The following is a 60,948-nucleotide window of genomic DNA, read 5'->3' as shown; positions in this document are numbered from 1 at the left end:
CATCACTGTCTGCTTTACTTATCCCATTTTTAATGACCATCTAAATTTTTTTACCCTACATTTTCATTTCCAAAGGAATGGCTTAGGTAAAACAAGGGAGAAAATTTACATATGAAAAGCACAGAGCTGAGACTTCAGGCCTAAATGCCATCATAAATCACGTTTGCCCAAAAAAGGGAAGGAGGGTGTAAGTGAACACCCAGCAAGACAAGATGGCCGAAAAGCTCCTTAAACAAGGACTTGTAACGTAAATCTAAACCAATGCCTTTTCCACAGTAGAGTTTCTAGTGACTCGGTTCTCCCTCTTCCTGGTTCAGGGAAGCAGACACCCTAAAAATGGGAATTTCCCCTATAGATGGAAATTTCTTTTTCAACACTGTTTCAGAATAGCCAGGTAAATGACAGAAAGGTGTTTTTCGGAGGCTGATTTAGTTCAACAGGCAGTCTTTTTAACTTAGCTTCTGTTTCTTAGCTAAAATTGCCGAGTTAAGGATGGATGAATGAAAGGGCAAAGAAAGCCTTCTCTATGCCTGGACTCAGCACGGAAGGCTCTGAAAAGCAGCAGCACACTTTACCCACGGGCCTTCACCCAACTTTCTTTTCGCCTTCAGGGCGAGGTAGCAGCCAAGCCTCAAGGTCAGAAGATTCCATTTTTCTTATCATTTAGTTTGCTAAGCATCTTATTTGCCTTTTGTAAAGAGCCTTTTAAAAGCGGCAATACTTTTTTGAGATCTTTTTAGAAAGTCTACACATCAGTAGCCATCCTTGGATAAGTCCAGTTCAGAAGCCTCATTTTCAAGTGCACTGTTGTTCATTTGGAATGTCTCACCATAGTTTTAAATAATCTTTAGTAAGATTTTGCCATATTTGTAGGCATTTGCAGCTTCTGGGGCCTAATACTTACGCACATAAGGGCAGGTGTAGATTAAAAGTGGATTACTCAGCTCTTCAGAAATTAAGGATCCCATTTTTATGTGAAATCTGGGTGTTGACTCTGAGATCTCCTTGACCAACTTAGTCAAAATTTTTCTCCCTACCTAAGTGAGCAAGAAAAAGAAACGAAGAGTGTGAGAAATGCCCTCACCTGTCCAACACCAAAGGATGGACACAGAGACATGAGGTTCAGCAAAGCGAGACTTTAATTATGGCCTTATAAGTTTAGAGTGTCCAAAGGGCATGCACACGGAAAAAGCCTGTAGCAAGTAATTTATTCCCTAGTATGCAAGTCCCTCCCCCCACTTCCTCATTGGCTGAGTACTACTGGGTGCACAACCTTCCTGAATGACAGCTAAAATTTATTACCTCCTTGCAAGGAATTCCTTTGTCTGGGGACTCAGGACAAGCCCATGAAAAAGGCCTGCTTAAGCCCTGTGAAGGGAGAAACACCAGGCAATGAAGAAAACAATGGGGGCTAGTAACTAATTACCATCTCAAGGAGAGCTCTGTCTGTTCAGAGACCCTCTGGGAATGGGCTGGACCAGTCAAACAACTTTTGAACTGGATCTGAATCAATTAAAACACCCTCAGGTAAGTCTTTTCTGAAAATGAATCCCTTATACTACTTTCTTAAAAGAAGATAGAGCACAAGATCGCTGTGAGTTTCTGAAAGCCAGAGTTTGTACCCCTTGCAGTAATCACTGTTTATTGCCAGATATCTGAGGCCTCTAACTGAATCCAATCCAGTTTGCTACTGGATCCATTCAAATCCTGGGCCCTGTCCAGTTTCTGTTGTGACTTTTTAACCCAGTCCAGATAAACATTTTCTCAGACAAAACTTGGATGGCTCACAACACAAATCTGTGGAGCTTTAGAATCCAAGAGAGAACTTACCCACAATCCCCAGATGCTGGAGGTTGCTGAAAGCTCTACTTCAGATCCCATCTGTTAAAAAGAAAAACTTTAGATAAATTAAACTGAACAGAATTTAACTGAGCAAAAAACAATTCATGAATCAGGCAGCTATCAGAACCAGAATATCAGAGCAACTCCAGGGCTGCTGCATGGTCAGCTATTATAGACAGAAAAAGAAAAGCAATTTACAGAAAATGAAAGTGAGGTTCAGAAACAGCTGGATTGGGAACAGCTGAGCATTTGCCTCGTTTGAACAAGGTTTGAACACTTGGCTGACTGTGATTGGCTGAGATTCAGATATTGTTGCAAGAGTGGTTGCAGTCTGTTTGCATATCAAGTTAAGTTACAGCTCACTATGTCTAAAGAAACTTTTAGGCCAAACTTAATTTAACCCGTCATATGGGATTTGACCTAGGAGTGCCATGAGCCATGCTGAGCACTGTACTCAGACAGCTCTTCCTTTGGAGTGGTCTTGAGCAGGACAGAGTGGGGACGTGCCCCAGGGAGGCTGCTCAGAAATATTCAGACTGGATCAAAGTTGAGAGGAGACCAGAAACTTCAGTAACTCAGGGACACATGACAAGAGGCTGATGCAACCTCTCATCGGCCTATTAGACCTTAGTTACTTTAGATTCCCCCCTCCCATGGCCAAATATTCCTCCCCTTAGTTAAGATTTGGAAATACTCCCCTCCCAGAACAACACAGAAATCCTCCTCCTAAGATTCCGGGGGTGCGTGCATTTCTCTTGTGCAGAGATGTCCAAGCACTATTTCTGTGTGTACCTTTGCTTGTAATAAAGCCCTATTATGTTCAATTTCTCTGTCCTTCTTTTCCTTTCCTTTCAATGGTCCTGTGAAAGATTTTTCTTTCGTTGGTAGACAAAGTACCTGGAACTGCCACCTGGTAACAGTCCTGTATTTCAGAGACTCCAGGAGATTCTAGATGTTGGAACAGATTTCTGGGATTCTTGGTGACAAGTGCCTCAAGATATCTGCAACAAATGCTGTCCTAGTTTTGTAGGTAAGTGGGCACTTGGAGCACCGAGCAGAACTGACAGCTGACCTGTTCTGGTGTGAGTCAGCTCTGCCCATGGGCTTTTGCAGGGCCCTGTTGTCATTCAGAGTGGCAGCCTCTTTGCACTATCTCAACCATCCGATGAGCACAGGACCATCAACAACTTGAGAACAGAGCTGTGCCATTAAGGATGAATCCCACTGCACCCTGACTCAGAGTAGCTTAAGAATAAGAAACGAATTCTCTCCTATGCTGAGTGTTTTGGTGATAAAATGGGCCTGCACTGACTGTTTCAGAGGCAAATCAAATTTCCAGATTATTTCCAGCTCTCTGCTGTCACAGACTGTCCCATCAAGAAGCTGGATTCAGCAGTCCCTGGAGTTTAATGCACACATAATGACCCTTAAAGGAGCAGAGGACTCTTTGTAACTCTCTGAGAAAAAAGCCATTTCCTGAAGCCCTTCAGCAGATCCCCCTCCTATGTTATTGACTAGAATTAGCTAAACCAGTTAGGCCCATTCTTGCAACTGGGTATGTGAGGTAGGGTAGGATTCCTCTGTGGTGTGTGGTGTGTGGTGTGTGGTGGGGAGGGGGATGGATGCACGAACATAATCCACAATCTGTAAGGAAGGAAGAGGGGAGGAGTCCCCAAAAAGCCCTATAAGGGCAAAGTGAGATGCTGCTGTGGAAGATTCCTATCCCAAAGCTAATGGGATTGTTGGATTTGATTTCCATCTCATTCTCACAGCCTTTTTTAAACACCACCAAAAAGACTAGACAAGACAAAGCCCGTGAAGACCGTCAAAGGACAAAATTACGACAAATTTAGTTAAAGATCTCAAATGGCTTTATTGAGATTCTAGGATCAGGCAAGATGTCATTCCATACAATAGAATAGGTGTTCCAATGAGCTGAGCTGAGGAGGTTGGCTTTATAGACAGAAAAGGCTGAAGAGAGCAGAAACAAAGAACAAAACATGGATTGGTCATTTCTAAGTGACTTCAGGTAACTTCAGGCTATCTCTTTTGTGTAAGGATTAAAGCAGAGGAGACTTCATTATTATACCTGTTGAAGATTTAAACTGGCCTGTTCAGCAAAATTGGCTGTTGTCTCTCTCGCTGCTTCTCGGAAGGCCAGACCGCAGCCCGTGACTGGAGCTCGGCAAGCTGGCTCCGTTTTGGTTTTCACTCTGGTCTTTTGGGACCTAGTGCAGGAACTTAGTCCAAAACAATGGCCTCCCATGGTTTTTATTTAATATTAGTCACATAGATCTCTAGAGATGCAGCTTTTTATGTTTAAAAGTAACCTTTATAGTTTATAATTACAATATAAAATATATTCATTGGAGAAGGTCTAGAAATTACAGAAAAGTGCACAGAAGAAATTAAAACTCATTTGTAATTGTACCAACCAGGGGTAATAATTTTGGTATAAATTCTAACAGTCATATCTGCCTATTGATCATCTTTCTACCTAAACACAATTGGGGTAATATATGTAGCCATATGCCACCAATATTTTTCCCTGCCATTATATACTTTTCTAAAACATTAGAAAACTGCCCGCATAGCATTCCATCATATGAGTGTACCATTAAGCATTTTGAATACATTGTCCAATCTTAGAGGGGACAGTGTCATCCTGGAACTTTGCACCGACTGATGTCAAACTTCATTATGCTGCAGATCAGGCATTATGAAATTAATAAATTCAAAGTTTGGGAAAATAGGGAAAAACTAATGACCTCTGAGCCCAGTACCCTAATTCATTTTTATTTTTGTTGATTTCCCACTAGTCTTTGTCCAAATGCATAAATATTCTAACATGATTACAATCATAATGTACATTTGCATCTTATTATATCATAAACATTTGTAACCTGACTAATGCTTTTCATAATTTTTAATGACTGGGTAATATTCCTCTCAGTGGATGCATAATGATTTAATTTGTCATTATCTTATTGTTGCTTTTTTTTGCGATTATGAATAATTTTGCAATGAACATTTTTATGATTACAGCTTTGTCCCTCATTTGCATATTTCCTTAGATAAAGTCTTACAAGGGGGTAGAGGGTCTGCTCACACTCTAGCAGTAACGTAAATATGAATTGCTTACCTTAGTTTTTGAGAGTGGATTTACATTGGTTCTGTTATTGAGTATTTTTTAAATGGAATTTCATTCTTATTGCTAGGAAACACGTTCAGTTGGATAGTAGCACAATTTAGACAAGAAATAGACAGATTTTATTTTAAGTGAGACAGTGCTTGATTTTTGCAGAGGTAATTTTGAGTAGATGCTCCTTCCATACCTCATCTGTGTGCAGCTGTAGGTGCTCTGGAGGACTGGGAAGCATTCGTAAAAACTAATTAACAACATACGTGGCAAGCCTCTTCACATTAGTGGATTTTCATGGATATGTAAGTTTTTAAAGACCAGTATCTATTGCATGTGTTTATTAGATTACACGTGATAATAAGGAAATGCAAGAAGTAAATGGAAGGACCGTGAAATTCTTCTGTTTCTGGTGTCTCTACTTAGTTTAGATTCAGTACAGCACTTAGTTCATGGTGCATGGTGGCAGGGAGATAAAAGCTAAGGGTTTAACAATTTTTTTCCAGTAAGGGTTCAAACAAGAGTGGAGGGCACGTCCACAGAGGACCTGGAGTGGCACATGACCGTTAGTTCCACGCTGCTTCACGATAGCGACTGTGAAAGAGCAAAAACTGTTCACATTTATAATTACAGAGTTCCCAAAAATACGAAATAAGTAAAAGCAAACAGCAATAGTTAAAACCTTAATATCAATGATCACCTGCTGTGGAGACTGATGAAATACATTCTCCATTACTCCACACAGTCATGTCTAATTTATTAGCAGGGAGTTACAAGTACTCACTGTGACTGTCATTACACTGAAGACTTTACGACCCACTGTAAATATTTATAAGAAATATATCCTGAGTGACTAATTTCTTTTTCTTTCTCATTATTTACCTCCTCTCCACACCTAAAAAAGCCAGACTGGGAAGAAAGAAAACTAGATGTGAAATCCTATTTAATTTGTCTTATATTTATTCCTCAAAACATTGGTTCCTTTGAAATAAAACATATTTTTTACAATTATAGTTTTTTTGACTGTTCTTTTAAATCTCTTCTTGAAATGAACAAGCTACACCTGACGCCATTCTTACCCTTGTCACATGTACGGAGAGTCACTGCGTGGCTCTCAAAGGCCAGCAGAACCTTTACCTCTGCCCAGATGCCAGGGATCAAAGTTCAGAAGGAGCACTTTCTGGACGCTGGCCCACACACATCTTCTTTTCAGAGTTGGCAGCCCTAGCGGAAGAAGTGGGTCCCTGTTGCCAAGCTAAACAATGTGGAGACCTTACCTGGCCAAGGCTGAGCACCCTGCCAGGTTTGTGAGTGCCAGGGCCAAGCAGGCCTCTCCTGACAGCCTGTACACAGAGGCCAACCCTGTTTCCCTCCCCGTGTGGCTGGAGTCCTTCACTGCCCCTTGACGCTGGGCTGGCCTTGCCTCTTGCTTTGGCAAAATGGTAGTAGGTGGGTCCCAATCACAGGCCTCAGGTATTGTATTAGTCCATCTGTGTTGCTATATCAGAAATATCTGGGACTGGGTAATTTATAAAGAACAGTGGTTTATTTGGCTTATGAATCTGGGACAGCTGCATCTGACATGGGCCTCAGGCTGCTTCTACTCATGGTGGAAAGTGGCAGGCAGCCAGCAGGTACAAGCAGATCACATGGTGAGAGGAAGCAAGAGAGAGAGAGGAGGTGCCAGGGTCTTTTAAACAACCAGCTCTCGTGGGAACTAGTCAAGCAAGAACTCACTCATTACTCCCCCACCCCAGGGAGAGCATTAATTCATCCATGAGGGATCTGCCCCCATGACTCAATCAGTTTCCAACACTGCCACATTGGAGATCAAATTTCCACATGAGTTTTGGGGAGACAACACATCCAAACTCCATCAGGTATGTTGCATTTCTCGACTTGGCTCTTGTGCTCTGGGGGTCTGACAGAAGAATATGGCCCAGGTCACCAGTGTCCCTTCATCTGAAAACCGAGAGTGAAGTAGAGAGTTGCTCATTATGGCCACTGCAGCAGGGCCTGAGCAGACCTGAACAACCTTCAGGCTGAAGGCTTGGGCCCATAGTCTAGCATGGCCCATCTCACTTGCAGTTGAATTGAGCATGAAAATTCCTTGAGGTCAGTTTTGTATTTTTACAGGATAATTCTGTACATGGCATTATTGAGGCAATGGCTGACTAATGGACTAGCAATTGTTTGGTTGTGGATCCTGGAGACAGCAGGCCATTCAAGCTTGGGCTTGGGTGGCAATTTGGGGGCCCTATAAGCTAGTGAACAAGCAGAGAGAACTGCAGGTATCACCTGCTCGTTTTCTCACTTGTTTTGGGGAACCAATTTTTAAGTGGTCTAGGGAGAAGTAACTGGCTCCTAGTCAAGTACGTGGCATGTATTTTTTCCCAATATCTTGTGACATTATTTTTTGCAGCCTGGAATTTTGTAATAAGGAAGACCCATATCTTGATTAAAATGTGTTGATAAGTTTGGGGAGAGACTGTCTAGTGACAGAATGAAAAGTGGCACTGGATCTAAATGTTCATAGTAAATTCAAATTGGCATCCTTTCTATGTTGTCACTAGATAAAATGAGAACTCAGGGAGAGCTCTTCAACTTGAGCATTGAAGCATTGTTAAATGCTCAGAGAATATTGTCAAAAATGCAGAGTGTGTCCCTGACTGCAGGTGTAGAAATGGACTTTCTGGAAGTTCATGACAATGGAAGAGAGTCTGCATTGACCAGTGGGCCTGTCGGTTTAATTGAAAGTAAACAAGCTAGATGAAATCCCAAAGTCTTCTTGATGTGTGGAAGAGGTTCTTTCATAAAACAGTTTCTACTGTTCTGCTGGTGAACCATTCAGTGTATTTCTATTTTCTATGAAATGCCAAACAGTGACATCTGTGTGATGGTATGTAAGAATCTGGATGTTCTTAGAGGCTGGTTCAATAGGATAATCAAGAGAAACAAGAATGTGTGGAATTTGGGACAGTAGGATCCTCTTAGCTGTAAGCATAAGAAAATCAAACTACACTTCTTTAGTGATAACGTGAACTTATTAACTCAGGTAATTGAAAAGTGTCACCTCTCCCCCATGGTGATGGAGATGGAAAGGATTACTCAAAGCCCATTTCTTCTGAGCAGTGAGAAACCCCAAAGGGGTTAATTTCCTGGAACCCTTGAGAGAGGCATTCCTCCTCAGGAAATTAACCACCAAAGAGAGTTTTCTCCCCGTATTTATTCTCCAAGCAGGAAAGTTACAGAAAAGGAATATAGGCGGAGTTATGGCTAAGTATAGTTTAACAATAGAGGCTGGTAACATCAGTGAAACAACAAAGTGACATTCCATACTGTCATTAGTAAAAAGTTAAGTCGACCCACCAACAAAAGCTTGTTCTTAGCAAACACCTTCCTTCCCTACAGCAATTTTCCCAGTATGTTTAGAGAACAATCAAGTAACTTTCTTAACATATCAATCAGTAGGTTAATCTGCATCAAGGGCATCTGTCCTTCAGCCAGCAGTTTTGCTGTGTTACAATTCTTCACGCACAACAGAGACTTTAGCCTGGGGAAAGTTCCATGTCCTTTGCAAGATCAACGTTTCTATACGTAATTTTATACCTGAAACTACAGGGCTTTGGAAGCTAGGCCCTGTGAAATACATTTGCTTTATAAATGTTAGTATACTCCACAGAAAACTCCAGAAAATGTCAGGCTTGCAGAAGCACTGGGCCTGGTGGGTTGGCACAAGCTAAGGCTGGCTGTCCTGGGTGGATGTGGCAGTTGGCAGCAACTAGGACCACATAGAGCTTTAGCCAGGAGTGGTGGGGGAGACAGCACACCTCTGCCGTAGCTGCCACCGAAGACAACTTCTCCTTCTGAGAAGTTTCTAAAAACTGTCTGCTTTCATCTCACTTGCCCAGATTAGGTCATGTGTCCACCTTTGATCTGGTCCTTGTGGCTGAAGGACTGTGAACACCATACTGAGTCCACCGTATTTAAAGCATCAGGCCCATGTGGTCACTGGGGCCATGGGAGTCCTCTTCCCAGCAAGGGCTCACCATCTGCTGGTGACGGTTTCAGACTGACAAATGATTACACACAGTGAGACAAGAGCTAGGACCCTTGAGTGGAAGGGGGCGGCCACTCAGGCAGATGGGGACATCCTCAGAAGACTCCCAGCAGGAGGTGCTGGCCTAGATCTAAAGAATGAATAGGAGTTTATCAGACAAAGGAGACGGAGGGGAGGAAAGAACTTGGGGTAGAAAGAATATCACATTATAAAAAGCAATTTTGTTGGGAAACCTGAAGTAACAACTGGTATATTGCCAAAAGCCAGGCTCTTGGTCTCATATAAAAATCGTCAAGGTAAGCAGAAGAAGTATAAGGAAAAATTTAAATGCTGGCAAAGAGAACTTCCTGGCCAGATGTGGGTGACTTCCCAATGATTATCCAACTGTTGGGCTGAGGAGTCACAGAGTGTTCCTCTAGTGGCAATATTATGCCCTTTAAAGGAACACAGGAAGTTAAAGTTATTTGTTAGGATTTTTGTCCTTCTAGAACAGGACTCTCTCTCTTCAGTTTTCTCTCCAACATTCTTAGCTTTATACTAAGTACAAACGATGCTTACTGAATTCTGTTCACAGATGAGAGGTACATGGGCTTTTAAAAATAACCCTCCCCAAGGACTTCGAGAATCTCAACCTACACAGCTGGATGTGTCATGACATTACAGAGATCGTGTCTTTCTGGTGGTCAAACAAACAAACAAACAAACAAACCAAAAACAAACAAACAAAACCCCCAAAACCAAAACCAAAAAAACAAAACATGAAACAAATGAAAAACAAAATAAAAAATTGAAAAGCCCCTGTGGGGAAAATAGAATAATTTAGTAAGGCTCCCTCGGCTCAGGTCTGGCTGGGGGTCAAGCAGCACATTCCTTGTAAACAAGTCGTGTGTGGGTGGAGATAGTGCGCATGTGCACCCACGTATCTTTCTAGTTAACTGCTTTTGTGTGTTCTGCAGCTTGTGAAGCAGGGTGGTGCAGAGAGCGCACTTCTAACAATAGAGCATGTTTACTCTGCTGGCAGCTGCTCAGTTTCAGTTTTTCTTTGGACTTTGCTGGTAGCAGTTGAGTTTCTGAGTTTCTCTGTGCCCTGCTTAGCCCATAGTGTTGTGTGCTGAATAAAGACTCTTCCTACTTCATCCAAGGCTCCAAGGGCCCCTTTGTCCGGTTACCTAGCTCAGAGACCTGCCTGTGAGCTCCAGACCCAGCCCTAGCTCCACAATAGGCCCAGTCGGCAGGATTACCGGCAGGTAAAAGAGCCCAACAACTAGCACGGTCACCTAGCTCGACAGTCCCCAAATCCGCATAGCAAGTCCCCAGACTCCGATTGCTCCCTTTGCCACCTGAGGGGGCGCGGGAGCTGGTGTGGCGAGGGTCTCGCCCTGCAGCACCTCCTGGTTCGGGGCCATGCTTTGTGTTGTCTGGACACCTGGGTCTGATGCTGCGAACCTGACAGCCTCCCACTGGGCCTGGGACCCCGCCGGGCTTCCCCTGCTCTTCCAGTCCCTCTCTTTTCATAAGTAAGATCGGAAACTCGGTGCACATTTAGGACTCTTGTCTAATGTTCATGGGTCGTGGTGGGTGTGTCTACATAAGCGTGGGCTTTGGGAAGGGAAGATCTGGGTTCAACAGCTGGTGTCACCGCTTATCACCCAAGTGGTGTCAGAAACTCCACTCAGCTTTGCTGAGCCTCAGCAGTCTGCATCTGTGAAAATGGCAACAACGTTAACACCTCCTAGCTATCCTGGATCAAATAAGGTAATACATGAACGTGTTCTGTAATCCTTGCAGTTTTAAAATAACTAAAATTTAACTTTTTGTAATCGTGTCTTGCCCTCTCAGTGTCTCACCCAGGTAAGTTTTGCCTCTGCTAAGGACTCACAGTCCTCTAGGCCTGACCCTCAGTGGTGTTTTACATGCGCTTTGGCACAGAGATGACATGAAATAAGAGTTTGCTGATGTCGTGAGCAGAAGATAAAGAGATGTGCCACCCAGACCCCCTTCAAGAGAGGACTTGCTGCCCAGCTGCAGGGGTGGCCAGCAGCCTCCTCCAGCTTTGGCTCTCTTGGGGTCGGTCTTGGCCATGTCCTGGCAGACCTCACATCTTCCCCGGGGCAGCTGCTTCTGGTGACCAAGCCAGGCAGGGTGCAAGGGCTGAGCCTGCTGGCCTGCCTGGCAGCTCTGCTTCTCCCGCTTCCTTCCCACCCCCAGCCCCACTCTCGGCAGGTCTGATCCCCAGGGGGCTTCTACATAACATCCTGCACAGTGAACTCCTCTCAGAGTGTGTCTCAGAGAACCCAACCCGTGACATGAGATGTCCAAGTGGGATTTCACCCTCAGGAGCCATCACAGACATGATGACTCCACGTATTTTCTCCATGCACTTGAACTGAGGGTCATCTCTGTTGTCACTGCTCAAGACATAAAACAAAATAAACGGCTGGGTTTGTTGCATGGTTACTCTGGCCTTTCACTGGGAGAGGAGCAGTTCATGTGGAATTCAGTGGCTAATAGAAAGCCATGTTACCATGTGTGAAAAGTAAAGGTATTAGGACACTATTTGGGAGACAGAAAGTATCCAATGACAGGGACACTTCAAGAGCTTAGCCTATGTTCTCGTAGCTCTGTTGACCTTGCTTCAGTTGTTTTCCTGAGAGAAACAGATAATTCCTACTCTACTGAAACTGTTTCAGAATAGAAAGATAATTGAAATCTCTCCTTCATTTTTTTAAACCAAAGTGAGGGTGACCTAAATAACAAAATCTAATAACGAGTACAAAAGCAAGAAAACTGTCATCAAATCCAGCAGCATTTTAGAATAATGCCTGCTGGCCACCAGGGCTCCTTGGAACAGCAGTGTTGTGCCAGGTGAAGAGCTGGCTCTCCAGCCAGGCTGCCAGGTGCAAGTCCCAGCTCTGCCGCTTTCCAGCCTCGGGAACTTGGGTTTGCTGAATAACCTCCTTTGTGAGATGGGAATGATAATAGTACCCACCTCCTAGGGTTTTTGTAAATATTAAGAGAGGAAATTCATGCTCAGCACTCACTACAGCACTTGCACACGGAGCTTAGAAATGTGCAACCGCAGCCAGTGTGAGGCAGCCGGCCACGCGGCCCAGGCAACCACCTTTATTAGAAGTCTCCACTTTGAGCAACTGTTAGGAAACCAGGACCTTTTGCAGATATTGAATATGAGCAACAAATAGGGGAATGCTTGAATCTGTTCTCAGCATAAGACTGTCTTCACAGAGTTCTGTCCTGTGGCTCTCAGCATGGCACTAGGCCTCCCTGTGGTGTAAGTCCACCCATATTGTGCTTGCATTTGTTGGAAAGGTGGTCTGATCGAGCCCAAAGAAAGCCCAGTAGTCAAGCCGCCCCATGCATTGCCCTGGGCCACTTACATATCTGCCCATCACTTGTAAAATAAAGATCCTTTGTGGGTCGAAGGTCAGTGTTTTAGGTATCAGAGAAATGGGAGGTCCAGAAAGAAGTGTCAAAAGCCAGACTCTTGGCCAGAGTATACGCTCTCTTCCCTTTTTGCTTTAGTAGCAAAAGCACGTTATATTTACAGACCGGGCACAGCAGAGGCAGTTCTTGAGGAGGAGTTTAAGTCATGGGATGTGAGCAGGGGGTGGCAGAGGCGGCGCGGCTCGGGCAGGGTTGCGGCATGAAGGTGGGGCGGCGGCTGCAGCACCCTTGCAGCTCGGGGAGGCCACCGGGGAGGCCTGGCACAGCCGTGGACACGGGAGCCCAGGCCGGGCCCAGGAGAGCCCCGGTAAACAGCCACACGCTAGTTCCTAGAAATCGCCTGGAAACGAATGCAAAACCACGCTGACCCTGCATATGGAGGGAGGCGACAGCCAGCTCGTCCATGCTTTTCTTAAATAATCGCATAACTTGTTGACATCTCTGAGATAGAACTGGACATAAATACATAGCAAGTGATTGCACTTCAGCAAATGCTTCTGATGATTGGTATTAATGGTGAAGATGAGGACAGAAGTTCTCTCTCCCCATGTGCCATGAGTCTGGAGGGCAAGGGGATTTTGGAATATAAATCATGGAGAAATTGTGAGGACAAACGAGTGAAGTGTCTTGCTCTTGAACTTACTAGATTTAAATCGCCTGTTTCTTCAGACTTTGCTCATGCGGAACTTATAAACCTGTCTGTTAATCAGACTTCATGCCATTTCAGATAATGCAGAAGTCAGGGGGAAAGATTTATTAAGGGAAAATGTCATGCTGCTTTCCACAATTTTCACATGTACATGCAACTAAGCTTACAAATTAAAGGGAGTGACTAATTTATATGTGATTATGCACAAGGTGACAGACCACTGTGGTTGATGTCATAGCAAACGTTAAGGTTGCCCCTACCTGCGTCTCTTCAGAAAACATGGGTCCGTATAGTTTTCAGAAATCTGAGCTCGGTTGAAGCAAATGTAGCCTTAGGAATGTGAAAACTGGGAGACTAGCCAGGATTCTGTAAGTCATGAATTGGGGACACTTTTGAGAGTCAACTCAGGTGCTAGGACAACAGGCATAAAAAGTGAAGCTGTCCTGGGCACACAGAGATGAATGTCACTCTATTAAAAGGTACATTAAAGAATAGCATCTGAAAGGAGGAACTGAAGAGGGTGAAAACTTGGAGCCTGCACGTGGGAGGGAGAGGATTCCCGGGCATCAGGAGCACGTATCAGATGGGGCAGGTCAAGCCATTCCTCAGACGTGTTGTGTTCAGCCCTCCCTTTCTTAGGCTGTGCTTGCTTTTTGTGTGCTGTTGTATTTCTTTGGTAGACTGTTAACTTCTCTGGATTGTGAATTAAAAAACTGTTTTACATTAGATTTGCTGCCAGGAAGAGTAGGCATTTGTCTAAAGCAATGAATTCCTCATTTTACCTGTATTTCTTGGACCTCAACCTGAATGCCACACATGGCAACCTTTCAGGAACGAATGTCAAAAACAAGTCTTCACCACGTGAAGACATGGGCATTGCCACGGAGGTGTTTCTGACTCTGGGTTTCATCAGCCTCTTGGAGAACATCCTGGTCATAGGTGCCATCATGAACAGCAAGAGCTTGCATTCTCCCGTGTACTTCGTGTGCAGCTGAGCGGTGGCTGACATGTTGGTGAGCATGTCCAATGCCTGGGAGACTGTCACCATATACTTAAAAAGTAACAAGCACCTGGTGATGGCAGACGCTTTTGTGCGTCACATTGACAACGTGTTTGGCTCCATGATCTGCATTTCTGTCGTCGCCTCGATGTGCAGTCTGCTGGCCATTGCAGTGGATAGGTATGTCACCATCTTCTGTGCCCTGTGCTACCACCACATAATGATGGCCAGGCACTCTGGGGTGATCATGGTGTGCATCTGGGTGTTTTGCACAGGCTGTGGCATTGTTTTCATTATTTACTATGAATCCACTTACATCTCCATGTTCCTCACTCTGCTGTTCCACGCGCTGTCTCTGCATACACACATGTTCCTCCTGGCACGGACCCATGTCAGGCGGATGGCAGTTCTGCCCGGGTACAGCGCCATGCGGCAGAGGAACAGCACGTGGGGGGCTGTCACCCTCGCCACGCTGCTGGGCGTCTTCATCCTGTGCTTGGCTCCTTTCTTCCTCCATCTCATGCTGATGATTTTGTGCCCTCAGAACCTCTACTGCTCTTGCTTCATGTCCCACTTCAATATGTACCTTGTGCTTATCATGTGTAACTCTGTGATGGACCCTCTGATGTCTGATTGACCCTTCTGCAGCCAAGAAATGCGGAAGACCTTGAAAGAGACTATTTGCTGCCATGTGTGCCCCCACAGTGATTAGGCTCAGAGATCTCCTCTCTGCCGGAGATCACCTCCGCAGGATTCGTTGGACCTGAACCAGGTGAGGTGGCATCAGCGAGGAAAGAAAGAGACGGACCACAGATGTCTAGTGCAAGTGTGGACAGCAACCACAAAAATCTTGCTTTATTTATATTTTTTACTTAACCTTTTACATGATGATTTATCTTTTATTCAAAACATTTATCATTTCATCTCTATAGAAAAAGAAAAATCAAAATGTTCCAAAGCACTCATGCTGTGACAAAAGCACCCTCTCATGCATCAATAATTCCTCTGGCTTGTGGCCAGGAAACTATACAACAGCAGCATGCTTGGCATTAAAATGTCAGACTTTGGGTCTGAATCACAATTCTTAACCTTTTAAACTTACACATAAACTTATATTCTAAATTCCTATTAAATCTTATTTATACTTATATTTAACAATTTAATGTTTTATGTTTTATATTAATTATTTTAATTCTTAACCAAAATCACAATATTTGTAACGTGATTTTATGTAATGAAACTTAATTATGATTTATTATATTTTGTACTACTATTTAAAACAATTACACTTTAAACTAATCTAGACAAAATCTATTAATATCAAAACCTTTTTGTATATCTCTACTATTTTACCTGTTTATCTTTATAGTAAAACTTTCTATTTACTTGTCAATTGACTCTTGGAACAGTACAAGGAACAAAGTGAAAAATTAAATGATCCTACTCAAGCTAACAAAAACACACTATATCATTCTTATTATTACTAAGGAAAGAACATGTTCTTGGTAAATCAAGTGAAACTATGGGAGTGGCGAGAAACAAAGAAATCTGTAACTGGTTGGTGATCAATTAGTTATAAACATTACTGCACTCGGACCCACCGTGTCCCTGAGGGAATGTGGATAGAAATCCAACATACTAACTTCATTGCACACATAAAAGACCATGACCACAGTCACAATGGGTCCATGCACACATCACTAACAAGGAAGATTAATAACAAAATTAAATGGAGCCAACCCATACTGGGGACATGCATCAAAAACGCCTTTAGTACTGACAATGCCTTTTTAAATAAACTAATTAATTTTGATGTATTATTAACATGTCCCTCGAGAAACCCCAGGGCCCTTGGAATCCTACGAAGGACAGGTTAGCATGGCTTTGAGAAACTCCAGGGCCCTTGGAGTCCCCCAAAGCCACACTAAGCCAAAAGTGAGGCTGTTTAATTCTGGGAAGCCTTGTCAAGCAACCAAAGGTGAACACACAAGAACTTCCCATGGGACGGTGCCGCACATACGAGACCCTCCTGCAGCCTGCTGAACAAGGGGCCTCACTCTCAGGCTCCCATGCCGTTCCCTATGGCAGGATGGCTCATGGCATCTCTCAGAGGCTGTCTTCGCCTTTGTCTATTTAGCTATGACAAAGTCAGCGGCAGGCAGGGACAGTCACAGCCGCATGCTCCCTTTGTGTCTTTCCCAGCTCACGCTTGGGCGTAAGGTATACTCCTTTTTTCCTGTGGTGTTTGTTGTGTCAAACATGCACATGCTGCTTATCCATTTGGAGAAGGTTCTGTGACAATTTCTTACTATCCCTTTTCATCCTACTCTTTCTGCTATTCCCGCATTTCTGGGGTCCCATGGATATGTCCCATGTACATATCCAGTGTGTACCCAGGGAATGTACAACATCCTGAGTGCAAGTCTAAGCACGATGAAGAACTGGCATGATTGGAAGAAAACAGTATCTGTATCAGGTATGGTTGCTTTTTCTCCCTAGAAGCAGGTCTGTACTGTGCTTAATGAGCCCACGAGTTGTGCGTGCCTTTCAGGGAAGAACCAAGTGGTCAGATTCTTTCCATTGGAAATTTCCTGTCCATTTGTTATGGGGTGTCTCCACGGCTCTCCTTTCCTGAACCGTGGTTTTACGGATTGTGTTCATAATTGTCGGAGAATGGGATTTTCTTAATTATATTTCTATCATGGTTTTGCACTTATCCAGACATAAAACTTTATGCTACAACCTTGCTGATGTGAAAATCTCTGTGACTCTTTCTCACTGTCTTCTTCTAACTCGATCCATGGTTTCTGGGTGAGTGTCCATGGCTCAAGATGCCTTCATGCTGCATGTCGTACATCGCACAGCCAAGTTGTCCTTGGCCTTCTCATACTGGATGTGTCTTGAGGTCTGAAGCCCTGTCACTGCACACTTTGCAGCATCTCAGTCTGACTCCAGCAGACAGTGAAATGCAGGGCACAGGCTATTACCCAGGGAACCCCATCCCTTCTAACCTAGAATGGAGTGAGAAAACCTGACTCCATGCTTGACTCCGTGTGGCTGTGTGGCCTCGACCATCTCATTTTGGGTTCCACATCAGCACTGACTTCACAGGATGGCAGGGGACCTGCATGAGGAAATGTGGGAACTTCCTGTAAATTTGTAAAGCACCATAAGTATTTACATTTTATTTTAAATAAATAATGCAGATGGGATACATACTAGGGGAGGACACAGGGGCCAGTGGCCAGAGCAGTGGCCAAGAGGTCTGCTTTGCCCCAGAGGTGCCATGTGGCCTCTGGGCCTCGGTGTCCCAGTGCTTGCGTCCTTACAGTTCTCATATTCCATTCCTTTAATAACTTTTCGGTATTAATATTTTCTTTTTTGTTTTGTACATTCACATCTAGACAGCTCCCAATGGAGGAAAAAAAGGACACAAAGCAGTGGACCATTAGGGTCACACAACAGTATGCTATTGATATAGAAGAGGGACTCTTCCTGTCAAAGCCTAGGTGTAGTCACATAAATAGCTTCTAAACACGACCCCTGAGGAGCACAGACTCCAGAGAAACATGGTGCCACCATGAGCAGGAAAGTGTGCAAGACATCCTAATCCTTCAAGATGGCAAATTAGATTTTCAGCAACTGAGTTTTGAAGGGGCAGATAGCCCTTTCAAAGTTTCCTGCTCCTTCTCACTGAAAACTCACATGTGTATCTGTGAGTGGGATCTGAATGTGATTGCTATGGATGCCTCACAGGCGTCTATGCGGTTCTCATCTGCCTGCTTATATCTGTGTCCCTGTGGCCTGCAGCAGGTGCTGGGACAGAGTGGACACTCAAGAAATGCTTGTTATTGTTGCTAAGCAAATGTGTGTTGAATCTTCTGCCTAACAGCACCAAGTACTAAGTGAGGTTACTACAGTTCCAATCCTATGGGTAGGATAAAACTTCCCCTCTTGTGGTTTACATGGACTCCATCTGGGAACTCAGTTCTCATGAGGCTAATTCTCAGCTCTGGTGCTTCATGACTTTCTATAAGGTCTGACCTTTTATATAAAGGCCTTCAAGCAAACGCTCAAGTGTCTTTTGGTCTCTATATAAATAGTGCAGAAATAACTTAAGTATTCAGTTGTGTCTTTATTTGGAAGGAATACATGTATGTAGTGACTCAGTAAATACCTGTGAACGAGCCAACCATGGGCACCCTACACAAAGTCTCCCTCCAACACATATAACTGTCAAACATTATAATTGTGCAGTATCATATATTAACTTTCTGTTTCTGTAGGAACTTTATTTGGTGTAAAAATATGTGCTCAAAGAAATGGTTAATAAAATAGAAGAGCCAGACCACCCATTTGAGGTGACCATTCTGATGTGTAATATTCAGAGTGTTTCTCGTCTTTCTGCCAATTTGTCACCAGCTACTGCAAAGTAAGAAAGATACATTTATTGGTGAATTATAATGAAGTTTTCTTGACAGCATTTATTGTCCATTGAATAGCCATTTCTTAGTTCAACATGATATGTCTCCTACAAATAAAATGAAATTGCACACCTGACTTTATATACTGTTCAAAAGTCTGTGTCTTAGTAAACAAGTAAGTATTTTGGGGCTGTCATCTGTTAGGTGCTCAGTATGGGGCTACAAGTGGTGGCCATTAGAGAATCTCTGCCATCAAAAAGCATATGGGACATGAATTATTTAAAGACATAAATATTTCAAGATACATGAAAACATTCACAATTCAAGATACTATGCATACTTAAATGTAAGCCTCTGAGGCACAGACTACAATACGTAAAATGATAGTCTCCCATGCCTGTAACCAATCCTCACTGATGGATGCAGCGGTGTGAATCTGGTCCCTTCTGTCCAAGCCCATACACGATGGTGGAGCAGGGGTCAAACAGACACTTCCTTTGGAGAACAGAAAGAGTGGGGACACTGAGCGTCATGTCTCAAGTGCTCACTGCGGTCATGCAGCTGGCGGTGGCCGTACTGAACAGTGCAGATCCAGACCTGTCACTTAGGCTTGCTGTGTGCTGATTCTCTTCTTTGCCTGTGATGCCTCCCTTCTTTCTTCCTACTTGCATGTGCGTGGCATCTGCCAGGTGCTGAGGGAGCATCATGCCTTTGGTGTCTTCTCCCAGAGCCACTTTGTCCAATGGGAAGGAGTCACTGGGTCCTTGTAACACGTCCTTGTTGGATTTCACTCTGACACGGCTTCCTTCATCCACGTGCAGGATTTAGTAATAATGGTGACAGCATCCCCTGATTTGATTCTAGTGCCAGACCTGAGTTTTAGTTGATCTGTGTTACTCACCTTCCTTTGTTTTTATCTTTTACTTTTTGGGTTGAGAAGAGCTGTCTCTTCCCACTCTGAAGTCCCTGACTGAATTTTCTCGAATCCCTTTTTTGTTTTCTAAAGATGGAGTCAAACATCTCACCAAAGAATTACATTTATTTATTTATTTTAGAAATTGCGCTAAAATTTGCCATCATAACAGTTGTGTTTGGTTTAGTGGCACCAAGTGCACCCACATTCCTGTGCCACTGTCTTGAATCCCTTCTGTTTCAGCTGCAGTTAATTTTCTCCTTGGCACATCTCTTTCTGGTAGTATCTCATTAAATGTGTCGCACACAGCTGTTTTTCAACCTTTCCCTGTGTCACTGTATATATTATCTGTCATTCGAGCTTGCTTTCTTGAACCACAGACCATAGACTGCCAGTCTTCCTTGCTATCTGTGGACCCATTTTAGTATCGATTCAGCCACTTTTAAGTAACTATTCTATGCTAGTCAGAATCGTCGAGGCCAGTGCTTCTCATATTTTAATAGCCACACAAAACATGAGGAAAGCTTGTTGAGATGCAGAGATAGATTTGGTGGGCCTGGAGTGGGAGCTGAGATTTTCCATTTTTAACAAGCTCCCAGGTGCAGTTATTCCGAGGTCCCCACTTCGAGAACCAAGTTTATCCTCTAGAAACAAGCAAGCTCCCAAGTCTCAGTGACTTGACATAACAAAAGTTTGTTTTCCTGTCGTGTTACTTGCTACAAAGGAGCAATGAGTCCCGTTGTAGTCACTTGGGGCCCAGGTGGATGGGGAAGCCCCTTCCTGACATGCATGCGTGTGAATGTCCACGTTCACTCACATTTCATGCATCCAAATAAGTCACGTGGTCTAACATCCAGTGGGCTGGGAAATCCAATCCTACCTGGAAGGAGGTGAACTGGACCCTGGTGAATAGCACCTATCGTGGTCCCAGCATGGTGCCGGGAGTGTGGCTGGGCAGTGTCGTTGTCCTCAAGGAGCTCGCAGGCCGAGAACCCTTGCAATGTCATATGTGTGCGGAAGGACCCATGCTGTAATTAAGAATGAACCTGTGCAGCATATGATGCGTTTCCCCTTCAGCAACACGGGTGATTGTGGGGCATGTGTCAGAGTTGCAGGAAGAGGGGATGAGTTTGGAAAAGCCCCCAAGGTGGTTAGGATATACTTGGCTCTTTCCTCCTTACCCACTCAGAATCACTGTTGCATGTAATGTTTGAGATAGGAAATGTTAGAACTAGTAAAATCAAGGGAGATTAATATAGGACTTCTTATGTAAGTCCTTGCAGGATGGGTTGGATTTGGACAGTTGCAGAGGAAAGGGGACCATGGGATGGGAAAGCATTTGAATAAGGGTTAATACTGTCAGTGGCAAAACAGTTGATGTGAGCCAAGGTGTGTGTTGGGGCAGGAGGGAAAAATCACTGAAGTGTATTGAAAGTTGCAGATGTGAGATTATGTGGTCCTTGAAAGCCAAGAAGAAAAAGAAAAAGATATTTTACACTTGTTTTATAGGAACTAGGGAGCAATTGAGGGTTTTTCTTTTTTTCCTCCCATTTCAAGTACCTGGCATGATCTGATAAGAGCTGTTCTTACAAATTAGTGTTACAGCAAATTTGCGTTCATGTGGGGAGAAGTGGAGCTGCTGGGCCAGGGACTAGGTTGTGGACCAGGGATGGAGAAAACAGGACGTCATTTCAAAGGGAGGCGTTCTCTGTTGGATATCCAATTAACCAGGAGGTTCTACTGAAGAGGGACTCAGACCCTAGTTTGCCAGTAATTGCTACTATCTTTCTGTATTATGTTGGTTCAATAAGATTATGTTCAGTTTTTGGCCCCTGGACTGGGTGCTAACTCTTGTGCTTTTCCGATATCTTTCAGGTCACAGCTTGCAGTGTGTCTCTCCTGGCCCATATTCTACACTCTCTCTTCTGCTCTTTTTTTTTTTTTGGCATTGCCACCCTTACTTGGAGAACAAAATGAACTTCTTTTACACTCATTTCAAAGAAAAGACAGGAACAGTGTCTTTCTTGTATTGGCTGTGTCCTCAGCAGTGATGTGCTTGTAATCAGAGTGTAATAGGATGCTGTGAGTTGATGCACAGAGCAGGGAGACTGGACTGTCCGGTGCCCTGGTCACATTAGCAAAGTCGGGGCAAAGTCTTAACTGGAAATAGTGAGCGATGAAAGCAGGACCAGATAAAAACATCTTTAGGGATATCCCAACATAAACTGATAGTGTCTTAAGCTAGTTCTCTGTTTTTTTCATCCTTCTCTTTACCACTAAACTGCTGCTGCTTTCGCTTTCCACCCATGACAGTCTGGCTTCCACCCTCACACCCTACGAAGTGCCACTCACCAATTCCAAAGCCTTTTCTCATCTCTACCCTCTTTGCCTCATTTACAATATTTGAAACTATTATGTGGATCTTAAAATTCTTTCCTTGGCTTCCATAACACTCCCTATCCTGATTTCTTTTTTCTTTTTCTTTCTTTTCTTTTCTTTTTCTTTTTTTTGTCTTTTTGTGACCGGCCACACCGCGATCAGCCAGTGAGCACACCGGCCATCCTTATATAGGATCCGAACCCGCGGCGGGAGCACTGCTGCGCTCCCAGCACCGCACTCTCCCGAGTGCGCCACGGGGTTGGCCCCCTATCCTGATTTCTGACCCCGTCTCTCCACCAACATTTTTACTTTCTCTGGCTATTTTATTTCTCCCACTCCCACATTGGAGCTTGCCTGGGACTGTTTCTTTGGTATTTTCCTCTTTATAATTTTTTCCTCAGTGATCTCTTCAACTTCCATGATTTTAACTTTTATCTCTAGGCAAATGATTTAAAAATCCATTATCTCAACTTTTCTTCTAATGTCTGCCTGGCGTTTTGCGGAAATGCATGTCAGGCACCTCAAATTTTGCCTCACAGAGCCCCCCTGCCCACCGTGCCTCTGTCTGTGAAATAATTTCCCTGGTCTCTACGTCCAGAGACCTTGCAGTCATCCTAAACTCCTTTCCCTCCCTCGACATCTCTGTAGACTCAACTGTAAAATCCTGTAGGATCAACTACTGAGCTGTCTCATGCCTTGGTTCCCTCTGCCCACAGTGGGTTCTGTCTCGTTCCCTCTGAATTTGAATTTTAGTATCTAAACTACTGTTAGATACTAACTAATGTTAGTATCTAAACTACATCCAGCTTCTCCCTGTGTCAGCCCACCCACTGGGTAACTCCCCAGTGCCTGCCTTATTAAGTACCAAATCCTCACCTTACCTTCATTTATCTCCAGAATACTGGCTCATCTTCCAAACATCCTATTCACCAATAAAATTAGGCTGCTCTGAACACGACTTGTGCTTTTCTGCTTCTAGATTTTGTTCAAGCTGCACAATCTGTAGGGAACACCCTCTCTACATCCACCTGAGCCTTAAAGTGCATGTCAAATGCCTTTCCTTCCCTTAGTCCTTTTTGATTTCCATAGTCGTCCCTCACAACGGCACCTGTTCTGCTGGGTATTTCAGCGAATTGATTGTTTTTATGTCCTTTTCCAGCACCTAAGGATCTTTGTAGTAAGGACTTGTATTGGTAAGGGCAGTGCTGTGCAATGGAGCTTTCCACAATGACGGGAGTGTGGCACCTCTGCTTTGTCCGCTACAGTGGCCGCTAGCTACATGTGGCAACTGAGCATTTAAAATGTGGCCAGTGTGACTGAGGACCTGGGTTTTTAACTTTATCTAATTTTAGTTAATTTATATTTACATTTAAATACCCACATGTAGCCGATGATTACCATATTGGACAGCACAGAGTTAGAATTTGGTTCATTGCATATAACAGCAAACCTGCAAATGGTGACCTACCCAAGATGAATGTTTGTTTCTCTTTGACAGAAAAGAAGTCTGGAGGTAGGCATTTCAAGGCTAAAATGGAGCTCAAGGGTGCTGCAAGGAATTCAGGCTCCTGTTATTCTTAAGATCAAGTCATGGCCCGAGACGGCTGCTGGAGGTCCAACCCCCACAGCCAAATCACAGGCAAGAGCCGGAGCCAGTCCAGACCATCAGCTTTCCACCACAAATGCATGTCTCCGGTGCTGGGAAACCGTCTCCTCTTACCACTGTGATATTTTTCCTTTTCCCATTTATCTGTGTCTCTTTCTTTAACTCTTGTTAGCCTGCTGTTGGTCCTTCTGGATTGATCCTCTATGTCTCTTAATCTTTCTCTTCATACTTTCTTCCTTTTTTTGCTTTGCATTCTGAAAGAACTTCTTCAACTTTGTCCTTTCCCTTCCATCTCTTCTATTGCATTTTTAACTTGACAATTATATTTTTAATTTCTATGACTTTTTAATTTATCCTTTCCTCACCTTCTTTTCATAGTGAGCTGTTTCTGAAGGCACGGATCCATATCCTGTCCAATTTTTCTGAAGGTTCCTAATTGGTTTTTCAGAATTCTGTCCTCTTACTTGAATCATATGCTTTCTCCAAAGTCAACTGTTCTATTTACCATTCTCCTTCCTGTTTGTACGGCTCATTTTCCTCAAATGCTACGTGAACCTGGATTTTTCCATTCATACATTAAGTGAGGGAGTGGGTTTCATTGATTGACTACTTGCATGAGAGTCCTTGCAGCTCTCCTGAAGAGGAAAGGCTGATTGGGTGGCTCTCTGTGAGTAGGCGGCATCAGTTGTCAGACTTTACCTGGAGGATGTTTAGGGTAGGAACAGGTAATTGGCTGGTTGCACCCCATATCTCTGAGCTACAGTGAGAGGGAGCTTACTCTGAAGGTCTGCTCGTTACTCTGGGAACTCAGCTCCTCCCTGGTGACCTCCCAGGTGCATTCACTAAGAAGGCACTCTTGAGGGTGCACGTGCAGGGTGCCATGGTTCTGCAGGTAGTTCATACATCAATAACTTTATATATATATTTTTATTTCTTCCATCCTGGCTTCCAATCCTGCTGATGTTGGTGGTCTCCCTTCCAGGTTTCTCTCTGTGTGTTTTGGGCTGATTCTCCCTTTAGTCAATCTATCATGAGTTTTGGTTCTCTGATATCTCCCATCCTGTTCTCAGCACTTTTAAAAATTCATTTCCTTTTATATGTATTTTTTACAGTTTCTGTGGATTTTAAGGAAGAAGTGGAGGTAGACAGTTACATAATCTGCTACCTCGGATGAGAAATCCTTTCAAGCAAATTTTTAGGAGGAGGTTTGGGCTAGCAGGATGAGTCTTCTGTGCAAAGCAGAAAGGCAGGAGACTTCCTGGAATCCAGGCCTAGTTCCAGATTTGGTTCTCCTTACAAACACCTGGCCACACCCATGACAAGGGCCTCTGCCAATGTCAAGTGGGTGAAGGAGCCTTGCCTCACCCTGGCATCTTGACCAGTCTCTTCTTGCCTTTGCTTCTAACTAGAGAGAGCAAAGCAGTTGGTTAATTCAAACAAAGACTGTACCCAGGCCAGAGGAGATGAGCAGACAGGCAGCATCTCAGGGACCCCTAAGTGTGAGACATCCATTCACCTGTTCAGCCGGCAGTGGTCCTTTCAAAGTTAACAGTCAAACACTTTTTGGCCAGCAGGTGGCACTGAGCTTATCTCGAATATTTTGTTCTGTCTTGCACCTAACCCTCTGACTAGTTAATGAGTCAAAGCAGCCCCAGGTGAGGATTCTTCCCAAGACCCCATTGCTTGAATGCTGCTCAGAAATTTCTTGAGTGCAGATGGCAATGTCCTGTGTACTATGAAAGTATTGTCTCACTTAATCCTGCACTTTAAATAACAGGTAAATATATTACTCCCAACTTACCTGTGAGGAGACTGAAGCTTAGAGAGATTAGTCTTGTTTAAGGTTATACTCCTAATATGTAGCTGTCTCAATTCAAGTTTAGGGGCTGTATTAGTTCGTTTGTGTTGCTATGACAGAATACCTGAGACTGGGTGATTTACAAAGAAAACAAAACTTATTGCTTACAGTTTCTGAGGCTGGGAAGTCCAAAGTCCATCTAGTGGTGGTGACAGTGACCCAGGGGTCTCGCATTGCAAGATGGTGGAAGCAGAGAGAGAGAAAGAGAGAGACAGACTTTCCTCTTATTTTAAAGCCCTCAGAATCACGCCCCTGACCACCATTTTCAGTCCATTCACTACTGCACGGTCCAACAGTCCAATCACCTCTTCAAGGCCCCACCTTTCAATTACCATAATAGGATTTCCCACCCTCTTAACAGTCACGGTGAGGGCTAAATTTCTAATATAAAACTTGGGGGACACAATTCAAGTTTCAGGGAGTTTTAGGGAGACATAACCCAATCCACTACAGGGGCTTCAAAAAGTTGCCACATTTGTTTTTGTTTTAAGTCCTTGGGTGTCTTTGCTTTCTTTTCCTTCCTGCTGCTCTCCACCTGGGCCCAGTTTGACTCCACACTCCTCCATAGGGGCTTGGGCTGCATTACTACACCACACACTGCTGTGCATGCGTGTGTGCATGTGTGTGTGAGTGTATGCATGTGTGTGCGTGTATGTGCAAGTGTGTGTGCATTGGGGGAGGTGGGGCAGAGGTGGGCGTGGGAGCTGAGGTTCCAGAAAAGAGTGACTGATAAGAACAAGTGCTAGAGATGGCTGTACAATTCTGCTTAATTTATAAATAAACAAGTTTACTTGGCTAGAGCAACAAAAATGAGATGAACAAGAGGAATATTTCTTTAATGAGCCCGATGTTGTGACTTAATGAGTTCCATGATAAGACAAAGACAGCACAGTCAGACGGTGATAGGGAGTAGAGCTTACACCCAAGCTCAGGCTAGTCTCTCATCAATGAGAGGCTGACCAAACAGGGGAAGCATTGTTAAAAATATTCAATTGCGCCGGCCCCATGGCTCACTCGGGAGAGTGCGGCGCTGTGGGCGCTGAGGCCGCGGCTTCGGATCCCATATAGGGATGGCTGGTGCGCTCACTGGCTGAGCCTGGTGTGGGCGACATCAAGCCGAGGGTTGCAGTCCCCTTACTGGTCACAACAACAACAACAACAACAAAAATTCAATTGGGAGGCCATTAGACTGAGATGGCTGCAATGTTTTAGGTTCCTGTGTGAGCAAACTAAGCCCACAGTAAATAGTAAAACTAACCTAGAGACTTTACCAATGAGAAACCACCTAACCAGGGACCTCCACTGTAACCAGTTAAATATTCTTTGTCTTGCTTCCACAAACACCTAATACAAGTTTATCTCTCTCCTCCTCCAGTGGAGCGGGGTGCTGTCTGATACATGAACCGCTCTATGCTCAAATAAAGTCTTTAAAATTTCAATGTGCCTAAATTTATCCTTTAACACCGTCATGATACCTAAATTGGGCAGGTGAGGTAAGAGCAAGCTCAGAAGACAACACGAATAGGGTCTTTCCTATTTAAGAGAGATCCTCTGTACAGTCACTTATTACAATGTTTGCTTTCTTAAACATTTAATGATAGAAAAATATTCACGATATATTAAATGAAAAAAAGAATAAAGAACATTATTAAATTTCTATGAAAAAATTCTACCTATACTCTTCCCCGTAAGCATATCCATATCTTCACCTGTCCCCATGTCCATATCCATATCCACGCCTACACCTGCACTTACATCCATCTCCATACCTGTTGTCCAAACTCATATCTGTACTCATAGCCACTTCCACACCTGTGTGTGTATCTGTACAGCAAACTAGCTAGGGTGCTCACCAAACCTGTTCCCTTTTTTCCTGGGCATACTGTTTTCTAGCCTCACTGCAGGTAGATGCAGCCATGTGTTAGCGTGGCCAGTGTAACGTGATCAGACTACGTGGAAGCTTAGCTCTCCAAATCACTTGTTCCCTTCTTAAGAGCCAGATGTTGGGAATCAGGGTAGGACTCCAAGCCCAGGGTGTGATGGAGCCACCTGACTGATGGCAGGGGCCTGGGGTCCTGAATGACCACAGGGAAGAGAGGCCTGTCCTGCACTGCATCCTTCAGTGCTGGGCAGGGCGTGAGAGACATAAGCTTCATTACCTGACCATACCAAGATCCGGGGATTATTTGTTACACTAGTTAGGCTATCCTAACTACTAAGCAGGGACACAATGAAGTGCTAATGAATACATCCCTAAATTGTGGGATTATGAATGATTTTTACTTTCTCTTGTATTTTCAAGAATTTCTGTTAATTTTGTAATAAGAAAAATGCCTATTATCTTACATTATGTAAGTTGTTTAATCAGAATTTTCTTTATTCTTCACCTAATTGAGTTTGTTCCTAAAGCTCTGACGTAGAATTCACAGCAAATGCAGTGTCTCATCCCTACATCTGCATTTTGCCCGGTTTAGCTGCCAGAAACTAACCTTCCTGGGAGCCAAGCACGCCACTCCCGCCGCCTGGTCCCCTGCCGCGCCGCCCCCTCCCGTGCCGCCCCCCTCGCCGCCCCCCAGCAGTCCCGCCCCCGGGCCGCCCCCTCGTCACCACCTCACCGCCCCCTCGCTGCTCCGCCCCACCCCTCTCACCGCCCCCTCGCCGCTCCGCCCCGCCCCCCGCCGCCCCGCCCACCCCCTCGCCGCCCGGCCCCGCCCCCTCGCCGCCCGTCGCCACTCCGCCCGACCACCTTCGCCGCCCCCTCGCCTCCCCGCCCCACCCCATCGCCACCCGCTCGCCGCCCCCTCGCCGCCCCGCCCCACCCCCTCGCCGCCCCCTCGCCCCGCCCCCCCCCCGCCGCGCCGCCCCCCACCCCCCCTGCAGGCCGTGTGACCGCGCTCGGTGCAGAGAGCGCTGGTGGCGCCGCAGCCTGCGCTCCTTTCGTCGCTCGTGGGTCTTCTCTTCCTTCCTGGCTCCCCCTGGCCCTGAAGCTCTCAGCATGCTCCTTACTAGACGCGGGCTCTGGGGCTGTGCTGGTCCCCCAGGGGACAGCCCACCCGTGAGGACGGCAGGTTCCGTCCTGCCCAGCTGTTTCCTGAGGACGCGGCGCATCCCGCCTGTGTGGAGGAGCACGCTCCAGGCGCGTGGGGGTGACGTTCTGGGGGTCCTTCTATGAGGAGAGGCTTGAGGGCTAGTGGAGCAGAAGGCGAGGGAGCGCCTGGGGACGCGGACAGCTGTCTGTCGCTCAGGTGCTCCTCCCATTTCTGCCCCAGCCGGGTCAGAAGAGGCGAAATCAAAGAGCCAAGGAAACGTCCTTCCGCCCATCCTCGGGTGACACCAGAGCCCGCAGGTCGCGGCAGTGGGACAGCAGTTCCCTCAGGGAGGACCCCGGGGTGGAGAGAGCACGACAGCAGACCGCGCCAGCGCCGTGTCGGATGTCGGCACAGGGACACAGTGGGACCAGCAGCCGAACAGTCGGCCCTGTCCCTCAGATATCCCGAGGCACGGGCTTGGGTTAGGACACACAAAGGCCAGCACCAGGCCCCCAGGACCGAGGCTGGAGCACCATGGTGCTGCCCAGATGTCTGAGGTGTGAGCAGGCTGATGTCCCCAGCCCGCAGCCAGCCAGCGAAATGTTGTCGTCTGGTTATTACGGCGACGTAAAATCTTCAGGATTGGTTTGATAGGAAAACGCAGCTTCTGTGTCTGACCATCCTCAGCTTCCTGCAGCCGTTGGTAAAGCAGCTGGGAACACCGGGACTGCGGTCGGGTGGGGTGGTGGTCAGTGCTCTGCAGCTCGGGCTTCAATTTCAGGCTTTGAGATAAAAGAAGTAGAAAACATTGATTAAAATGAAGATTTTGAATCCCCGGTGGTTTTCTTTCATTCATATTATCCCTGACTTTTTAAAAAGTGGTGGAAACTTTTCCCATGTGAACTATGTGGAAATTCAGTGAATAAGTCAGGTAAATTCTAGTTGAAATGGCCCTCAGGGGCCACCTGGTTCTGCGAGTTCCTTTCTCCCACTGAAACACTGTTGTTAAAACATGACACAGAAGACTGAAGATTGAATATGCTGCCTTGAATATAAGTGGGGAAAAATAAAGAGCCAAAAAGCAGTCAGGGGAATCTGGCCTCCCTGAATTCCAAACGCTGCGGTGAAGAGAGCTTGGTCAGACGGTCAGTCCTGAGTTCAGGCTCCTCCTCTGCCTGCGGCCTGGAGACCTCACAGGCAGAAAAAGTTCTTGAGCTTCAGTTTCCTCATTTGTAAAATAAATGTAGTTTATCATCTATCATTTCAGACATAAAATAAAATAAAATATGAAAGAGCCTGACATGTAGAAAATTCTCAACTAGTGGAAATTATAATACAGATTTCAGAGACAACTGTTTATCAGCAGTTTGTTCAGGTCTGATCATTTCAGGTGTTTGCATTTAGGGTACTGCAGGCATGGATAGATAGAAAACGTGTGTTCAAGGGGAACGTTGTTAAGTGATCCACCAGGATTCTATCTAGAGGCACGTTTGTCCCCAGGATCCAATGTGGCAAGTCAGGACTGGCCTGTCACCCCTAGGGGGCAGAGTGGCTTGAGGCAGGGAAGGGAGTGGTGGGCTCCAAACACAGCTGCCCTGGTCTCACATGGAGGCTGGGAGCAAATGCATTATTTGTCCTGCTGAGTCCCTGGAGTGTCAAAGCTGTCTAGAGAAAAGGTACTGAAAACACCATGCTCCCCAGACACCCTTTGCCAAAACGTCAGCCAGAAAATTGCATGAAATCCTCACTACATCCTCATTGAGGCATAGCAAACCTGCACATGAGTGGAGTCATTAGCCCAGGTGTATAGATAAGAGAAACCATGCTTCAGAGAGTGTGAACAATATCCCCACACTCCCTCAGCTACGGATCCAGCTCATTCTGACTTCAGAAACTGAACTGATGAGCACCAGTCAATGCGCATGTTAGGACTCTTTTTAAAAACAAAAACAAAGGAAAACCACACAACACAATCTAAAAATAAAGAGCCGTAGAGGAGATGTGCCACGGACATGTTCAAAGGATGCAAATAGCCCCAGGAAGCTGTCAGATGTCCTAGCACCAGACATGTGTCTTTACCATGGTTAGACAGAAATGCTTTGGACATGATGCCTGAAGTATGATTTTTAGACCTAAATTCTATCTAATTGTTATTGAATTCAGAAAAGGACTTTGTAATTAGAATCATTCCTACACATCTATAGTTAAGAGAATAAGAAAGCTGGAAGGAGGGCAGAAAAGAGCCCTGTACAGTAACAATATCTGGAAGGAAGCAGTAGAAGAGGCAGTGGTGCTTGTTCTGATGTCTGGAGATGACGCTGTAGACTAGGCAGAGGAGTGTGTGCTGTGTCTGGAGGGGAAGCTGTAGACTAGGAAGTGGTGTTCGTGTTGTGGACTGTTGGCCATACCCGGTTGTCTTCTCACAGTGAATTAGCTGTTGCCTGAATTTTGTTTCGCCAGTTCCCATGCTGAGATCTTTACCCCTAAGGTGATGGTGTTAGGAGTTGGGATGTATGGGAGGTTATTAGGTCATGGGGGCAAAGACCTCATTAATGGGACTATTTCCCTTATAAAAGAGGCCAAAGAGATACCCCTCACCCCTTCTACCATGTTAGGACTCAGCAGGTAATCCTGTCTATGACCCAGGAAGCCACCCTCACCAGCCATCAATCCTCGGACTTCCAGTTTACAGAACTGTGAGGTATAAATTTTTTTGTTTATAAACCACTCGTTCTATGGTATTTTATTATACCATCCAAAATAAACTAAAATGACTACTACTAATAATAATCATGGACAGTAACATTCATTTACCATTTGCCATATTACCACTGTGGTGAGGACTGTCTCATGTATTTCTCATAACAGCCCTGTGAGGCAGGTAACATCATGATCCTTACGTAACTGGTGGGGTTATAGAATCTCAGTGAAGTTCCATACCTTATCCATGGGTGCGTCATTCCCGGACATGGAGCTGGGATTTGAATTCAATGACTTGAATTCTGAATCGTCAAATCTCCTTGTCCCTGTCTGTAAAAGGAAGTCCCTGCTTCCTTCTAGAGACATTTCACCTGGTTATTTAGTCAATACTTTAGCTTTACTGTACTGGGACAATATTTCATGTGTCTCAGCTCTCTGGGGTTAAATCTTATCAAAGAGGCAGGCAGGTTTGAGGATCAGGAGAAAGTGTTTCAGCACTCTTCAGCAAGGACAGGGAGGGGTCACAGCCAAAGTCCATACAATGTCACATCCTTGTTCAACAAATTCCACACTGCCAAAGCCTTCAGAAAATTGGATACAGATAAAATGAAGAATTTTAACAGGTTATAAGCTCTTAGGATTTGTTACATAAAGATGTGGTATAGCTTCTACAAATATAAAACTTTTAAAAATAATTATTTTAGGTAACTTTATTAATAACTGAAACAAAAGAAGAGACACTTGCTGTTGTAGAGGGTGTTTCTAATCTTTTACGGTGCCCTCCTGTCCCCTGCTCTCCCTACTTCAGCAGTATTCCAGGGAACGGTGTCAAAGTCTGACTTTGAGATATCAGGAAATGTGAAGAATGATGTAATTTCATAGTAAGGGGGTATATATATGAATTTAGATAGAGCCTTTTAAAGTATTGGTAACAAGCTATCAAAAATTTCAATTATAATAGAAACTATATTAGTGTCAATAAAGGAGTATATATATATATATATATATTTGCAAAAAGGAATAATGGATTGTTCCCTCAGCAATGCTTTGAAAATGATAGTTGGATCTTAAATACTCAGGACATTTTTGCAAAATATTGAACAGTTATTTGCTACTTCTTTAATGATCAGTGGCAATGTCAATAGGAGGTTGGCAGCCTTGAGTACAAAAGTCTCCAACTGCAACTGTTGCATGTGTGACAAATGTGGATCTGTCCAGAACAGATGAAAACCTTATCACTACATACAGGAAAAGGAACAGCTGCCTAAATAGCACATGGACAATTTCTCCCTTTTTCCTTCTTTTCCTCTATTTTAAAAGGGATATTTATGGAAACCATATATCTTACATTTCATTTTTTTCCCTACAGTTCCCATTTCTCATTAAAGTTCATTTATGAAATATGTATTAAATTACATTACTATATATAATTTCAAATATATAAAAGTTTGATTCAGAAAAAATCCTTTGTCAAACCACATATTTTAGCATTGTAAATATGGCTACAGTTAGTATAATACGTATCAACCTTTATTTGTAGGTTAGAAAGATAGTTTAGTATCAAAAGATTTATTAATAATATACCACATTAATAAATTAAAAGAGAAAAAATTGATCAGCCGATAGATGCTGAAAAAGCATTAAATAAAATACAACATTCATTTCTGACAAAAATACTGTTAGTCAACTATACAGGAAAAGAATATTTTCAATTTGATAAAAGACAACTTTCAAAAAATAAACATCACCTTGCGGAAATTTTAAAAAGCATTTCTATTTAAAGTTAAGAAAGGCATAAGTGATTCCTCAGTCTTTACTTCTTTTAACAACAGTACCAGTTCTACCCAAATAAAAAAAAAATAATAAGAGGTATATTTGCAAAGAATCCAAAGACAAACCAGTAAAGGTAATAAATGCCATCAGCAAAGTTTCATGAAACACAAGTAGTCAAGAGACATGAAAACAAACTCAACCTCATCAGTAATTAAGAATAGGCACTGGGTACCAGTCAAATTGGCAAAAGTCTGAGGATATATCATGAACCAGTGAGGGTATAGGCCAAATGGAGCAGGCGCACATTGTTGGTTGAATCCGGTTTTATATGTTTTTTTCTGGTTTAAACCGGTTCAATCCGGTTTTATCCAGTTTCAACCAGTTCAATCTGGTTTTATCCGTTTTAATCCAGTTTAAACCGGTTCAATCCGGTTTTATCCGGTTTAAACCCCTTCAATCCGGTATTATCCGGTTTAAACCAGTTCAATCCGGTTTTATCCGGTTTAAAACTGTTTAAACCAGTTCAATCCGGTTTTATCCGGTTTAAGCCGGTTTATACCGGTTTATTCCAGTTTTATCTGGGTTAAACCAGTTTAAACCAGTTCAATCCGGTTTTATCCGGTTTAAACTAGTTAAAACCGGTTCAATCCGGTTTTTCCCTTTTCAATCTGGTTTTATCCGGTTTAAATGAGTTCAATCCGGTTTCATCCGGTTGAAACCGGTTTAAACCGGTTCAATCCGTTTTTTTCCGGTTTAAAATGGTTCAATCCGGCTTTATCGGGTTTAAACCGGTTAAAAGTGGTTCCGTCTGGTTTTATTCGGTTTAAACCACTTCAATCCGGTTTTATCTGGTTTAACCCAGTTTAAACCGGTTCAATCCGGTTTTATCTGGTTTAAACCGGTTCGATCTGTTTTTATCCGGTATAAACCGGTTTAAACCGGGTCAATCCAGTTTCAGTCGGTTTAAACCAGTTCAATCCGGTTTTATCGGGTTGAAACTGGTTCAATCAGGTTTTATCCGGTTTAATCCGGTTCTATCTGGTTTTATCCGATTTAAACAGGTTTAAACCAGTTCAATGCGGTTCGATCCGGTTTAAACCGGTTCTATCTGGTTTTATCCGGATTAAACCGGTTCTATCCGGTTTAATCCGGATTAAACCAGTTCAATCCGGTTTTATCCGGTTTAAACCAGTTAAATCCGTTTTTGTCCGGTTGAAACCGGTTTATACCAGTTCAATCCGGTTTTATATCATTTAAACCGGTTCCATCCGGTTTTATCCAGTTTATACCATTTCAATCCGGTTTTATCCGCGTTAAACCGGTTCAATCCACTTCTATCCAGTTTAAACGGGTTCTAACCGGTTTAATCTGGTTTAAACCGGTTTAAACCGGTTCAATCCAGTTCTCTCCGTTTTAAACCGGTTTAAACCGGTCCAATCCGGTTCTCTCCAGTTTAAACCAGTTTAAACCGGTTCAATCCGGTTTTAACCGGATTAAAACGGTTCAATCCGGTTTTATCCGGTTCAAACCATTAAAATCCGGTTTTATCCATTTTCAACCGGATTAAACTGGTTCAATCCGGTTTTATCCAGTTTAATCCGGTTCAATATGGTTTTATCCGGTTTAAACCGGTGGAAACCGGTTCAATCTGGTTTTATCCGGTTCAAACGGGTTCTATCCGGTTTTATGCCCTTTAAACCAGTTTTAACCAGTTCAATCCGGTTTTATCCGGATTAAACCAGTAAAATCCGTTTTTATCCGGTTTTATCGGGTTTAAACCGGTTCAATCCGGTTTTATCGGGTTTAAACCGGTTCAATCCGGTTCTATCCAGTTTAAACTGGTTCTGTCCGGTTTTATCCGTTTTAAACCGGTTTAAACCGGTTCAATGCAGTTTTATCCGGTTTAAAACGGTTCTATGCGTTTTTATCTGGTTTAAAAAGGTTTAAACCGGTTCAATCCGGTTCTCTCCGGTTTAGACCGGTTTACATCTGTTCAATCTGATTCTCTCCGGTTTAAACCATTTTAAACAAGTTCAATACGGTTTGATCCGGTTTAAACCGGTTCAATCCGGTTTTATCTGGTGTAAACCAGTTCAATCCGGTTTTATCCGGTTCAAACCGGTTCTATCTGGTTCAATCCGGTTTAAACCGGTTAAAACCGTTTCTATCTGGTTTTATCCGGTTTAAACCGGTTCAATCTCGTTTTATCCGGTTTAAACCTGTTTAAACCGGTTCAATCCGGTTTTATCCGGTTCAATCCGGTTTAAACCGGTTCTATCCGGTTTTACCCGGTTAAAACCGGTCTAAGCCGGTTCAATCTGGTTTAATCCGGTTTAAACCGGTTCAGTCTGGTTTTATCCGGTATAAACCGGTTTAAACCAGTTCAATTGGGTTTTATCCGGTTTAAACAGGTTTAAACCGGTTAAAACCGGTTTTATCCTGATTTATCCGGTTTAAACCGGTTCAATCCGGTTTTATGCGGTTTAAACCGGTTTAAACCAGTTCAATCCAGTTTTATGCAGTTTAAACCGGTTTAAACCGGTTCAATCCGGTTTTATCCGGTTTAAACCGGTTCTATCCGGTTGAAACCGGTTTAAACCGGTTCAATCCGGTTTTGTCCGGTTTGAACCGGTTCTATCCGGTTCTATCTGGTTTAAACTGGTTTAAACTGGTTCAATCCGGTTTAAACCGGATTAAACCGCTTCAATCAGGTTTTATCTGGTTTAAACCGGTTTAAACCAGTTCAATCTGGTTTTATCCGGTTTAAACCGGTTCTATCCGGTTCAATCCGGTTTAAACCGGTTTCAACCGGTTCTATCTGGTTTTATCCGTTTTAAACCCGTTCAATCTGGTTTTATCCGGTTGAAACCAGTTCATTCCGGTTTTATCCAGTTTATACCGGTTTAAACCGGTTCAATCCGGTTTTATCCGGTTTAAACCAGTCTAAGCCGGTTCAATCCGGTTTAATCCGGTTTAAACCGGTTCAATCTGGTTTTATCCAGTTTAAACCAGTTTCAACCCATTCAATCCGGTTTTATCCGGTTTAAATCGGTTCAATCCGGTTTTATCCGGTTAAATCCGGTTTAAACAGGTTCATACCGGTTTTATCCGGTTTAAACCGGTTTAAACCGGTTCAATACGGTTTTATCGGGTTCAATCCAGTTTCAACCGGTTCAATCCGGTTTTATCCGCTTTAAACCGGTTCAATCCGGTTCTTTCCGGTTGAAACCGGTTTAAACCTGTTCAATCCAGTTTTATCCGGTTTAAACCGGTTCAATCCGGTTTTATCTGGTTTAGACCAGTTTAAAATAGTTCAATCCGGTTTTATCCGGTTTAATCCGGTTTAAACCGGTTCAGTCCGGTTTTATCCGGTTTAAACCGTTTTAAACCGGTTCAATCCGTTTTTATCTGGTTTAATCCGGTTTAAACCGGTTCAATCCGGTTTTATCCAGTTTAAACCGGTTTAAACCGGTTCAATCCGGTTTTATCCAGTTTAAACCGGTTCAATCCGTTTTTATCCGGTTTAAACCGGTTCATTCCGGTTTTATCCGGTTTAAACCGGTTTCAGCTGTTTCAATCCGGTTTTCTCCGGTATAAACTGGTTTAAGCCGGTTCAATCTGGTTTTATCCGGTTTAAACCGGTTCTATCCGGTTTAAACCGTTTTAAGCTGGTTCATTCCGGGTTTATCAGGTTTAAACCGATTTAAACCGGTTTTATTCGTTTTAAACCGGTTTAATACGGTTCAATCCGGTTTTATCCGGTTTAATCCGGATTAAGCCGGTTCTATCTGGTTTAAAACGGTTTAAGCCGGTTCATTCCGGTTTTATCCGGTTTAAACCGGTTTAAGCCGGTTCTATCTGGTTTAAAGCGGTTTAAGCCGGTTCAATCCGGTTTTATCCGGTTTAAACCGGTTTAAGCCGGTTCTATCTGGTTTTAACCGGTTTAAGCCGGTTCAATCCGGTTTTATCCGGTTTAAACCGGTTTAAGCCAGTTCTCTCTGGTTTAAACTGGTTTAAGCCGGTTCATTCCGGTTTTATCCGCTTTAAACTGGTTTAAGCCGGTTCAATCCGGTTTTATCCGGTTTAAACGGGTTTGAGCCGGTTCTATCTGGTTTAAACTGGTTTAAGCCGGTTCAATCCGGTTTTTTCCGGTTTAAACAGGTTTAAGCCGGTTCCCTCTGGTTTAAACTGGTTTAAGCCGGTTCATTCTGGTTTTATCCGGTTTAAACTGGTTTAAGCCGGTTGAATCCGGTTTTATCTGGTTTAAACGGGTTTGAGCCGGATCATTCCGGTTTTATCCAGTTTAAACCGGTTTAAACCGGTTCAATCCGGTTTTATCCAGTTTAAACCATTTCAATCCGTTTTTATCCAGTTTAAACCGGTTCATTCCGGTTTTATCCGGTTTAAACCGGTTTAAGCTGTTTCAATCCAGTTTTATCCGGTTTAAACCGGTTTAAGCCGGTTCAAACTGGTTTTATCCGGTTTAAACCGGTTCTATCTGGTTTAAACCAGTTAGCCTGGTTCAATCTGGTTTTATCTGGTTTCAACCGGTTCTATCCGGTTTAAACCATTTTAAGCTGGTTCATTCCAGGTTTATCAGGTTTAAACCGGTTTAAACCGGTTCAATCCGTTTTTATCCGGTTTTATCAGTTTTAAACCGGTTCCATCTGTTTTTATCCGGTTTAAACCGGTTCGGTCTGGTTTTATCCGGTTTAAACCGGTTCAATCCGGTTTTATCCGGTTTAAACCGGTTCTATCCGGTTCAATCCGGTTTAAACCGGTTAAAACCGGTTCTATCCGGTTTTAACCGGTTTAAACCGGTTCAATCTGGTTTTATCCGGTTTAAACCTGTTTAAACCGGTTCAATCCTGTTTTATCCGTTTTAAACCAGTTCTATCCGGTTTAAACCGGTTTAGGCCAGTTCAATCCGGTTTTATCCAGTGTAAACCGGTTCTATCCGGTTTAAACCGGTTTAAGCCGGTTCATTCCGGTTTTATCCTGTTGAAACCAGTTTAAACCGGTTCAATCCTATTTTATTCGTTTTAAACCGGTTTAAACCTGTTCAATCCGGTTTTATCCGCTATAAACCGGTTCTATCTCGTTCTATCCGGTTCAAACCGGTTTAATCCAGTTCATTCCGGTTTAAACCGGTTTAAACCGGTTCAATCCGGTTTTACCCGGTTTAAACCAGTTCTATCCAGTTTAAACTGGTTTAAGCCGGTTCAATCCGGTTTTATCCGGTTTAAACCGATTCTATCCGGTTTAAACCGGTTTAAGCCAGTTCATTCCCGTTTTATCCGGTTTAAACCGGTTTAAACCGGTTCAATCCGTTTTTATCCGGTTTAAACCGGTTCTATCCGGGTCAATCCGGTTTAAACCGGTTCAATCTGGTTTTATCCGTTATAAACCGGTTTAAACCGGTTCAAACCGGTTTTATCCGGTATAAACCAGTTCTATCCGGTTGAAACCGGTTTAAACCGGTTCAATCCGTTTTTATCCGGTTGAAACCGGTTCTATCCGGTTCAATCCGGTTTAAACCGGTTCAATCTGGTTTTATCCGTTATAAACCGGTTTAAACCGGTTCAATCCGGTTTTATCCGGTTTAAACAGGTTTAAACCGGTTAAAACCGGTTTTATCCTGATTTATCCGGTTTAAACCGGTTCAATCCGGTTTTATGCGGTTTAAACTGGTTGAAACCGGTTCAATCCGGTTTTATCCGGTTTAAACCGCTTCTATCCGGTTCTATACGGTTGAAACCAGTTTAAACCAGTTCAATCTGGTTTTGTCCCGTTTAAACCGGTTCATTCCGGTTTTATCCGGTTTAAACCGGTTGAAACCGGTTCAATCCGGTTTTATCTGGTTTAAACCGGTTTAATCCTGTTTTATCCGGTTTAAACCGGTTGAAACCGGTTCCATCTGGTTTTATCCGGTTTAAACCGGTTCTATCCGGTTCTACCTGGTTTAAACCGGTTTAAACTTGTTCAATCCGGTTTAAACCGGTTTAAACCGCTTCAATCCGGTTTTATCCGGTTTAAAACGGTTTAAACCAGTTCAATCCGGTTTTATCCGGTTTAAACCGGTTCTACCCGGTTCAATCCGGTTTAAACCGGTTTCAACCGGTTCTATCCTGTTTTATCCGTTTTAAACCCGTTCAATCTGGTTTTATCCAGTTTAAACCAGTTCAATCTGGTTTTATCGGGTTAAAACCGGTTCAATCCGTTTTTATCCGGTTTAAACCGTTTTAATCCAGTTCATTCCGGTTTTATCCAGTTTATACCGGTTTGAACCGGTTCAATCCGGTTTTATCCGGTTTAAACCGGTTCAATCCGGTTTTATCAGGTTCAATCCGGTTGAAACCGGTTCTATCCGGTTTTATCCGGTTGAAACCGGTTTAAACTGGTTCAATCCGGTTTTATCCGCTTTAAGCCTGTTCTATCTGGTTTAAACCGGTTTAAGCCGGTTCATTCCGGTTTTATCTGGTTTAAACCGGTTCAAACCGTTTTTATCCAGTTTAAACTGGTTTAAACCGGTTCAATCCGGTTTTATCCAGTTTAAACCGGTTCTATCCGGTTCTATCTGGTTTAAGCCCGTTTAAACCGGTTCAATCCGGTTTTATCCGGTTTAAACCGGTTCATTCCGGTTTTATCCAGTTAAAACCGGTTTGAAACGGTTCAATCCGGTTTTATATGGTTTAAACCGGTTCTATCCGGTTTTATCCGGTTTAAACCGGTTCACTCCGGTTTTATCTGGTTTAAACCGGTTTGAACCGGTTCAATCCGTTTTTATCTGGTTTAAACCGGTTCAATCTGGTTTTATCCGTTTTAAACCGCTTTAAAACGGTTTAATCCGGTTTTATCTGGTTTAAACCCGTTTGAACCGGTTCAATCCGGTTTTATCCGGTTTAAACCGGTTCAATCCGGTTTTATCTCGTTTAAACCGGTTCTATCCGGTTCTATCCTTTTCAAATCGGTTTAAACCGGTTCTATCCTGTTCTATCCAGTTTTAACCGGATTAAACCAGGTCAATCCGGTTTTATCCGGTTTAAACCGGTTCTATACATTTCCATCTGGTTTAAACGGGTTTAAACTGGTTCAATCGGGTTTTATCCGGTTTAAACCGGTTTAAACAGGTTCAATCCGGTTTTTTCCAGTTTAAACCGGTTCTATCCGGTTCTATCCGGTTGAAACCGGTTTGAACCGGTTCAATCCGGTTTTATCTGCTTTAAACCAGTTTAAACCGGTTCAATCCGGTTTTATCCGGTTTAAACCGGTTCTATCCAGTTCTATCCGGTTTAAACCGGTTCTATCCGGTTCTATCTGGTTTAATCCGGTTTAAAGCGGTTCAATCCGGTTTTATCCGTTTGAAACCGGTTCAATCTGGTTTTATCCGGTTCCAACCGGATCAATTCGGTTTTATCCGGTTTAAAACAGTTCTAACCGGTTCTACCCGGTTTAAACCGGTTTAACCCAGTTCTATCCGGTTTAAACCGGTTTAAACCGGTTCAATCCGATTTTATCCGGTTTAAACCGGTTCAATCCGGTTTTATCCAGTTTAAACCGATTCAATCTGGTTTTATCCGGTTTAAACCGGTTTAATCCTGTTCAATCCGTTTTTTTCTGGTTTAAACCGGTTTAAACCAGTTCATTCCAGTTTTATCCGGTTTAAACCCGTTCAATCTGGTTTTATCCGGTTTAAACCGGTTCTATCCGATTAAAACCGGTTCTATCCGGTTCTATCCGGTTTAAACCGGTTTAAACCAGTTCATTCCGGTTTTATCCGGTTTAAACCGGTTCAATCCGGTTTTATCCGGTTTAAACCGGTTTAAGCCGGTTCAATCCGTTTTAAACCGGTTCTATCCGGTTTTATCCGGTTTAAACCGGTTTAAGCCGGTTCAATCCGGTTTTATCTGGTTTAAACCGGTTCAATCCGGTTTTATCTGGTTTAAACCGGTTTAAACCGGTTCAATCCTGTTTTATCCAGTTTAAACCGGATCAATCTCGTTTTATCCGGTTTAAACATATTGTACATGTTGTACATGTCGTACAGGTGTACATGTTGTACAGGTGTACAGGTGTACATGTTGTACAGGTGTACATGTTGTACACGTTGTACATGTTGTACATATTGTACATGTTGTACATGTTGTATAGGTGTACAAGTGTACATGTTGTACAGGTGTAAATGTTGTACAGGTGTACATGTGTACATGATGTACATGTTGTACATGTTGTGCATGTTGTACATGTGTACATGTTGTACATCTGTACATGTTGTACATGTTGTACAGGTGTACATGTTGTACATGTTGTACAGGTGTACATATGTACATGTTGTACAGGTGTACATGTTTTACAAGTGTACATGTGTACATGTTGTACATGTTGTACAGGTGTACATGTTGTACATGTGTACATATTGTTCATGCTGTACAAGTGTACATGTTGTACATGTGTACATGTGGTAAAGGTGTACATGTTGTACATATTGTACATGTTGTACCAGTGTACATGTTGTAAATGTGACGTTGTACTTATTCCTGTTTGTATAGTCTTTAAAGAGTAGGTAAAGGATAATGAAGGTTGGCTTGTAAGAGAAGCAGCTAATTTTATAAAATGCCATCTTCGTGGTTAAGTAAGGCAATTACCTTTTTTAATGTATCACATTAATTTCCTACTACTGCTCTTGGGTAATAGGTGACTTTAGTCACGTGTCTTGGAATTGTCCCAGCAATAATCTCTTTCTCCCTGAATGCGGGAGAACGTAACATCAACTAGTCCAGTCGGGGAAGTTTTAGTCTTTCGTGGACATCTCATTTTGAAGCTTATGATTTGGAGTCATGTCGTTGATGTTGTTGAAGTGAGTGTGTATTTGAACCCCAGCTCTCAGTTTGATACTCAGAGAGAAATATCTGCTTTACAAACCACACACAAGATAATCACCTACTGATCATGTTTCCTAGTCAAGGCTACGGAATTCTTATTAAAATATGTACAATTACCTATTCAACTTCATAGAACAACTCACCCCCTAAATTACTCGTAAAAATAAAATGAGGCCTAGGCAATGAAGACTGTCTCACAGGCAAGTGTGTGCACTGAGAAGAGGTGAGCTCGATTCAGACCGTGCTCTTTGACCTCCTCTTTCCTGATTAGGACGTTTCCACTAACGGATGCTCATACAACCTCTGTAATAGAATTAATATACATCATTTGATACTAACCACACAGAGGCCAATATTAGACATCCATCGTAAGGGACCCACCGTTTAAGAAAGGAATGAAAAAGGGAGACCCTATGTAAGGAAAACTGTCCTAATGGACTTCTGAGTCCATCAGACATAAGAGCCTCTCAGACATGTGCCACACTGCAGGGACTCAAGGACGATAGGAAGCCAGCCTGTTAAAAACACATTCAATCTTGGCTCCTCAACAGTCAAACGTAAGTCACTTCCTATCACGGAACAGGGGTATAGAAAAGGTAAGACGTGTCTTGTTAACAGAAGCATAAAACAATCAGGTACAGTTCACAAGTAAATACTAAAGAGAACCACTGCCTTGACCTGCACAGAAGTGACCGCCAGGGAACTGGAACCCCATAGCCTTAGAAAAACTTACAGTATCAACAGTAGGACCTGCAAACTCCACTACTAAAGAACCTGGGAGCCAAAGTTCCCACCCTAATCCCTCCCCTCCCCACATGAAGACAACCCATTCACCCCTCAAGGTAGAGGCTGGAAGAATTGAGAGAAGCAGGCTGGGAAAAGCTTAGATTGCCATCAACAAAGAATTAAGGGAAATTCTGGTGAGGGCTCAGAAGAAGAACAAATGCAGTTCCCTAAGTCTGCAACTTCTTAGAGATTACTTAAGGGGTTGTGATCAGAATGTTGGCAGAAATGTACACAGGATGGGCCATTCTGATGAGGTCTTAGAACTGGGGAACAAGGTCTTGGAAACTGGGAAAAAGACCGTCATTGTTATGTAGTTGTAAAGATGTGGGGCAGGGTTGTGTCCATGTCCTAGAACTTGTGGGAGGCACAGTTCATTTATTTTCTTTATGTTTTTCGTTTTACAAGTATACCAGTTTTACATTATCGATACTTAGTAAATGTCAAGTCCAAAATTTCAATATTCAGAAGTACGAGGTTTGAACATCTTCTAAAAGTCTCTGCTTCAGAATGCAGTGACATTTCCAAAATAAGATTAAACCCTCCGATCTCAAAGATGAATACCTTCACTAAGACTGCAAAGGACTTTTTATTTTTCCATGATGACAACGAATACAATGCTGTGTCTTTAGAAGACATTATTAACTTGCAAGTGTCCCTAGGCTCGTCCGTTGCCTATACAAAGATTTGAAAACAGCCAAAAAACATTTTTTATTGAGGTTTAATCTAACAAGCATATCTCAAGACTGCAATATTTATCTGATGGCCATGGCTTAAAGATATACAAGTTGTACTAAGTTCTTAATGAATGCTTATTAAGTTTTATTGAAGTTGACAGCATCAGTTCACCATTTCATGGAGCAGTAAGTACATGGCCGCGTTTGGTGAGTTTGAGGCCACCTGCACCAGAAGCAAATCTGTCCAGAGACTAGTGACATCACTGTTAATCTCACATGGCAAGAGCCAAGCAAGACACTCCCAATGTTTGCCACCCCGCTATCCTTCATACAGGGAACTGAGCTTGGAAAACTTCCATGGTATCACTGGAAAATACCACAGGGAAGGCACAATTTAAGAGCAAGGAACTAGAATATCTGACGCAGTAAGTTTCCGAGCGAATATGCCAGTCCCTGCCTTTTCTATTTGGAGTGCATTGAGGCAAGGCATTCAGTGTGAATGAATTTACTGTACCGGGTGATAATCCTCAAGAGAGAGCTCCTTTGCTGTCAGACAAGAAGGGACCAACTTAGGGGTCCCAAGATAGCTTATTCCCGGTTGCAGCTTGTAAGCAGAAGCTCAGTTTAACATCTAATAATCCACTGGAGAGGGAAAGAAGTGATGACTCTGATGAGGATCCTTTAAGCCCTGAAAGGCAGGAAAAGTTAGATGAAGAGGCAACTAAGTATCATCAAGAAAAATGGCGACAGCCCCGTTCGTGGGAGCCGACGTGTGACGCGGACGACTGGCGTTAGAGGAAAATGGGGTCCTCGGGCCGCTCCTGTGGCTCTCACTCGCGAGAGTGCAGCGCTGGGAGCGCAGCGGCGCTGGGAGCGCTGAGGCCGCGGGTTCGGATCCTATATAGGGACGGCCGGTGCACTCACTGGCTGAGCGCGGGGCGGGTGGCAGCAAGGTGAGGGCTGCGATCCCTTTACCGGTCACAAAAAAAAAAAAGAAAAGAAAAAAGAAAGAAATGGCGTCCTTGTGCCAAAAGTTGATATGAGATGGAGGTTATGAGTCAAACGTAATTTAGGGCGTAAGTTGTTCTATGAGGGTGAATAGGTAATTGTACATATTTTAATAAGAATTCCGTAGCCTTGACTATGAAACATAATCAGCAGGTGATTATCTTGTGTGTGATTTGTAAAGTAGATATTTCTCTCAGAGTATCAAACTTAGTGCTGCGGGTTTTTTTTTTTTTTCTCCATGTGCTAATGAAGACATTTAAGTGGTATTTAACATACATTTATGAAAAAAACAAATGTTTTTCCAAAGTGAAGGTAGCTTTAGTGTGTTTCGTTTGTCAAGATAAAAATTTATGCTATATGTAAAACAAAGCAAAAACACCAGATTTTCTCCTAAAAACCTCAAGAGTCAAATGGTTTCATTTCTAATTGTTGGCTCAGCTCTTGAGCTCAGTAACTCATTTGAGAAACAAAAATATAGACTAAGATTGACCTGTTTAATTAGATGGTCTCAAATTTTCTCGCATCCACTTGGTATTTTAAACAGACTTCTAAATTCTCTTTTAGTCTCATTTACGTAATTTTTTCACAAACTTTTACGGTAGAGTTTTATGCTACTTTCTTCAAAGGAAGAAAATCTCTCCATCCTCTTGCAAAGGCTTGCATACTTTGCTTTACAATGTCAATTTGTTGTTATCTTGCTTCCTTTAAGGCAGGGTGAGGCCTCACCTGTAAGTCTTTTTGAAGAAAAACGCAATCTAAACCTGACTGTCCTTTTTCCTAGTGAGCTTGATTTACATCTTAAACAAAACTTATAAGATCCTTGTTTGTTCTTGTTGTTTATGTCTGCATAGGTGCGTGCGTCAGCTGTATGTTATGCCTATATGTTCATGTCTGTTTGTGTAATTGTTTTATGTGCAAGGTACCTAATTGGCTTATAATTACTGCGCGCTCATTAAATAATGAAGTCTATTTTTCAAGTTCACGTGCCTTAAATTTTCTAATGTTTTGATAAATATATTTTAAAAGTTTGATTCCAACCTTTTACCTAAAATTGTCTCTAGGTCAAAGTGTCTCCTTGTTATCTCAGCTCTGCCTCCTGGCCATGCTGGGAGAAACAATATCTTTTAGACATACATAGTGGATACTGCCCTCTGCCTCTCTGGATTCCACGGGGCTCCAAACGCCACTTGGAAACCCGGGACCCAAAATGGCTAGTGAAAAGAAACTTACGCCAAATATCGCATAAGTCTTAGTTAGCATTAACTGATAAGGGTATAAATCTAATGCACCAAGTTTGGGGCTGAGAAACGGTAAATATGTATTTCCTAAATTCAGCTAAAACTCAAACTGAGCTTTGTATAGTTTGCTCTAATGGATGGATGCTTATTTACTAACCTAAAGGTATAAAAATGTTCTTATCAACAGACATTGTTGCCAGGGTTTACTAATCAAACAGGACTACATTTGTCTTTCATAGAGGCTTTTAAATTGTAAACCCCACCAAAACCAAAAATATAACTAAATCTCTCTCTCTCTCTATTTATATATATATATATATATATGTATATATATATATATATATATATATGTGTATATATATATATATATATATGGTTGAAGAGGCTAAAGAGAAAGAAAAATAATTTTTATGTAAAAAAGTATCTGGTACAGTGTATTTTGTCCTACAGTAAAATGACTGGCTATTTAAAAAGCAGAAAGTATAGGACAAAAACAGAATGTGTGAGTAAGTCTTGATAATGGTTTAGGTAGTAAGTTTGTTAAAAGGGTTTTACAGCAAAAGAGAGAGAGAGAGAGACAGAGAGAGAGAGAGAGACAGAGAGAGAGAGACACACGAGTGCTCTTACTACAAAATTGTAAAAGGTTTTTCTTTGTCTTTTAGATAACTGGCCTGGGGATCTTATTTCATGTTTTATCATGTGCTCTTTGCCTTTAAAACCCTTTGTCAGTTTGGTTTTATTTTTTGTAGTAATTTATGATTTTATTCAATTAAATGTTTTAAGCCTTTTGTTATTTAACACAGCTTTCCAACATTAAATTCTGAAACTTTAAAATAAGTTTGGGAAATTCCGAGAGCCCTGGAGTTTCTCAAAGGATATCTAAAAGATGTATCAAAACTAATTGGCTTGTTTAATGAGGTTTGACTATGTGGGAAAGCATTATTAATACTGAAGGTGTTATGGATATGTGTTCCAACATTTTGCAAGGTTTTTAAATATCTGTTTTAATATAAATGTTACCAGTCATAATTTTGGTTTAATTATCATTTTAAAAGGTTATGTTTTTAAATATTTTATGAACAAACTTGAATAGGTACAGTTTCCTGACAAACTTTCAGTTTATAGCTTTAAACTGAAGTTCCAAAATTTTAATAAAAAATCTAATGGGTTTGTGAAATTATTCACAAAGGTCAGAACAACAAAAGTTAATTGATCAGTTAATTTAAAATGTTATAGGTTTGTGCAATATCCTTATTTGAAAACAAACCCTAACTCTCTCTCTCTCTCTCTCTCTCTCTCTCCTTTGTTCCATTTGGCTTCCTGGGACCAGGAACAAATAAAAATAACTAACCATTCTCGCCTCTTTGGTAGAGATCCTAATATTTATGAGAAGCCTCATTTTCCACAACCTTTTCATTTTTCAGCTTTCACTGAGAAAATGCCTTTATGTTTCTCTTCTCCTAATGTTCCTCCTATTAAACATTGTGTTTCTACGGGTTATAAAACATTGTTAACCGATTCTCCTAGGATTACAGACTCTTGATCTAGTGCTGGCAAGCCAACTGCTCGGTCGCCAGCCATTAGTCGAGATCCTTGGGCTTTATCTTGCGTTTCTTTAGCAAATTTTAACACTAGGCCATCAATTTCTCTGCCTTCTTCTATTCCAACGTGTTTACAGAAAGAAGCTCATGCATGGGACGGACTCTCTTCTCGAGCAGGTTTCCCCAATGGGTCTAATTGTGGTTTTAAAAATAAAACTGTTGTATTTTATTAGAACAATTCTACTTCAAAGGTATGTGATTTGTCTATTTCTAGCCCTGGTTAGGATTATAGAAATTATTTAAATAATAATACTGCAAAATTTAATTGGAACAATAATATTTTGCCCAAGCCAGATCCTATTCATTATTGGTATACTCCTGGATGGGCTACACCTATTTGGATAAATAATAACACCGGAGCAAACTCCACAAACGCAATTATACCGTTTGTTTGCTGCTCTAAATGGAACCAAATTTCATAGACCACAAAATAATAGAACTTATTACATACAAGCTTGTGTACATGCCCCTTACGCTATTTTGGTCTACAATAATTCAAACCAATTAAATACAACTTATTCAGTAATGGAACTTAATTGTTCCATTACTGATTGTTTAGATCCCTTTTCCCCTCAACAACATTATTTTCTGTTAAGACGACCTTCTTCTGTTTTCCTTCCTGTAAATGTTTCACAATCCTGGTATGCTGATCCAGGATTCGCCGCTTTGCAAAAGTTACCATACGCTCTGTCTCGTCCTAAACGTTTTATTGCAGCTTTAATTTTAGGAATTTCTGCTTTCGTTGCTATCATAGGGCCTGTCGCCGCTTCTACTGCTGCTTTGGCACAGCAAGTTCATACGGCTGAACATATTAATAATTTCTCTTTAAATGTTTCCACAGTTCTCTTTCAACAAGAAAAGATAGACAGACCATTAGCAGATAGGATTCATGTATTAGAAGAAGCAGTTTTCTTTTTAGGACAAGAGATACAAAACATTACGGTTCAACTTACAACTGCTTGTCACCATAATTATAAACGGATCTGTGTTACCCCCCTTCCTTATAACGATTCTCATGCTTCATGGCAACAGACTCAGATGCATAGAAAAGGAATTTGGAATCATTCTACCCTAGGAGGAGATTTCACAAATTTACATCAAAAAACATCCGACCTTTCTCATGCCCATTGACAGTCCATAGTCCCCAAAGATGTGGCCAACGGGATATGCCAGTCCCTTCATTCTGCTTTGATGAGTACTCCCTTTTGGTCTTTGATACATTCAGCTGGCGTGTTCATAATCAGAATTATTATTGTTGTTGTTTGTTTTTCCAGTCCTCATCAGATACCTCGGATCTGCAATAAAGACAACACGATGAGAACTCCTCGTCTTGAAATTCCGAAGTAAAAAAGGGGGAGCTGGCGTGGTCCACGCCGTGGCAGGATCCTAAAGGAGTCAGCTTGGGCTGCCCTCTCCAAGTTGGCAAGGCCGCTGGAGGGAGAGCTGCTGACCAGGCCGCAGCTACGAGCCCTTGCTACAACCCATCAGGGTTCCTGCCTCGGCTTGGTGGCTTTTGCCTTCTCTGTCGATATTTTGGTTAGCGTGGCAGTTCTCTGAATTCCCAAAAGATTATAAAAATAACACAAATAATTATACGGTCATTGAACTAAACATTCCCACAGAGGATCCGCGTCAGTTGGACAATTCAAAATTATCCCCTTATGGTAAATTGACCACAGCAACGTATGTTCCAAAAGCACCGCTCATGACTAAATATGAGCCGCAGCCTAATGTAAGTTGGCAAACATCATTTACTGGAGGTTATATTCATGGCAAGAGAACGGTTGGCATTCATGAGAAATTACATGATTGGGACAAATTAAGGATATGGGAACGAAACTGTAGAACCCCCTTTACTTGGTGGTATCCAGTTTTAAGTAAATCATTAAGAATTAGATATTGGGATAAAAGGAGATGCTGTAAAATTATTAAACCAGCAAAATGAGACCTAAGAGGCAAATGTAACTGGTTTTGTGAGGGACGGTGCTGTGCACAAGGACACTTTAACATTTAGATCAAGATTATAGGGCCACAGCCAATGCATAACCTCAAGATGTGCATGATAATGCTGCTCAAATATCCCCTGTTCCTTTTTGCATATCAACAGTAGGTTCATTCCATTAGAACATAAGATCATTACACCCCCATTAGAATTTAAATGTTAGCATTGTTCCCTTTAGCAAATTTGTACTTAACATTTAGCAATAGACATAGGTCATATGATAGTACTATAACTTTGTAAATGCAATAGTCCCACCCCATTAATAGGGTAGATATTAACCACAGCTTGCCAACCGGAAGATGGTCCCAATGTGATAGATAACCTGATACCAAAAGGAGGAATCACGAGCTAATCACCTGAGACGTGCTAACGAAGGAAAAAAAACTGGCTTCCCCTGTCCTTTTTAAATTCTTAATTCAAGCTTGCAGATGGAATAAAAATGATACCCAAAAACCCCCTGCAGAGAAAAATCTAAATAAAAGGCATTGTCTCAGGCTCTCCTGTGCTCCAGCTGCAACACGCTAACAGCCAACGCACTCCGAATCCTGGGCCACCGCTCTGCACATGGCTGGGAACAAGGGCCCCTCCCATGCTCTGGCCAGGCCACTCGCGCAATCTGGTCACGTGATCCCGAAGCCCCTCCCATGCTCCGGTCACGCCCCATGCGCGCACTGGTCTCGTAACCCTTAAGCCCATTCACGCGCTGTTCAGGTGAATGTCAGCCCCGCCCACGGCCCTGGTTACGTGACTGTCACGCAACTCTCAGGTGAGCTTCAAGCACTTCCCACCCCGGGTCGGGTTTCGCAGAGCCCGGTCTGAGGTGCTGGTGCTGGTACCGCGGCTCCACCGGGTCCCGTTCACGGCCCCCGTGCAGAGAACCACGCCCGAGCGCGTTACAGTGGCAGGTCAAAGCGCCGGTACTGCAGCGCGGGTGCCGCTCCATCAGCGGCTTCTGCTCCCAGCTCTACGGGGTGCCTATGTGCTGTCAGCTGAGGCCCTGCCTGCTTCTGCCCACTCCCGAGCAGGCCGCAGCCCCGTTCTTGGGAGCCGACGTGTGACGCTGACGACTGGTGTTAGAGGAAAATGGCGTCCTCGGGCCGCTCCTGTGGCTCACTCGGGAGAGTGCAGCGCTGGGAGCGCTGCGGCCCTGGGAGCGTCGAGGCCGCGGGTTCGGATCCTATACAGGGATGGCCGGTGCACTCACTGGCTGTGCGCGGGGAGGGTGACAGCAAGGTGAGGGCTGCGATCCCTTTACCGGTCACACACACACACACAAAAAAGCAAAAGAAAAGGAAAGAAATGGTGTCCTTGTGCCAAAAGTTGATATCAGATGCAGGTTATGAGTCAAACCTAACTTAGGGCGTAAGTTGTTCTATGAAGGTGAATACGTAATTATGCATATTTTAATAAGAATTCCATAGCCTTGACTATGAAACATAAGCAGTAGGTGTGTGTGACTCCACTTGTGTCTTTCCTTGTGTCAAAGCAGTCAAGTGTCTGGTGGGCTGCCTGCATGAGAGCTGTGCTACTTTGGTGGTCTTAAGCTGCTTTTGCAGCAGCCGTGGCTGTGGTGGTGGCTGTGGTGGCCTGTAGAGGATTCATACAAAAAATGTACCTCACAGGGCCTGATTTCCCAAAACCTTGCAGTTTCAAATATTGACCTTGCAAAGGACAGGAAATTTCCCCCAGGGCATTGAGTCTCTGCTGCAGGAAAAGAATCATAACACAGCAAGGCTGCTGATTCTAAGACAGACAAGTGACTAATTGATAGGCAACGTTACTAAAAAGCTGCTAGAGGGAAAAGGAATTTCGGGTAAATCAAGGCTTTGTTAGTGGATCACTTAATTGCCTAACAGAGTGTCATCTGACTTGTTTTGACTGAAAGTTACCAGCTTCTATTGCAAAACTTGTAAAACTGAACCTATGTTCAAAACCCCACCTATGTCTCTTCCTGTAACTTTTGGTCTGGAGAATAAATGCAGGAAGAGAAGCCCGGGGCTTCTCACTGCTCAAAAGAGATGGGCTTTGAGGAATCTTTGGCAGCTCCATCACCCAGGGGAAAAGGGGGGGACAGATCTGTGGGAGGCAAAGCAACAGTGGCCCACCCACGTGGAAGTGGTGTTTCGGTGTGCTTCATGACTGCTTCCAGGCAGGAGATGCTGCCCTCGGTTCATGCCAAGGACTCCAGGCATGGCCTGCTTCAGGGTAGAGGAGGCTGCCCTTGGCTCCTGCCAAGATTGTCCTGTTTTGGTACTCTGTGGAATTTGGGGAGAATTCAGGCCTGGCTGGAAATCACAGGTTCTTGTCTCAGGCCTGTCCTGGGGCTCAGATTGATGTTCCATTTATGACAAGCAAAGTGTAACTAGCAGTGTTTGGAGAGTTTTCTTGAGTATTTTCAAATACTTATGTAACTTTTGAGGTGACTTAATTTTTAAGGGCGGCAGTGTTGGATCATAGAACTGACGAAGAAGCGTTTGCTGCTGCACCCAGGAGGAGAATGGCAGCACCAAGCGTGCCCTGGGCTTGGCAGAGGAAAAAGAAACATCATTTGTGCTCTTCTTGCATCCTGTGTCACTGCTCTCATACCTCAGCAAGGATCCCTCTGTGTCAGGGATCTTCTTGTCGCTCAAAAAGTTGGAATCCTGAATAAGAGGAAGGAGTGCTAAGGGTTTGCTGGATGTGCAAGGGTAGCCAGACTGCTGCTGAGCAAATGTGGTGTGCAGACTCAGGGTGGATGACCCAAAGAAGGGATAGGATCATGACCTTTCTTTTTCAGTGAAATGAAGTGGACGTGTATTTTCTGGCCTTCTTAATGCTTGGGGTTTTACTGACTATCCAGGGAGGTGTTAAAAGCTCTTCTCTGCAGAAGAGACAAGCTCCAGGAAAAAAAAGAAAAAGAAGAAGAAGAAGGCACAGTGAAGAAGGCGGTGGTGGCTTTTTCTAGGAGCAAATCCCTCAGGAAGGAGACAACTTGTGACAGCAGCATGCTGTCCTGAGCAAGCGACCACAATTACAGCGCAGTACAGCTGGAAAAGACTTCCAGTGGCTCGCCGTCACTGTTGTGCAAACGTATGTATCACCTGGGGGCTGGCCTCCTGGACCCCTCCCACTCTTTCCAGATAGCCGCTTCCTGAGCCTGTCCAGGACTGGGGGTTGCAGTTGTGTTTTAATTCTTATCATCGACACTGGCTGCACCATCAGTGCTGGAAGCTAATGCCCATGTCCGGGATGCCTCCTGACACTGGCCTACCTCTAGCCGGTTGGGACTTCCAGTCAGTGTTTTCCGAAAAGCTGTACAAACCTCATTACTAAATGCTTCACCTTGATGATTAAGTTTTTTAATCTGTTTTTATTATCAGGCTCTTATAAGTATTTGCATTGTCTTCAGCGGAATCTGAGTATAGAGACTGTCCAGCATTTAAAATTCCTCATTTTCCAGACCTCAGTTAGTCTTCGTACAGCCCCGTATAAAACTTTAGTTTTCACACACGATCTGCTATCAACACATAACGTCAGCCCTTTTGTTCCTATGTTGTGGGAACCTCTGCAAATTAGTGTTGCATCTGATGTTCAACTAAGGTGTGCTTCTCAGGAGTTAAATTTCTCTCGGACTGGACAGGTGGGAGTTTTTTCATGTCCTACCCCTATACCGCACACCCACATAACACGCATTTGAGTTTTGAAGGGCATGTACAGCTGCTCTGTAGATCCCGCAGTGAGCGAGGGGTGTGCTTGCACGCGTGGAACCGCAGGGTGTGCTCACTAGAGGAAAGTGCATAGAATTCTAAGTGCGACTGACTTCCTCATCTCTTGAGCGGTTATTAAAGATCAGACTGTTAGAGGTCATACCCTGGCCTCCATTTCAAATTAATCAAATGAAGGTATTTCAAACAGGTCTGTAAATTCTCAGATTAGATCATGCAGCTTTAGATCTTGTATCTCAGACTAATGCGGCACAGTTAGATTTTAGAAATTTGAATTAGACCCATCAGGTACATTTTATCGATTATAAAACTATGCTCAAATCAGTTCTTATTTATGCTGCTCATAGTACATTTTTTGCCTTTAAAATTATGCAGCAAAAAGGTTAAGTAGCCCTAGATTTTCAGGATTATAAATGTGTTCTGTGTTTTCCTTTTTGTTGGCCTTTAAACACATCACTTGGAAGGGGGGTACTTGTGCAGGTAGGTGCTAGGTCAAGTGTGCTACACACACACACACACACACACACACACACACACACACACACACACACACAGTTTTATCCGGTTTAAACCGGTTTAAGCCGGTTCAATCCGGTTTTATCCGGTTTAAACCGGTTTAAGCCGGTTCAATCCGGTTTTATCCGGTTTAAAATGGTTCAATCTTGTTTTATCCGGTTTAAACCGGTTGAAACCAGTTCAATCCGGTTTTATCCGGTTTAGACCGGTTCAAACCGGTTCAATCCGGTTTTATCCGGTTTAAACCGGTTCTATCCGTTTCTATCCGGTTTAAACCGGTTTAAACTGGTTCAATGCGGTTTTATCCATTTAAAACCAGTTCAATCTGGTTTTATCCGGTGTAAACTGGTTCAATTTGGTTAAATCCGGTTTAAACCGGTTTTATCCGTTTTAAACCGGTTTAATCCAGTTCAATCCGGTCCGGTTTAAACCGGATCAATCCGGTTTTATCCAGGTTAAACCGGTTCTATCCGGTTCTATCCGGTTTAAACCGGTTTAAACCGGTTCAATCCTGTTTTATCCGGTTTAAACTGGTTCTATCCAGTTGAAACCGGTTGAAACCGGTTCAATCCGGTTTTATCCGGTTTAAACCGGTTCTATGCTGTTTATACCAGTTTAAGCCTGTTCAATCGGGTTTTATCCGGTTTAGACCTGTTTAAGCCATTTCATTCCGGTTTTATCCAGTTTAAACCAGTTTAAACCCTTCCAAACCGTTTTTATCCGGTTTCAACCGGTTTACACCGGTTCAATCCGGTTTTATCTGGTTTAAACCGTTTCTATCCGGTTTGATCCGTTTTAAACCGGTTTAAACCAGTTCATTCCGGTTTTATCCGGTTTAAACCGTTTCTATCCGGTTCTATCCGTTTTAAACCGGTTTAAACCAGTTCATTCCAGTTTTATCCGGTTTAAACCGGTTTGAACCGGTTCAATCCGGTTTTATCCGGTTTAAACCAGATTAAGCCGGTTCAATCCGGTTTTATCCAGTTTAAACCGGTTCTATCCGGTTCTATCCGTTTGAAACCAGTTTAAACCGGTTCAATCCGGTTTTATCTGGTTTAAACCGGTTCAATCCGGTTTTATCCGGTTTAAACCGGTTCATTCCGGTTTTATCCGGTTAAAACCGTTTGAAACGGTTCATTCCGGTTTTATCCGGTTTAAACCGGTTTGAACCGGTTCAATCCGGTTTTATCTCGTTTAAACCGGTTCTATCCGGTTCTATCCTGTTTAAATCGGTTTAAACCGGTTTTATCCTGTTCTATCCAGTTTTAACCGGATTAAACCAGTTCAATCCGGTTTTATCCGGTTTAAACCGGTTCTATCCATTTCCATCTGGTTTAAACGGGTTTAAACTGGTTCAATCCGCTTTTATCCAGTTTAAACCGGTTCTATCTGGTTCTATCTGGTTGAAACCAGTTTAAACCCGTTCAATCCAGTTTTATCCGGTTTAATTCGGTTTGTACCGGTTCAGTCCGGTTTTATCCGGTTTATACCGGTTTGAACAGGTTCAATCCGGTTTAATCCAGTTTAAACCTGTTCAATCCGGTTTTCTCCGGTTTAAACCGGTTTAAACTGATTCAATCCGTTTTTATCCGGTTTAAACCTGTTCAATCCGGTTTTATCCGGTTTAAACCTGTTCAATCCGGTTTTATCCGGTTTAAACCGGTTTAGCCCGGTTCTATCCGGTTTAAACCGGTTTAAACCAGTTCAATCCGGTTTTATCCTGTTTAAACCGGTTTAAGCCGGTTCAATCCGGTTTAAACCGGTTCAATCCGGTTTTATCCGGTTTAAACCGGTTCTATTCGTTTCTATCTGGTTTAAACCAGTTTAAACTGGTTCAATCCGGTTTTATCCATTTTAAACCGGTTCAATCTGGTTTTATCCGGTTTACATTGGTTAAATTTGGTTTTATCCGGTTTAAACCGGTTTTATCTGATTTAAACCGGTTTAATCCAGTTCAATCCGGTTTTATCCGGTTTAAACCGTTTCTATCCGGTTCTATCCGTTTTAAACCGGTTTAAACCTGTTCATTCCGGTTTTATCCGGTTTAAACCGGTTTGAAAAGGTTCAATCCGGTTTTATCCGGTTTAAACCAGTTTAAGCCGGTTCAATCCGGTTTTATCCAGTTTAAACCGGTTCTATCCGGTTCTATCCGTTTGAAACCAGTTTAAACCGGTTCAATCCGGTTTTATCCGGTTTAAACCGGTTCATTCCGGTTTTATCCGGTGAAAACCGGTTTGAAACGGTTCAATCCGGTTTTGTACGGTTTAAACCGCTTCTATCCGGTTTTATCCGGTTTAAACCGGTTCACTCCAGTTTTGTCCGGTTTAAACCGTTTTGAACCGGTTCAATCCGGTTTTATCTGGTTTAAACCTGTTCAATCTGGTTTTATCCGGTTTAAACCGGTTTTATCCGGTTTAGACCGGTTTAAACCAGTTCAATCCGGTTTTAATCAGCTTAAACCGGTTCAATCTGGTTTTATCCGGTTTAAACCACTTTAAAACGGTTTAATCCTGTTTTATCTGGTTTAAACCCGTTTGAACCGGTTCAATCCGGTTTTATCCGGTTTAAACCGGGTCAATCCGGTTTTATCTCGTTTAAACCGGTTCTATCCGTTTCTATCCTGTTTAAATCGGTTTAAACCGGTTCTATCCTGTTCTATCCAGTTCTAACCGGATTAAACCAGTTCAATCCGGTTTTATCCGGTTTAAACCGGTTCTATCCATTTCCATCTGGTTTGAACGGGTTTAAACTGGTTCAATCCGGTTTTATCCGGTTTAAACCGCTTTAAACCGGGTCAATCCGATTTTATCCGTTTTAAACTTGTTCAATGCGGTTTTCTCCAGTTTAAACCGGTTTAAACCGATTCAATCCGTTTTTATCCGGTTTAAACCTGTTCAATCCGGTTTTATCCGGTTTAAACGTGTTCAATCCGGTTTTATCCGGTTTAAACCGGTTCAATCCGGTTTTATCCGGTTTAAACCGGTTCAATCCGGTTTTATCTGCTTTAAACCAGTTTAAACCGGTTCAATCCGGTTTTATCTGCTTTAAACCAGTTTAAACCGGTTCAATCCGGTTTTATCCGGTTTAAACCGGTTCTATCCGGTTCTATCCGTTTTAAACAGGTTCTATCCGGTTCTATCTGGTTTAAACCGGTTTAAAGCGGTTCAATCCGGTTTTATCCGGTTTAAACCGGTTTAAACCGGATCAATCCGATTTTATCCGGTTTAAACCTGTTTTGTCCGTTTTAAACCGGTTTAATTCAGTTCAATCCGATTTTATGCGGTTTAAACCGGTTTAAACCGGATCAATCCGGTTTTATGTGGGTTAAATCGGTTCTATCCGCTTCTATCTGGTTTAAACTGGTTTAAACCGGTTCAATCCGGTTTTATACGGTTTAAGCCGGTTCTATCCAGTTGAAACCGTTTTAAACCGGTTCAATCCGGTTTAAACCGTCTCTATCCGGTTGAAACTGTATTAAACCGGTTCAATCCGGTTTTATCCAGTTTAAACCGGTTCAGTCTGGTTTTATCCGGTTTAAAACGTTTTAAACCGGTTCAATCCGGTTTTATCCGGTTTAAACCGGTTCTATGCTGTTTATACCAGTTTAAGCCGGTTCAATCCGGTTTTATCCGGTATAAACCGGTTTAAGCCGGTTCATTCTGGTTTTATCCAGTTTAAACTGGTTTACACCGGTTGAATCCGGTTTTATCTGGTTTAAACCGGTTCTATCCGGTTCTATCCTTTTTAAACCGGTTTAAACCAGTTCATTCCGGTTCCATCCGGTTTAAACTGGTTTGAACCGGTTAAATCCGGTTTTATTCGGTTTAAACCGGTTTAAGCCGGTTAAATCCGGTTTTATCCGGTTTAAACCGCTTCAATCCGGTTTTATCCGTTTTATACCAGTTCATACCGGTTTTATCCGGATTAAACCGGTTTCAACCTGTTGAATCCGGTTTTATCCGTTTTAAACCGGTTCAATCCGGTTTTATCTGGTTTAAACCAGTTCATTCCGGTTTTATCCGGTTTAAACCAGTTTGAACTGGTTTAATCCGGTTTTATCCGGTTTAAACCGGTTTAAGCCGGTTCAATCCGGTTTTATCCAGTTTAAACCGGTTCTATCCGCTTCTATCCGGTTGAAACCGGTTTAAAACGGTTCAATCTGGTTTTATCCGGTTTAAACCGGTTCAATCCTGTTTTATCCGGTTTAAACCGGTTTAAACCAGTTCAATCCGGTTTTATCCGTTTTAAAATGGTTCTATCCGGTTCTATCCGGTTTAAACCGGTTTAAATCAGTTCATTCCGGATTTATCCGTTTTAAACCGGTTCAATCAGGTCTTATCCGGTTTAAACAAGTTCTATCCGGTTGTATCTGGTTTAAAAGAGTTTAAACTGGTTCAATCCGGTTTTATCTGGTTTAAACCGGTTCAATCTGGTTTTATCCGCTTTAAACCGCTTTAAAACGGTTTAATCCGGTTTTATCCGGTTTAAACCACTTTGAACTGGTTCAATCCGGTTTTATCCGGTTTAAACCGGTTCAATCCGGTTTTATCCGGTTTAAACCGGTTCTATCCGGTTTAAACCAGTTTAAGCAGGTTCATTCCGGTTTTATCAGGTTTAAACCAGTTTAAACCGGTTCAATCCGATTTTTTCCTGTTTAAACCAGTTTAAACCGGTTCAATCCAGTTTTATTCGGTTTACACCGGTTCTATCTGGTTCAACATGTTTAAACCAGTTCATTCCGGATTTATACGGTTTAAACCGGTTCTATGCTGTTTATACCAGTTTAATCTGTTCAATCCGGTTTTATCCGGTTTAAACCGGTTTAAGCCAGTTCAATCCGGTTTTCTCCAGTTTTAACCGGCTTAAACCGGTTCAATCCGTTTTTATCCAGTTTAAACCGGTTCAGTCTGTTTTTATCCAGCTTAAACCGGTTTAAACCGGTTCAATCCTGTTTTATCCGGTTTAAACCGGTTTAAACCAGTTCAATCCGGTTTTATCCGTTTTAAAATGGTTCTATCCGGTTCTATCCGGTTTAAACCGGTTTAAATCAGTTCATTCCGGATTTATCCGTTTTAAACCGGTTCAATCAGGTCTTATCCGGTTTAAACAAGTTCTATCCGATTGTATCTGGTTTAAAAGAGTTTAAACTGGTTCAATCCGGTTTTATCTGGTTTAAACCGGTTCAATCTGGTTTTATCCGCTTTAAACCGCTTTAAAACGGTTTAATCCGGTTTTATCCGGTTTAAACCACTTTGAACTGGTTCAGTCCGGCTTTATCCGGTTTAAACCGGTTCAATCCGGTTTTATCTGGTTTAAACTGGTTCTATCCGGTTTAAACCAGTTTAAGCAGGTTCATTCCGGTTTTATCACGTTTAAACCAGTTTAAACCGGTTCAATCCGATTTTTTCCTGTTTAAACCAGTTTAAACCGGTTCAATCCAGTTTTATTCGGTTTACACCGGTTCTATCTGGTTCAACATGTTTAAACCAGTTCATTCCGGATTTATACGGTTTAAACCGGTTCTATGCTGTTTATACCAGTTTAATCTGTTCAATCCGGTTTTATCCGGTTTAAACCGGTTTAAGCCAGTTCAATCCGGTTTTCTCCAGTTTTAACCGGCTTAAACCGGTTCAATCCGTTTTTATCCAGTTTAAACCGGTTCAGTCTGGTTTTATCCAGCTTAAACCGGTTTAAACCGGTTCAATCCGGTTTTATCCGGTTTAAACCGGTTCTATGCTGTTTATACCAGTTTAAGCCGGTTCAATCCGGTTTTATCTGGTTTAAACCGGTTTAAGCCGGTTCATTCTGGTTTTATCCAGTTTAAACCGGTTTACACCGGTTGAATCCGGTTTTATCCGGTTTAAACCGGTTTTATCCGGTTCTATCCGTTTTAAACCAGTTTAAACCAGTTCATTCCGGTTCTATCCGGTTTAAACCGGTTTGAACCGGTTTAATCCGGTTTTATTCGGTTTAAACCGGTTTAAGCCGGTTCAATCCGGTTTTATCCGGTTTAAACCGGTTCAATCCGGTTTTATCCGGTTTAAACCGGTTCAATCCGCTTTTATACGGTTTACACCGGTTCATTAGGTTTTATCCGGTTTAAACCAGTTTGAACCGGTTCAATCAGGTTTTATCCGGTTTAAACCGGTTCAATCTGGTTTTATCCATTTTAAACCAGTTCATTCCGGTTTTATCTGGATTAAACTGGTTTCAACCTGTTCAATCCGGTTTTATCTGGTTTAAAACAGTTCTATCCGGTTTTATCTGGTTTAAACCAGTTCATTCCGGTTTTATCCGGTTTAAACCGGTTTGAACCGGTTCAATCCGGTTTTATCCAGTTTAAACCGGTTCTATCCGGTTCTATCCGGTTGAAACCGGTTTAATCCGGTTCAATCTGGTTTTATACGGTTTAAACCGGTTCAATCCGGTTTTATCCGGTTTAAACCGTTTTAAACCGGTTCAATCCGGTTTTATCCGTTTCAAACGGGTTCTATCCGGTTCTATCCGGCTTAAACCGGTTTAAACCAGTTCATTCCGGATTTATCCGGTTTACACCGGTTCAATCAGTTCTTATCCGGTTTAAACAGGTTCTATCCGGTTGTATCTGGTTTTAAAGAGTTTAAACTGGTTCAATCCGGTTTTATCTGGTGTAAACCGGTTCAATCTGGTTTTATCCAGTTTAAACCGCTTTAAAACGCTTTAATCCGGTTTTATCCGGTTTTAACCGGTTCTATGCTGTTTATACCAGTTTAATCTGTTCAATCCGGTTTTATCCGGTTTAAACCGGTTTAAGCCGGTTCAATCTGGTTTTCTCCAGTTTAAATCGGTTCTATCCGTTTTTATCCTGTTTAAACCGGTTTAAACCGGTTCAATCCGATTTTATTCGTTTTAAACCGGTTCAATCCTGTTTTATCCGGTTTTATCCGGTTTAAACCGTTTCAATCCGGTTTTATATCGTTTAAAGCGGTTCTATCCGGTTCTGTCCTGTTTAAACCGGTTTAAACCGGTTCTATCCTGTTCTATCCTGTTTAAACAGGATTAAACCAGTTCAATCCGGTTTTATCCAGTTTAAACCGGTTCTATCCGGTTCAATACGGTTTAAATCGGTTTAAACCGGTTCTATCCGGTTTTATCCGGTTTACACTGGTTCTATCTGGTTCTACCAGTTTAAACCAGTTCTTTCCGTATTTATCCGGTTTAAACTGGTTTAAGCCGGTTCAATCCAGTTTTATCCGGTTTAAACCGGTTCAATCTGGTTTTATCCGGATTAAACCGGTGGAAATCAGTTCAATCCGTTTTTATGCGGTTTAGACCAGTTCAAACCGGTTCAATCCGGTTTTTTCCGGTTTAAACCGGTTCTATCCGGTACTATCCGGTTTCAACCGGTTTAAGCCAGTTCATTCCGGATTTATCCGGTTTAAACCGGTTTAAACGGGTTCAATCCAGTTTTATCCGGTTCCAACCGGATCAATTCGGTTTTATCCGGTTTAAACCAGTTCTACCCGGTTCTATCCGGTTTAAACCGGTTTAACCCAGTTCTATCCGGTTTAAACCGGTTTAAACCGGTTCAATCCGATTTTATCCGGTTTAAAACGGTTCAAACCGGTTTTATCCAGGTTAAGCCGGTTCAATCCGGTTTTATCCGGTTTAAACCGATTCAATCTGGTTTTATCCGGTTTAAACCGGTTTAATCCTGTTCAATC

General features: G+C 42.8%; 1 pseudogene; it reads left to right on the top strand.

Moving 5' to 3' along the window:
* Positions 1-13,916: 13,916 nt before the first annotated feature.
* Positions 13,917-14,864, top strand: LOC134362127 (melanocortin receptor 5-like; annotated as a pseudogene).
* Positions 14,865-60,948: the final 46,084 nt, after the last annotated feature.

Source organism: Cynocephalus volans, chromosome 13 (genome assembly GCF_027409185.1).
Source record: "Cynocephalus volans isolate mCynVol1 chromosome 13, mCynVol1.pri, whole genome shotgun sequence".
Lineage (NCBI taxonomy): Eukaryota > Metazoa > Chordata > Mammalia > Dermoptera > Cynocephalidae > Cynocephalus > Cynocephalus volans.
Note: the sequence above shows the minus strand (reverse complement) of the source record. Positions and strands in the feature narration are given on the sequence as shown.